We start from the raw sequence: 72,089 nt of genomic DNA on the forward strand, positions 1-72,089 counted from the left end.
AGAGGTCGCAAACCGATCAATTCACAAGTGAATGAAGTTACTACTGCCGATGTAAAGCAGGCCATGAATAACAACGTTGGTTCCTGTAGTGCACAGGCTTTATCAAGACACATGAATGTGCCTTACACAACTCTATGGAAAATTCGACAGAAAGCTCTGCATTTCTAGCCATCCAAGATAACCCTGACACAGGAGCTACTCCTGCAGGACTTTGAAAGTCGAGTGACATTCGCTTTAACATTCCTTGTCCGAGTGGAGTTGAACGCTGCGTGGCCTGCAGTGGATGATTTTGTGGAAAAATGAGGCTCGCTTTCATTTGAACGGAGCTGTGAATATCCATAATTGCCAGGTTTGGGCAACGCAAAACCCGCATGCAATCCAACAAATTCCTTTGTATTCGCCCAAAGTTACTGTCTGGTGCTGGATTGCAGATTCGTTTATCATTGGACGATTCATCTTTGAGGACATTCGCTAGTCGGATCCTATGACCTGCTCAGTTACTGCCGAGAGAGATATCTCCATATGATAAATAATTTTGTTGTGCTACAACAGCGCAGCATGCCTGTGCATGAATTCAGCCATTTTCCTGCAAAATGGGGCCCTTCAACACATCGATCGATTCGACACATCGATCGAGAGGTTCATCGAGAACATTTCGGAAAATAGAGTGATTAGTCGTGCATTTCCCACTGCATGGACGCCTCGTTCACCTGATATGACCCCCCCCTCCCAATCTGATTTCTGGCTCTGAGGATTTCTCAAAGACAGAATTTTTTAGGATCATCCTGATAATTTGCCAGCGCCGCAGCATAACAGAATATACGCAACATTAGTCCCGACGCTGCGTTCGGCCGTTGAACACACGTTGATTTCACACAGAAAAAGTACTACATCTGCACTCGGTGCATCGCACAGCGCTCCCGGTGGCGAATTTCGGAATTACCCTTTTCCTCAGATATCGCTTCCGCATGTAGCAATGTATTCGTGCAAAGTTTTGCAGCATTTGGATGTCTGGGTAGCGCTCCACAAGACCTTAAACAGGGATAGTTTAATTTTGATCGCCATGTATTTGCGAATTGACAGCGCAGAATAAGAAGCTGCAAGACGCGTTTTTTCAACCGTTTAAGGATTTTTTTTTTGTAGTAAATTTCATTGACAGTCGTTCCAGGTGGTTGTTGTTCGTTCTTGTGAGAGGCCGCTCTGCACGTTGCTCATATCATACGTTTTTATCTCCCCTCCAAAAATATCTTGTGCCATTTGAACTCGTGATAAAGAATTATTACGTCCGCTTAATTTTATCGAACGTTTCTGTAGCACTGCCGTTTCAGTTTAACACTTAATGGTACAACGGTGTTTAAGATTTCGCGTCTCCATTTTCTTGACGAACACTCAGACATACACTTTTTAAAAGCACAATAACTGGACAGATGTTTACCCTACAGACGAGAAACTGGTACTGACGGAAAGAGTGGTAATCACTGTAACTTAAGATGTCATCGTCAGTTCAACAGTGCTGACAGTTGTGATAATAAAAATTCTTATTACTTTTCAGCTTGACCTTGTATTCCGGACTGTTCCCTAACTCATCTAAAAGTAAGCGATATCTCATAAAAACGTCTCATATGGAAAAAGTGTGTCATATGCCTCGTCATTGTATCCATCGTGTTGCTCTCAGTATTTGAGTCACTTTTCTATGTATAAGGTGGTTTCATGAGATAACAGAACCACGTTGTGCTATTTCTCCTGTAAGAAAAAGGTGCGAATGACAATGCCATTTTGAACGTCTTTTAGAAAAGCATCATATTGTGATTTAACACAGTACGAACGTATCGTTTTACACACCTTTCGCATACCTTCAAAATATGCGGCTGATGTAGGAAATAAAATATTTCGTTTTCGTATATATCTTCACGAACCACGTTACATTACCTTTGGTACCATAGCCTGCGTACATACGCGTTATTACGCATTCAGTTATGCGCAGCTGTTGGCCTTGTGAGCCGAGTGGTTAGCCCTAACAGTGTCCGAGTGAGATGAATTTCATTGCCGGTGTGAGATCATCGCTCTGCTAATTGGAAGCTAAAGTGGCTGGAAAAAATTCCATGTTTCTGTTCTAGTGCAGAGTTTCCGGGCTATGTAAAAATAAATAAAAATATTAAAAAATATTTAAAATAATTAATTAAAAAAAAGAATAAAAATCTTTAACCCACTCATCGGACTAATATATTATGGACTTACAACCGTTTGTGAGTGAGAACCACAAAAAAAAAAAAAAAAAAAAAAAAAAACCCTAATAAAATCTCGTTGAGAAGAATGCTGCATAAGTTACAGCTAACAAACGCGTATCTCGTGTTTTCTTAGGTATGATTCTAATTTCTATATTTCGAGATTAAAATCTAGAATAATCCATAGCAAAAAAATGGCATGAAATAAAATAAAAGTATTTTAATTAGGAAATAAGTCCTCTTCTCGTACCTTCATCTCTTCGCACGTTGTGCAACTAGTAAACAGATGTAACACGCTCCATCTGTGGGCTAACCTTTGCTCAGTTTTTGTAAACAGAAACAAAGTAGGCTGGCGTTTTTGTTTTTTTTTTCTTTTCTTGAATACTTCAGGATACAAAAAACTCGAGTTTATTAAAAAAATCAAGAGATCAAAAATGGGACAGACTATATATACTGTATTTAACGAAGTGAATGGAGGAAAAGGGTCATTCTTCTCGTTTGAATTAATATTTTATCTTAAGCGTATGTTTTTATAATTATTGTGAAAAATACTTAACAGTAAATTGGTCAGCTATAAAAATCTCTCCGGTTCATTTTTAGTAAACGCCTTCAACTCACAGTATTTATTTATTTTTCCTGATAAGCAGAACATTTGGCAAAACTTATAAAAATCAGAGGAGTGATAGACTTCATTTTATGCTTTTATTACATCTCATTCGTTTGTGTATTTTAACGGTCCATCCAATTATTTACGTAACTAATTACATTGTTTGTGTTTATGACTTTATTTTATCCCTACATAGATGTAAATGGCGAATAATCATTATCAAGACTTATCCGTTGACGATGAGTTAGCCGTTTTTGTACGGATTTTGACATGTTTTGCAACCCAGAAACTCGCTTTTTTTTTATTTCGCTAAACAGAAAAATCAGTCAGAAGAACACGCGCAATTTACAGACATAGCAAGTGCAGATAGGATTAATTGCCCTATCGTTAGCAGTATCAGGTTTCTAAGAAGATGTCAAATTGATTAGTCCTTAAGAGGTGAACAAGTTTCTTCAAAAAACTGAAGATTTTATTCATTAAGAACAACAGTACGAGAAGACCGTTCAAAAAGAATAGAAGTGGAATCGAGGTAAAAGATGGAAGTTGGTGCGTCATGTTTGAAGTTGAACTGTGCACGGCTGTTAATCAGTGGCTTCTCGTCTATTTATGTGATTAAAGGAAAGCCGAAAGTGATTCTTTGAGTTGGTGGTCACCTGGTGGTTGTCCTCATCTGTAAACAATCAAGAATTCCTAGGGAGGATTTAGGTAGACTACCCCAAATGTGAGACAATATCCCAAGATCGGGAATTTACGAAGTGTTAGGAGTTGAACATCTAAAAATCAGTGTTTTGAACGAAAAAGAATATCGAGTTTTTGGAAACTGGGAATTCAAAGTATGGGTAGGATAGGAAGTTAGAGACACACACACACACATACACAGAGAGAGAGAGAGAGATACATCGAAGTAAGACCGTAGGTGAGAGGTCAGATCCCTGGGATACTCCAGCACTGAAAAAGAAATCTAATGAAAGGGCGTGCTCCACCATGACAAGCAATGAGCAATCAAAGAGGAAACAGACAATCCATTCACAAAGGGCAGGAGGGAAACCATAGGATGCTAGCTTGGAAATACATCGATGCTAAATGTGATTAAATTACTTGGAAATATCTAAGGATCATATGAGTTTCTCCTTCTATATAATATACACTCACCCCCCCCCCCACACACACTTCAATAGCATTTTTTGAGCCTTCCACTCTTCGTTTCCGATCACACTTTTCCTTCTCAATATATTCTATACCAGTTTATGATAATTTAGCCAGGTATTTCGAATCATTCTTCCCTCAGCATAACCCACCAGTCCACATTACAGTTATTTTAAGCACTGATGTGGGCTGTACTCGAAATCCCAGTCCATCCCATAGTTCATTGTAGTGTATCTTTGGGATGAAACTGGAATTTCTCGCTCCATAACACAGAGTTAAACTTTTCAGGATCAGTCATGATGTTCTTTTAAACCACTGTGATCTGCGGTGTAGACTGTCATGTCAGTGTTTACCTAAATCCCTGTAGATTCTTTGAACGCCTGGTTGGTTTGCTTTCACATTAGGCTGACTAGATTCTGGGTATAAAATACAGAGAGAGAGAGAGAGAGACAGGGAGTTACAAATGTACTGTGTTCGCATCGAACTTTGGCAACATTTTTTTTTAATTAAAAAAAAAGAGACGATATATTAAATCATCGTTTGCAATGGCTAGTAAATAAAGAAATGCCTAAATAAAATTGTTAATTATTAACGTTATGACGATTGTGAAGTTATCACCACTATAATGATAACTCCGCTCCTCTAACGTCTTTGATTCCTTATGGAGAGTAGACGAGGCCGTTTTAGCCGATTTAACTTTCAGAGACTGACGCGATTTCGAATTTCATTATTTTTAGATTGCTTCAAATTAATTCATCAAATAACCATATGACAAAAAATGATCATACCACTGAAAACATACATACGATCATTTTTTGTCATAAAAAAGAAACTTGGAATTTGTATTATGTACCTAAATAACGGAACTTTGGGCTTAATAATTATTAATCCATTTAGTAATCTGTCCCTGGGTTGGTTATAAGAAGCAACAGATAATTTTACATAGAATTATAATAATAAAAAAAAAAATAAAATAAAATAAAAAAACGTGAGGCTCTAGAAGTTGCTTCTGTACTCTTACATTAACTGGTTATACTGGAATATTTATAGAATAGTTCTTAATGTAACATTAAATCATATCAAGAAAAAAGGAGATGGAGGTCGAATCCCCCTTTCCCCACTCCCTTCTAAGTATCCTACCGAAGAAAATGCTTATTTAAGAGCTTTTCAGTTGATAGTGTGAATAGCTGTGGCACGTGCCATCAGGTCAACTCCATAAATTAGAACATGGTGCCGAAATGTGTGCCTGCAACAGATTTGATTGAGCCAATGAACTGCTTTTGTTTATTTGGAAGAGGAAAGTGCGCATTTCATAACATTTCCTTTCATTCAAATTTTCTAGTCGACATTTTCAGTGAACCCGAGCAAAATTAGTGAACTTCGTGCTTGGATGGTTAAACACGGGTGGACCTGGTCAAGGGCAGCGGCATTTTATGTTCTTTTTTTTCCCTCATGATATAGCTGCATTTTTTTAAGAAAGATTTTTGTAGCGTTTAATTATTTTTAGTGGTACGATGAGGACGTCATTTGGAAGCAAATTTGGTGTTTTGGTGATTGTGTTGGAAATAATACTGAGTTTTATCTACGCCTTCTATGTAAAGTATGACACGGGTTTGGTCACTTCGAGACGTTTCCAAGAAGAAAGTGATCAAGAAAATTCTCTGGTTATAAATCATTCGAGTGAGCTAGTTTTCTTTATCTGTCTTTATCTATTATAAGATTTTATAATCGAAATCTATTAATAGTCTATTTTAAGTGCTATGATTTAAGCATTTATTCGTTAATTAGAAAATAATATAAAAAATGTAATATCGGAACTTAATCCTAGCTTGATTTTCACATCAAGTAGATTCCATTGGTCTCTAAAAGTTTGAGTTTTTAGTCTGTAGATCATAATTAGCTTCAGATCTGTGAACTGAGAAGGATATATCTCTTAATCCACAGACAGACCGATGTGAAAAGGATAGCTGCATCTTGTCGCAAATATTTATCTAAAGAAAATCAAGTTTCAGAACTGAATAACGTTTAGCTATACCCAATGACGGCACTGTACCATCCTGGTACAGTGACGTCATTGGGTATAACAATCTCTCTCTATGTTCACTGCGCATCAACGATGCCGTATGGTCACTCCGATGCTCGGTGATGTTCCACACCAGGCCTCGCCATGTAGTCCTGTTGTTTGCTTTTCTGGCGGCCTCAACTCTCTGAAGATCAGTCACTCCACACACGCCATCCATCCATCTCATTGATGGTCTACCCCTGCCTCTTTTCTCAGGAACTTTACCTTCTATTACTGTTCCGAGAAGTCCTCCTTCCATCCTTTCTATGTGTCCAAAATATTTTAACTTTATTCTGTCAATATCCTTAAGGAGCCTTAAAGTTATACTAATCTTTTCTAACACCCATTCATTTGTACGCCTTTCAGTATATGATATCCTCAACAGCCTTCTGTAACACCACATCTCAAAAGCAGATATCCGTTTCTTATCTGACTTCTTTAGGTTCCAAGTCTCGCATCCATAAGTCGCTGTTGGAAAAACAACTGCATCTAAAATCCTCAACTTTGTTCCCATGGATATAGATCCATCCTTCCAGATTTTAGACAGGTCTTTGACTGTTGTTTTAGTCATTTCTAACCTTTTTCTGACATCTTCTGAACAGCAATTCTTCACATTAATAATGGATCCCAGGTACTCAAACGTGCTGACTTCCTCAATTCTTTCTCCATTAAGGTACACTTGTTTCTCAAGAGCTTCTCTGTTTGTTTTTCCTTTGAGAACCATGATCTTTGTCTTGCTAGAATTGAGTTGAAGTCCTCTGTTATTACTGATCTTGATAACTTTGTCAAGAATTAGTCCTAGTTCTTCCATGTCATTACAAAGGAGTACTGTATCATCAGCGTACCTCAGATTACTGATCAATCTACCTCCTATCCTAATTCCTGTCCTGAGCTCATCCAATGCTTCACGCATGATGTCCTCTGCATATATACTAAACAAGTGAGGAGAAAGTAAACATCCTTGTGTAACTCCTTTTCCAACTTGAAGCTAGTCAGTCAATCCAACACCTGTTCTTACTGTGGCTTCTTGCTCCTTATACAAGTTGGCTATCAACCTGATAGCGTGTTGAGGAAAAACCCATTCTTTTCATTACTTCCCACAGTTTCACATGCAGTATAACAATCAAGGAATTTAAATACGTTTCTTTAGTTTCATCATTTGTAACCTATACCAAATATTATTTCAATGCATCCAACTACAGTGGAATTATTATTGTTATATTAACGGATTCCCAAAATGAATATAACTGATTACCATTCGAAAAATATTTTCCATGCCTGCAGTTTTAGTCCGCACAGGATGCAACATGGGATTTATAATAAAACACTCCAGTCATTACAGCTTGATACTTACAAGACTCAGGGTGAGTCTTGGAAATATATACTTCAAACTCCTTGAAATCATCGGTATTTATGAACTCTGCCATCAATGACAACTAAGACCTAAAAGCAGCAGTACATCGATTCTAAAAGTTAGTTAGGGTTATATTAGTTCTTTCTAATTTCTTTAGGGAATAAAAGGCTTTGCAGGATTTATTTGTTACTATGTTATTAAACGGATAGCTCCATTGAGTGTACGTTATGAAGCCCAATTCTATTTCTCCATGCTTGTCATACTTTGCTTTAAAGCAGTTCACCATAGATGGGCTCAACAATTCTTCATACAGCACATGCAACTTGTTCGTCGTTCATGATGAAAATAACGTACACCTAACCCCTTGCTAACTGTTTTCTTACTCAACTTTCAAGGGTTACCATTCGTTCCTGCTCCTTAAAGGGCCTCCGTAACGCAATCGCAAGGAGCGATATTTTCCACTCGGCTGGGAAAACATAAGTTTGAACCCTTTCCGGGATTCAACAAACCTTTATAGAAGAGTTCTTCACTTGAAGAACTCTTTTATAAAGAAGGGTTTTTCAAGTAAATGCAGAGAAGAGGGTTTTTCAAGTGAATGCAATTTTAGCGGTTTCTTACAGCGTAACAGAATTTGTGTACCATATCATATTGGTATGGTACACAGCCTGCGATCTCTTCAGTCCAAAATGCAAAATCCTGCACTTAGTCATATTAGTTCTTCAGTATTTCCAAACAATTATTTAAAACGTCTGTCAAAGATACCATGCCAGAGTCCTTTTTTATACTACTTCATAAAATTAAATATTGACTGTAAGATAGTTACAAATTTATATATATTAATATGATGAAGAGGTTGAAAGAACTCTTCTGTATATGCAAAGAAGATAAATGGCTACAGAGCAGAAAATTGGTACCAAAGTTGTACCAAATTTGTACCATTTGTACTAGCATTGTACCAAAATTGTAACATAGTATAAACTCGTGATAATTAATCTATGTTGATTCTACCTAAACCGCTCATTCGCAATAAATAATGACTTTCGTTATTTGGTACAGTAATTGGCTTTAGTATTTGTCCATGAATACTGAAATTTTAGACCAGTTAATGAAACGAGCGATTCACAATAGCTGGCTATCCAGTATGCCAGCACACGAGATAAATTATATCGAATTGTTGTGATTTTAATTCCAGTCGCTTCAATTTATAGAAATATTTTAACAGGTGATTTTAATAAAGAATTAATTAGATTGGATACGGCCCAGTTGTACCCGTTCCAGCATTAACCTACATACAGTTTTGCTGATGTCAAGCACGTTGGAACTTTTCTCAAGAAGATTTTCAAGGCAATTTCTCACGTCAGAAGGCTGTGTGATTTTGCAGGTAATAGCGCAAACGTCACACGAGAAGTTACCTCCAGCACCTACAAGTGAAGTAAACCACATCGAAAATAACTGCCGTAATTCAGAGAGCACAACTCACCTGTTTCGTTCTCGTTAGCTGTGAAGTTGGCACATATCCAGAGAAGTGCGGTGTGGAAATATGGACAATAGAAAGATCTCTGGAAAGGCTTATTTTTTTGGATGATAATTTATGTTTATAGTCGTTTCCTATGGGTGAAACAGCTTGAAATTTACCTTCTCTACCCAACCTCAAAATTATCTACAAGATTAGTTAACATAAACGATGAGATTTCTTTATTATTATTATTATTATTATTATTATTATTATTATTATTATTATTATTATTATTATTATGTTGCTGCCGCTCACGAAATGTGATTGCCAACCTATAGTACATTATGTACCGTGGGTGGGATAAAGATTTTGTTTTCTGTTTTTATCAATTATATATATATAATTGATAAAAAGTCCGTTGTAAATACCACTTCAAGCCTCCAATAAGCGGGAATTTTATATATTAAATCTTAGCAAGTAGGAAAGTGTATTTTACATATGGATATCACTCAAAACGGTTCCTTAAGAATTTATTTCAGCATTTCAGTGTACCACTCATATTTAATTTCAAATAAAATAAGAGTAGCATGAAAATCTTTAAAATTACTATGACTTTTTAATATAATTGGTACACAGTCAAAACAAGATATCTGTCAAACAACAATTTGACTGGCGATACAGAACAATTCAGATTCTACCCAAGAATCTAACAGTAGTCTGTCAGGTAGCGTCGTAAAATATGGACTGTACCAAGTAATGGCTTTTTTTTGTAGATCATATGGGGTCACTTCGTTGATGTTTAATTGCTGTAAATAGTTGGATAGCTTCTTGGAAATTGCACCAAGTGCACCGATAACTATTGGGATGACTTTGGTGTGTTTAAGCCACAGCCGACCAACTCCGATTGCCAGATCTCGATATTTATTGATTTTTTTTTCAAAAATACAAACTTGTCGATATTCTAAATGTGGTGATCAATTTGTATTCTAAAGTCCCAGAGAATTTTTGCTGTTTCATTTTCCAATACTGTCTCTATTTTATGTTGCCACCAGTTGTGAGAAGTAGAAAAACAATATTTTTTGCATACCTGCAAATCAATTATTTTGGCCACTTGATCATGGAGGTATTTATAATTAGTTTGGGTTTGGGCTATCTTACTTTAGGCAATATCTGATATTCTACAGTCTCATCATTCTGATCATGATCTGTAAGGGTTTTATTAGTGATGTTTCTCAATTTTTGCTTAGATTGAATTAGTTCGCAACGTATGCTATTGAGTAGCTAGAATAACTTCTTTTCCTTTTTAATATATCCATACTGTATTTTCTGCCATGTTTTGTCCACGTCAGTTTTTACTTGGTGTCGCGAAGAAATTGACCATGCAAGGGTTTATTTTTTCCAACGCACATATCAGTTATTTTGCAGTAAATTTTGTATTCGAATTTATTTCCCATTGCTTTCTGAAGGTCTCCTTGCGACTTGAAGCATTTACTTACTGTTATTGTGGATGTAATTTTTTAAACTAATTTCTTTTTCTTCTTCAACAGTTTGCATCACTTGCAGTAGACTCCGTCCACCTAATTTCTTGCTACATACAGCAGGGCAACATCACTTCATGGATGCAGAACGTGATACACAGTCATTATTGAGGAGTTGTGCGGTCCAAGTTGTTCATTCCACTATGCCAGTTGTGTATCGGATCGCAGGTATAGCCCAAGCGTTCATTGATCAAATTGTGTTCACTTCATTAAGTTTTGTTCTCAGAATATTCCTGACTCTTTTAGTGTATTCCGCTGCTGCCTTTGTTTAAACTTTCAAGTGGAAAATTATTATTATTATTATTAGTAGTAGTAGTAGTAGTAGTAGTAGTAATAGTAGTATCTTAAGACCACATGGAGTCAAAGACCCATCTAGGATGTTAATTTTGTCATATGTACAGCTCATTATACCGTACCTGAAACATATTCAGTTTCTCTGCAGACAAGTTCTCAAAGCAATGGATTCCAGTCATTCAAAACTCTCCATGCATAAAACCTGTTTCCCACCCTCCTTATGCAGCTTCCTGAGATGACCTCCTGTTTTCTCTCACGATCTCCCAGCATTTTATGAAAAACTCTTAAACGTTAATTCTATAAAAACCCATTACCAATTTGCACATCTCTATTATATCATCCCTCTTCCTCCTATCCACTTGATTCGTAAACTGCATCTTCTCAACCTTTCCTGATATTCAACATTCCAGAGATCAGAAACTATCTTAGTCAGTCGCCTCTGGACTCTTGCTAACATTTCTTCGTCCATGTCTCTGTACAGAAGTCCACGTGTGTTCGTTAATCAGAGCCTTCTACAATGGAACAAGAATCTCCCTACTTTTACAAGTCAGTGTCCTCAGCATCATTTGTCAGAATTCGTTGTATTGTCCTCACAATTTTAGCAACATATCCCCTAAATTTTAGATCCGCATTCACTATAACCCCAAGTTCTCTTATTTCCCCTCCACCTCCAACAATATATCCTCACTAAGAGTAAATCCTACATCCCAACTTTTTTCCCAAAATTTAAAATCTTACATTTCGCAACATTGAACTGGCATCCCCATTCTCGTGCCAATTCATTCAGCTTATTCATTCTAGTCTTCTTGTAAGGCAGCAACAGCTGCCCTGCTCCTCATAGTTCATCCCAACTTTGCATCATTTGTAAACACTGAATATCACCATTACGGTCTTCCACAATATCACTAACATAGTTAGTGATATTGTTAAACAGCAATAGCACTAAAACAAAACAGATCCCAAACCAACGAGGTGTCTACTAGAGACTTTTCTCTTCCGGGATATTGCTTCTCATACGCAACTTTTTCACATCTCTCACATAGGGTTGCCACCTTTTGGTAAGTCCAAAGCGGGACACACTTATCGAATATGAAAGTCTTCCTCTCTTCTAAATGTATAAAATGAAAAAGCCAAAGTTGAATATGTAATTCTAACCTTATAAAAAATTAAACGATTGAATACACTGGTACCGGTACTAGTGATTTAATAATATTTGTATTTTAAATATATAAGTTGTCCCGCTTAGGTGTAATTTGGGACGCTGAAAAGTTTCTTAAAATTCGGGATGTACCCGCCTAATTCGGGACAGGTGGCAACCCTACTATCACATAGTCAATCTCCAATCCAATGAACTAGTCTAATATTCAGCCCCATTCGCTCTAGTTTGGCTATAAACTTATCATGCGGTAATCTATCAGAAATCTTTGCAAAGTATAAGTATACTACTGTGTATCCATCTCTATATCGAATGCTGCTCTCATCTTATTGTAATATCATTATTATTATTTTTTGACTTCATTAGCTAACTACTGCTAATAGTACACTTTTGCTACCTTTAAAAACCGGGCCACCCTCCTTACCTGATCTTTGTATTCTCCTTATGGAATTGAGTAGTACAAAGAATTCTTTGTACTCCTCAATTCCACTCATCTTACGTTGTCTCCATAATGTTTCTTTCTCAGTATTGAATGCTTAATCTCTTCCATTCATTTCAAACCTATCTTTTAATCTGCTGATCCTTGGAATAAAGTTAGATATTGCTTCTACCAGATAGTTCTTGAATATAACCCAAGCAGCATTGATCTCTTTTCAATCCAACTCGACATTTCATAATACAGCTGCAGGCAGTTTCCTGAGCTTCTCTTAATCACCAACCTTGTAGTTCCACATATACCTTTACCTCGCAGAAGTCTTCACACGTTTGACAACCACTCAGGTAAACACTTAATGGTCACTCTCATCAGCTGATCTATAAAATCACCCATAATGATCACCATTTTCCTATTTACTTGGCTAATTTGCTTGTATATTTCATGGTCACTACTGTCCACATTACCAGGCCTATAGTAACATCTGACTAAGTACAGGGTGATCAAAATTTAACTATCGCAGTTTAAAGTCTTGTAGAGTACCACCCAGCGATCTAAATACTGCGAAGCTTTATAGAAATACATTATGAGTCACGCGGAGCGATCTCCGAAAAAAAAATTCAAATTCACTACCAGGGCGCCAGATGATGTATCGCATGTAGATGTAGTAATTTTTCTGTGTCTGTAAGGATAAAACTGATACAAGCATAATAACACATTTTTATTCACTTCTATTACGCATTAACGGCCTGCACTGGTCAATATACTGCCCTTCCCAGTACGCCATAAACTGCATCCTTTCCACAGTGTGTTCAACGGCAGAACGCAGCTGGTCGGGACTGATGTTGCGCACATGGTGTGTTATCCTATCTTTCAGTGCTGGAAAGTTATCAGGATGATCTTTAGAAGAATCTCCTGTATGGATCGACCGATTTGTGGAGGAGCCCAATCGTGTATGAAAATAACTGAATCCATGTAGTATTTTGCTGTACCACAGCTGCTGTAGCTGTGGTACAGCAAAACTGTTTATCATATCGCGATACCTCTCGGCAGTAACTGAGCAGGTCACAGGACCCAACTAGATAATGTCCTCAAAGAAGAATGGTCCAATGATAAACGAAGTTGTAAACCCGAACCAGATAGTTCTTTGGATGAATGCAAAGGAATTTTTTGGATTGCATGCTGGTTTTGCGTAGTCCATACTGGGCAATTGTAAGTATTCACAGCTCCGTTCAGGTAAAAGTGAGCCTCATTTACCCACAAAAACATCTACAGCCATGCAGCGTCCAATTCTACTTGAGCAAGGAATGATAAAGCGAATGTCAGTCAACTTTCAAAGTCCTGCGGGCGCAATTCCTGTGTCAGACTTATCTTGAATGGGTAGAAATGCAGAATCTTCCGTCATTTTCCAGACAGTTGTGTAAGGAACATCCATGTGTCTTGATACAGCACGTTCACTTCAGGGTAACCAACGCTATTATTCATGGCCTGCTCCACAACGGCAGTAGCAACTTCATTCACTTGTGAACTGATTGAGGAAAGGGGTTCCCCCTCTCCTCAATTATTATTATTATTATTATGGTATGTATGTATGTATGTAATTTATATGAGAAATAATAAAATGTTAAAAATTCTAAAAAAAATTATTATTATTAAATTAATTTAATTCAAATTCAATGCCAATAAATAACGCACCAATGAATTAACATTTATAATAAATAAGCATTTACTGATACGTTATTCAAATCATTTGCCAAATGGCTTGATCGAGTATTTTTCAAACAACAGGGCGTGTTCCCTTTGAGTGAAATAATATCCCCCAAAAAACTTTAGTCACATAATTCACAGCATATTACACCTGCCCAACTACGTTTTCAAAAGTACTAAGTGCAATGTGTATTATTTTCAGCTTTTCTGTAAGGTTTTATTCATGAATGTCATTTACGAGTACATGAAATACATATGTAAGTTAAAATTTCCATTTGCTGGAGAATATGCAAGCAGAATCCGCAAGTTGAATTCCCAAACTATAATTGCCTTAAATTAAGTTGTAAACATGTTACTTTGGAAGCAGTTTGTGCATTAAAATTAGGAGAAAATGCTTCAGCCTAAACGAATAATGAAACAAAAATGTTGGAGTCACTGTTTTAAATGCAATTTTACAGTTATCATTCAAGTTATGGGCATTATTAAAATTCTGCGCTGAGGAACACGATTGAATATCAGTGTGCATATATATATATATATGTTTAAGATACCAAGAAATTTTATAATCTTGGTTTTAATCCTTTTTCCCAAGTAAACAAACAAGTCAAGTTTGCGCCTGAACTCAGTTCAAGTTTGGAGGTGGTGCAACTCTTGGTAGTGCAAAACCAGGGCAACTCGTGGTAGAGGTGGGTAAAGCTCTGATCCCCTATCCTTAGTATTTCCCATAATGTAAAACATATCGCACTAGGAGATGTATGCTGTTATACATTATGGGTGGGGGTGGGTCACTACCCAGACCGGTTTCGACCTTTTTTGAGGTCTCATCGCTACAAGGTGCTTTGACCTTATTAAATAAGAATCTCCGGATGAGAGATAGATGTGGAAAGTTTTTTACCTTGGGTAAAAAACTTTCCCCCCAAGATGCAAATAACAAATGTAATTAGCCTTCACAATTGATATCACATGATACGTATCTTAATTTTTATGCAGTCGTCTTCTTTGTATAGCTTAATAATTACGCTTAACATGCCTTCATTTATTAATACAATTTAGATAAATAAAATACTTATTGCGATAGTCATTGGTTAAAAATATATAATGAAGTGAAAGAAGAAGGATTAGTTGCACAACGTTAAGCAGCCACAGACTGAATTTAACTAATATAGCCCAAATCTTACATGATATCAAGCAAACAAATAGATCACAGTGCCCTCTCGTACGGATAGCTTATTGCGTAATCAACATCAATAACTGGTTCGATAATAAGTGAGTTTGATATTAAGTGTATTTAAAACATAATATTATTTTGACTCTTTAAATATAAGAGGAGAAGGATGATTGTGTTCTGCCAATGCCAAAATATGGCACACTCACGCGCGCGCACACATACAAATAAACAAATGAATAGTTAGAAATGTCTATGTGTGATTGAATGTCAGCTGCTATCTGTTCAAATACAGATGCCAGTTTGAATGCTTTACTTGTCTCGTTAGGCTTAAATATTAGGACTCACCTCTCTCTCTCTCTCTCTCTGGCCCTTTTTCTCTGCTTCTGTTAGATCAGGCGTATTGCCAGAGAATTAAAAACGACGCTCGACTGAATACGTTTGTACACGATTACTTCCCTCATCAATTCTTCAGTTTCTGCATGAATGATTGCAGAGTTTCATGCTACCATAAGCTCAGTAGGCGTGTGGTTTCTTTCAACATATGAAAATAGTAACTGGTAACTTTATTGCTGCAGAGAATTTTTTTACTCCCCTGAAATGTGCTGCATGCTAACTTTCCGCCATCCTAACCATCTTTAATCATTGAGCGAAGTCTTCGTTTCTTGATCACATATGCGATCATTTACTATCCAGGAACTCTGCTTGTAAAATACCCTGAAGAAAGGATGTCTCAGGAATCCATCAAATACTGCAAACCTGCAATGCGGGCATGAGATTATTCTTGATGCCATTTGGAGATAAAATGACAGAAGGACCAGTCCTTGCTGGCTTGGACAGCGTCTTTACCTTCTAACTTACAAGCTATGGATGCGAATCCTAGTGCGGTATTGATGTTTTTGAAAGTTTCTAGCATAAAAATCTGCTTTCAAGCCCGAAGCAGTTTAACAAGCTCCATAGTTCTAGAGCAGAATTTCCTAATTATATAATCCTTATCCCACTTGCTAATGTGCAATATGTTTACAACCTTTCAGAGAGTACGCGAACACGCCGTACTGAGTAATTCTATTTGCACCGATGCGACACTAGAAAAGCTCTTCATCAATAAATTCGACTCTCTTCATTTTCATACGTTATGTTTATTTTCAGATATCTTAATTCTTTTCGGAACACAATCTATATCCATAGCTTTTACTGATGATAGTATTCCATTCCTCCTACTCATCGGATACTTGCAGTTCCAATCAAAAACCAATGACCTAAACCAGGAGTTCTCAATCTTTTTTCCCCTGTTGGCCCTTTCATAAAAGAATCTCTCCCTCACTAACCCCACTCACCCGAAAATATATGTATTTTAAAGTTAATGGGTTGATTTTAAAAACTGATAATATTTATTTATTAAAATATATAAAATAAAACATAAGTACAATTTGCTGATAATAGCAATTATTGTACTTTTGTTTATTAATAATTATTGTTTGCTTTATAGATAACTCTTATGATAATTTCGTAAAAATCGCAGGCGTTATCTGTCTATTTTAATGGGATAGTGGTGCCTATTAATTCGCAGTAATCTGTGTCGTATCTGGGCTAAAATTATTCACTTTTATCTAGATTCCCACGTTATAACAATCAGTAATTATTAATTATAATATAATTTGCCCATAGACCCCTATTTTATCTTTTAGGGTATATCGACCTCTCTTTCGTAAAGTAGTTCTGTAAGTCAATCATTTATCCTACAAGAGGCCTTAGTTTTCTAGTTTATATGTCCAATATACACATGGACTGATAAACTAACATATCTTTTATTGTAATTTAGCTCACATTCATGTCCTTGCTTTTAGTCTATTTGCTATTAATCTAAATAATACAATAAATGTTTAAAATTAATTAGGTTATTTTAATGTATTTCAAATAAAGTCAAAAACGTAATAATAAAATGTACTACTTATTAATTTGGGCCACATAATTACTCGTGTATCCTTATGTCAACGTTTCTGGAGCCATAATGCATACGCAAGACCTTTGTAGGCTCTATTCTTGTTATTAGTTAGAAGACCATTTTCTAAGACCACGAGATGGCGGCAAATGTCTGCAGCACCCCTTCCATGTTTCTAAAGTCGTCAATAGCTACGGGCTATATATATGACAGCTGTCTATCGATTTCCATAAAGTTAGGTAAGGTTGAAGGGGTCGCCTTGATTATTTTCTTGCGTGCACGCACGCACGCGCGCGCGCACACACACACACACACACACACGCGCGCGCGCACGCACACACACACACACACACACACACACACACACACACACACACACACACACACACACACACACACACACACACACACACACAGTAACGTATGCATTTCTGCAATATGCTAATACGGATATTCAATTTCTTGTTAATAACGCATCAAATTATTTGTTGTTTTCCAAGTGAAAAATATGCATTTGTATGCTTTACAAAACGAGGTTTATGGATGGTAAACACATCATTCCTTCAAAGTTACTTTAAATAACACTAATGATGAAAATAAAGATAAGTCGTCTTTTGTATTCATGATCGTCTGCCTTCTGCTTAAAACGTTTTGTAGGGAGTTGCGTAATATAGATAAAAACATTGCGTGTAAGAAAACAAGTATTAAGAAAGCAGAGGACTAAGAAAATGGAAAATTCGTCATGCTCTCTCTCTCTCTCTCTCTCTCTCTCTCTCTCTCTCTCTCTCTCTCAGTGTGATTATCACAGTTCTTTGGAACTGGAAACACACGACTGGAACTATTCTCTGTGATTCTTTTTTATTTAGAACAGCCAATGGAAATGCAGGCGGGCGCAGCAAGCAGGTGTACACATATCAACGCAACAGGTGGATGACAATGCGAGAAAGAACAGAGCTCTTTCTCGCCAGTATGCATTTACTGAATAGTCGTGATTCTAAGAAGTAGTTTTGGATATGCCTTAGTTATGTTTTGTCGCAAACTATAAACACGAAATTAACTGTGCGATTGATACTTAGGATTCAAGGCGAAATCGGTAAATGATGTCAAAGGCCAGCGGAAGAAGGTTTGGTTCAGTGGTGATTCTGTTTCAAATAGCTTTGCTGTTCGTTTTTGCTTTTTTTGTGAAATATGACAGTACTGCAGTCACTACTCTGGAACGCTCTACCTATGTAAGAGAGAATCCTTTGACTGTAGATTATCCTAGTAAGTAATTAATATTATTTATATTATCTATACATTAATAGCAGAAATTCAAATTAATTTCGTTAATTAATGTTAGCTCTGTGGCAGGACCTCTTTATTGCGAAAAAAGCAAATGCATTATAGAAAAACGATGGCAAAAGTCTAATATTGGGAGCTCAACATAATTTGATAGCACATTAGTTGTTGAAAGACAGGTGATTGTATTTCTTCCCTGTTATGTTTGTCATTGGTGCAATGTTTAATCATTATAATTGAAGTAATGATGAAATCATGTGCTCGCTAAACCAGTACTGATAGAGAAATAGCTCTGACACGTCTGGAAGCAAATAAAGGGGAATAAAATCAGGACACTGCATATTTAATGTCAGGAATTGTTAGACACGATTTTGGTCTATGTCATACATTAACAGCGATAAATTTCTACTGGCATATATGTAATTAAAAAATTGCTTATTTTGCATTCTGATTTACTTTTTAAAAAAATTTAAAACGAGCCGCGAACTATCATATCTGTTCACTGCACATATTAGAAAAAAAGTAATTAAAACTAACCCCAATAGACAATAATGAAATTCATTCTTGTCGATTCTTAATAATTACCGTTATGTGCTACATGTTACAGAAAAGACTGGTATGTCATTTGCCTTATAGAGTTGAAGATTTTATTCGTAAGTATTACACCCTCTAAATAGGAAGGATAATCCAAGTAACTAAGAACAGCAGAGATATCTCGACCTGTGATTCCCTGAGGCAAATGCTCCACAGCTTTCAGCAATATAGCCGTGCTAATGTTCAAACCAAGTTTGCAGGAAATCTCTGCTGAAATGTGTAATGCATCTCATAGAAAATGGTGTATAATTAAAAAAAAAAGCTAAAACATTTTAAAAATTATTGATATAAAATGAAATGTGTTATGCACCACAAAAATGACTTCTGTTTATTACTGTCTTATTACAATAACAGATAACAAGTCTGCTTCAAAATTTTGCATCTATTGAAAGATAAAAATTATATAAATAAAAGAAATAATTAAAAGAAAATAAACAAAACACACTGACAGCATGAAACCACAGCTAGCGCCACTTGTAGAGTAACTTAGGAACTGCAGGGATGTTAGAGGTTGGTTCGCCTTTCAAGGATGGATTCATTTCTTATTCTTGACAAAACAAGTAAATATTTTACGTCGAAATTTTGTAATTTCTTAGTTCGGATTCTTCATATTCCCCAGTTACTGAATATTAAAACACAAACCGTGATTAATAAAAATACTGTCAGTATTAAAATTTTAGTTTCGATATTTTCAGTTTTACTGAGATTATATTCCACATCTGCTGTGATAAAAGAGTGGACGTCGTCACATATTCGGTAAAAAAACACGCATGGTAAAAAAAAATATATATATATATATATATATATATATAATTTAATAGGCCCTAATAAAATAATATTACTTTATCACATTCTTATGAGTTTGGTTCATAGCAAAGTGACCCCGATGAATCGTTACAGAGCTAAAAAAAAAAAAAGCCCTGTAACGTTTGCTACATTCACCATAGAGGTTATCTTCTCAAAACCTTACCTTTTGACCCCGAGAAATTCTTTAAACCAGCCAATGAACACACAATCGACAGAAATGCTACACGTATCCGATGGAGTTGTCTAAGTATACATAACTATAAAAAAAATTTAAAAAATTAAAAATAAAAAACATTTAAGTCGTCAGTTAGTGTAAAAGTGTACTATAGTATATTGTATGGTAGTAGAGATGCATAAGTTGACTTCTTTTTTTTTTTTTTGCGTAAAAGTTACTGATTCAGAGAAAGACTGTGTGGAATTTAAAACTATGACAAACTCCATGGCTGAAATCTAAAGAAAAGCGGTTCATGTTTGTATAATGATTGATGGGAGATAATTATCCTTATTATTAAAATAAATGACGTTTTGTAATGCAGTTCAGCACTAAAGTAACTGAAGGAGAAACCGGCTTCCTGAACGACCTTGTATTCTTTCATGAAGGCCTTTAATGAATTCGGGAAAAAAAAAACTTTTTTAAATAGAAAGTTCACTTAATGACTGTTTATGGACAAATTCCCGTGTCTAACAGACCATTTTCTTTCATTACATTTTTTCTTGTTGTCCCAGTGGGCATATATTCAGCTGAGAACGTAACCTTACTTTTATGTTGAACGTATGCAATCAGCGCAATAATATTAAAAGTTATACAGCGCATCCAAGGATATTCCTCAATGTAGAGCAGGAAGTAGAGATGCTTCGAATTCATCACGTGATACTTGAAATATCTTTCCCGTGTGATTTCTACTTCTTCTCAAACTGGATGTTTCTCTTCAAGGACTGGCAATTTCCGTTAATGACATTGAAATAGGTTACTCATGACGTTGCAAACAATATCCTTTAGCTATTACAAGGTTTTCTAATTGCATTGTGAAAGCAGGAATTTCGAAGCTAACCGTCTTAAAAATGAAAACTAATTTCTGTTAAGAAAAGAAAAAGTCAAATTTCTTAATGAGACTCTACAAATGATTTGATAATAGTTTCTGAACTGTCTTGGTTCAGTGGTAATACAAACCTGCGTATAACTTTATGCGACTGATTTACGTCTTCTTCAGAGTTCTAATAGCAAAATTACAATAATTCTACTTTATCTCCTGAATACTTATTAGAAATACAGTACTCAATCACGCGTAAAATATACACTCACTAGTCAAAACATCAGATCACTTATCCACTTAGTAGCGTACACTGTCACCATGTAGGGCAATACCGGGTACGAAACTATCCCCAGGTAAGGATTAGCGGGCAAGGTGTGTTTATGAGGTTGAGAATACCTAGTGATGTTCATGAGGATAAGAAGATCCAGTGATGTTCATGAAGATGAGAAGATCTAGTTCAAGATAGCGTCACTATCTTGAACTAGATTTCCGGGTGGTCATAATGTTTTGGCTCATGAGTGTATGCATATACAATATATTCAAAACAACAATCTGTTTCAAGTCAGAAATGTGTACGGCCTAACTACTGAAGCATATTTTCTGATTTTATATATTTTTAGTATTTCAGGACATTCACATATTAGTGGTTTTCGGCATTGGATTCTTATTGGCCTTCATGAACAAATACAGCTATTCCTCGATTGGCATGAATTTTCTTATGTCTGGCTTATCGATGCAATGGGCAGTGATCATGCAGAGCGTCTTTCACATGGAAAACGGAAAAATCCCAGTGAACGTAATGAGGTAAGAACGTCTGATTTATTGCAGTACATTATTCTCCAACATGCGCTGAAATACTTTATTCCAGTAGAAAAATAGGCAAGTAAACTATGCATGAGTAGCTGTAAATGGCGGTATCAGGTTAAAACATATCAGACTTCGGTAAAACACTCCCCATTATCAATCGCAACTACTGTTATAACACTACCAATCTTGCAGATGTCTACTGGACAGCTACCATTAGAAATCAACGTCATAAGATATGCAACAAGCCTTGTAGGCTTGTTGCATATCTTATGATATGCAATAAGCTTATGGTAGCTTATTGCAATAAGCCTATGGTAGCTTTTACCATTATTGTAATGCAACAACTGTTTGGATGCATAAAGCGAATAATCAATGCAAGCATGATTTTATTCTCTCACCTTCGATAACACCCAGATTTCCAGGCAAGATCACATTTCTCATTCTAATATTAATCATTCCTGTAGGCCAGCGTTTCTCAACCTTTCTAAGCCCAAGGACCAGTAAAATGCCGAAAACAATTCTACGGACCACTAAGTTACAGAGGCGTAGCTGGGGGGGGGGGGGGAGATCCGCACCAGGCTGCACTTTTTTGGCGTTTAAGAAATCTTGCCATACTGTCTACGGCATATCTTTATTATTCGTCATTTTGCCGCTACAAGCTTAGCGGCAAAGTGACGAATAATAAAAGAGGGGTGAAGTGAACAACAATATAGTTTTATTGCTTCTGCCTCTGAACATTTTGACGCTATTTGTTGGTTTTTTTAAGTCTCCATTTGATTTCAATAATTTTGACTTACTTATTCAATTTTAATTTGTTTTGTTTGGATAATTAAAAAATACATTTATTTAATTAATTTAAGTCTGTCTGCGGACCACAGGTTGAGAACACTGCTGTAGGCTTTACTGGCACAAATACATCGTATCATGGATAATCTCGTCAGTCTTCAAGAAGCTTGCTGTTCCCCTTTCTGTTCCAGATACTTTTCATTTATACAACTACTAACGCTATACAAATTCAAAAGCTCCATAACCTTAAATCGTTGTCCAAGATCAACAGTGCATCAAAATCCTCTCTTAAAATGGTTAATGCTCTCCAGAAATGAGCATTCCTCAAAATAGATGGGTCCTCGATTCCAGTCACTTTCTCACAGATATTCTGTTTCTGTCCTATGCCTTTTCTAGTTGTTTTCATGGACTCTGTTTTACTGAACTGGCTTCCATTACTCTGGAGGTTTCCTCTAAACAAGTAAAAACACGTGCAGCTGCTGATCATATCTGTACACTGTTCAGTTTCCAACCTACCAAACTAACGTCTCCTCTTTCACTGCAACCATTTCTGAACTTTCGGAGTATAGAAATAGTTGCAATGAGAGAGGAAGAAGAAAAGTTGCAGTTTTCCCGAAACAGAGCAATCTCGTGTTGGTCAAGAAGCACATTAATCGGTTCTGTCGTTCTAAACTACGCCCCCCCCCCCCCACATACACACGCAATGTAACATGGCATTTGATGGCTCCAGATGCCAAGTGGAGTCTATCACAATTTATATTAATTTTTTTAAATATGTAACTCATCCATAAATAGTTTAAGCCTATCGTACATTTAAGTACTTTTCGGTGGATTAAAAGAACAAACATAGCATTTTTTTTTAAACTCACCTCAGCCTTCGAATAAAGAGAATGATGATCTCACACTAGGCGACGACATTCGTTTGCAATCTAAAGACAGTTACAAACCTCCATGTCTACAGTGGGATTCGAACTGGTTCGTACGCAGTGGAGAGTAGGTACGCTATCGACTAAGTCAATCAGGCTAGCACATTAATGAAATAAAACAGTTATTATTATTATTATTACACACACACACACACACACACACACACACACACACACACACACACACACACACACACACACACACCTTAATAAGAATGGATTCTGGATGTATTAAATATGTTTGTCGGCTTTGTTGTTCTGTTGGTTAGCATCTCCGCTTTTCATGTTTATAATTGTCTTTAGGTAGGAGATGAATTTCATCACCCAGAGTGGGACTATTGTCCCGTTTACTGGAAAGCTGAAGTGGTTTGAAAAAGTTGCATGTTTGGTCTCCAGAACAGATTCTGGGATCATATAAAAAATAAATATAAAATCCAAAATTAATAAAACGAAATCAGAAAAATATTCTTAACTCACCTAGGTACGAATCTACTACGGGTTTAGGTACTATAGAGTTACGTTAAAGGTTGAATTAAAGGATATTGTAAGATTTTTTTTCTTTTTGCTATTTTTGCAACAAATTCTTTATTCTCTTCTCTCCCTTTTTTATTTATATTTATTTATTTATCAATTATCCTAAGCTTGATTGGAGCCGATTTCGCCGCTGCTAGCGTCCTCGTCTCTGCAGGCTGTTTTCTTGGTCAAGCGAGTCCCATACAGCTGGTGATCATGACCATCATTGAGATTGCGCTGTACGAAGTCAACTATTACGTGAATTCGTCCAAATTTGGGGTAAGTATATCGAAAGTATGGTAGATACATAACTAGAAAGTATTTCTAATGATATTTATGAATATACTTGAGAATAGGATCCACAGCATCTCTTTATTATAACTATTTATCTGAGTAATATTATGACTATTTGAAAATAGTGTTTTATTGAAAATTATCTGGATAGTAAACTGAAATATACATCAGAACATTTTAATGAGAGATGAGTTATATTTACCTCTATCTAGCTTAGTTTTAAAGCATAATATTAAAAAAATACCAGTTTTCTTTTAATTGAATATAAAGAAACTCTTAAAACTAAAATATAAATCCATCTGATTAAAATCATTTCGATTTGAAAACGCTAAGTTAGATGGTCTTGGGCGTGGACAGCAGGATTTTTTCCGCCAGTTTATCTGGGGTTTTTCATCCTGCAAGCAGGCAAACCGGACCCTTGAGCACACAGACTACAGTCATTAAATATGAAGGCAAGGAAGACAACGGGAAACCACCTTGCGTTACTATCTCCCTAGTAATCAGTTGCAATCCTCTCAAAAGAGGAAGCCACAGGATCATATATATATATATATATATATATATATATATATATATATATATATATATATATATATATATATATATATATATATATATATATATATATATATAACTAGAAAGTATTTCTATATATATATACATAACTAGAAAGTATTTCTAATTATGTAAAGTATTTTTAAATAAATAGATTTCATTGTAAATGAAATATACCCTTTAACCAATGATCCATACTTAAGAATTTGAAAGCTAAACAAATTACCGTATTTACTCGAATATAACTCGCATTTCCCCTCAAAATTAAAGCGAAAAAAAAAAATTGTGGTGCAAGATATATGCGGGGATTTTCGGAAACTAAAGTTTTCAGAAAAAAAAAACTGAAAATGGGTATGACTTACCAAGAAGTTCCTATTCGCCATCATTACTTCTGGCCTCGAGAGGGGTTTCCTTGTGTGCATCGTCAAAAGTCATATACCCAAAAAGCATAATCTTCTTTCCCATTATTTCAAGCAAAAATTACCAGTAATTTACATGACTTGAGATACCTAATGAGCAATTCTTCACAAATGACTAATGAGAAGTGAAAGCAGAGCACGAAACAGACAACAATGGTAGGCCAGTAGAGACAGAGCAGTTATGAAGACGTGCATATGATTGGTGCGGTATTAACAAAAGATCGCGCGACCCAAAGACAAAAGCAAGCCGACAGTTGAGTTGGCTCTCATTTTAACAATTGAGTTGAAATGTTAATTCTCTTCAACAGAATTCCATAATATCTAAAACACATTCACTGTATATTTCTTAGTTTTAACACGTTCACGACGGGGTGGTATCAAACAAAACCATATGTTGCCAGTGCAACATATGGTTTTGCTTGAGTCTATGCAGCAGTTAATGTGGAATGGGACATGTGATTCATTATTTAGTGCCGTTTTTATCCCAGTTCTCTGTAATTGAACTATTTGTTGAGAAATATATTACACAGTTTGCAAATGTCTCTGTACGTTATTCAGAGACATAACAAAACTAACTGTTTTTCGTGTGTCTGTTGTGGAGGGCGTGTTGTTTACCGCAGGAGCGAGTTACTATCGCCACGACGTTCGCGTCAGGGCGATAGTAACTCGCAATTTGAGTAAAAGAATTCATTCATAATATAATTTAATATATATTTTTATCCCTCAATATATATATATATATATATATATATATATATATATATATATAATTTATCAAGAAAATTTAATTCTTTTTTTCTTAATAATGATTCCATGTTAATGATGCATAGCCGACGCGTACCACGCTTTGAGAAACACTGCTCTAGGGGATATCCCTTTTCTTTTTATGGGGAGGAATGAAAGTTACGTTCACTGGAGCAAACGTCTTCTACCTTCACATAAATCTGGCCAATTCATCTTCACAACAAAAGTCTTTATGCGCATCGAATCCCACACAAAATTCTAATCGATGTCTTTTCAACCAAAGAGCGTCGCCTCTACGGACTGTGCTACTTAGGTGATAAATAAGATATTATGAGTAGATCTTCGTTTTAGAAATATTCTTCATACTTTTCACTGGTATGGAGGTAACGGGAAAATAACATACTCAAAATTTCCGTTTCTCTCAGCTGAAGTTAGCAAAATTGAATACAGTGCACAGTTGGCGGAGATGTCACCTTGGAAAAAATCAAAGAGCGAATCCTTGGGTTTTGTAATAGATTTAAAAGAAATCGGTGCATGAATGGATCGCTATTTAATGCGATTGGATTGAGCCAGTCATCATTCTGCTCCTCTTTTAGGTTATGAGTTAGCAAATATCAACTCATTCAGCAATTCTAAGTGAAATATTTTTGATTTTATCTTCTCTTACTTCACGCATCTAGTTTAAAACAAACTTTGTCCTAGTATTCGGAGATTTACAAGGTCAGAGAAACATGGTTGTATCACGTGATCGCAGGATGACGCCTCATTACGCGTATACTTGTCCAGTCATGAGAGATTAGAACAGATTTTATTTATTTATTTAGTAACGAATGGAACTCTAGTTCCAAAACATCAGCAGAAACTCGCTGATTTTATTTCATTTGAGATTTGCTTTGTCAGGGAGTGTGGAAATGCATGTTTGAATGTGTTTATATTTTTAATAAGTTTTTTCTATAGATATCACCCAAAAGATCGTAGATCAGTCCGTGTTTATTTACTTAGAAAGAAGGTGGATGAATGAAAAATTCATTATCTGTTAACCTTAATGTACACGGCATGATCTGATCGTTACATATTTGAAATTTCTTAATGAAAACAAAGCAATTTATTTTTTGAAATAGAAGAAAAAGTCTTTGTTTATTTCGTTACTTAGCTTTCATTCTTCTTCGGCTCACCACGAATTTTAATCGTTTCAAAAAAAAAAAAAAAAAAAATCCATCTGTAAACTGTGTTTCTGAATACAAATGTAAGGGTCAAGTCAGTAGCTGTGAAAGCTCCTATTCCACGATGCGAATCTCTTTAATCTGTTTTGCAAAATATCCAAATATATTCAGATGTATTGTTGTTTACTTTGATTACTTTAAGTGGTGGCTCGTGACTTGAAATCGTGGGGTGCTGCAACTTTCGAAATATACATACATGTTTATACGTGTTTGGATAAAATATCAAAATTATGGTAAAAATTAAATTTAAAAAAATTAAACTTGAAAAAAATATTGTTTATTATCGATAAAATTATACAGTTTAGTATAATTCAAAATTACTTAAAAAAAAATCCATTATCATAACCCCAATAATGTTCTAAAAAAACTATAATAAATGTTATGTCTTTAATTGTAAAGTCCAAATATTTAAAGAGACAGAGTAAAGACGATAAGCACTACAAACACTCTAATACTGACGCAAACTGCATATAAACAACAGTGGAACTGCGCGACGGACAGTGCTGCATTACGCTAATAGCTCGCATCTCACTATGATGTGCATATGCTTGCGCGCGTAGCAATATGGCACTGTGGTAAACACAGTGCTGCTAGCGTCCTTCGCCCTCCTAAGTGCTACAAGATGGATTTCTATTATTTTTTATGCAAAATAAGAGAATTAGGATTATAGGATTGTTGATGATAAAATTAAATATTACAAGCAAATATAAATAAATGAATAAATATATTTATATATCGAGAAAAATTGGGGGTGCACGAGCCTCCCCGGATTACTTTGATTACTTGTTTACTTTGATGTCAGTTCCAATACGGCCGAGTCCGTTTTGTGTTTAATGCTACACATACTGGTCACTGAATTAGAAAACCTTTATGCAGATGCACGTAATAGTTACTTACGCAGTGTATATGTAAAATACTTGGTCACATGGGCGCCAAGTGTTCTAGGCACATATTTAAGAAAGCTGCTAGTCAGTAGTCGTCAATAGAGTGTTGATCACAATGGGAAAAACAAAGGATTTTTTAGAGTTTGATAAAGGGCTTATTGTATCATATGGTCCTAAGATCTGTCAGGAACGAGCTGTCGTCTGAAAATGCTTGTACGGACAAAGAGAACTTGTCCGTAGAAATTCTCTGTACGCAGCAATCGAAGCATTTAATGAAGGCGGTTCCTGACCCATATCTCAAAGAACTATGCACAGCAAGTTGATCGGTATTGGCAGTCACATGTCGATATGGAAACAACGTTATGGAATAAAATTTCAAATTCATGTTTAATTATGATACAGCACAAGAAAATTCCATTCTCTCACTTTCTCTCGTGTTGCCGGTACAATTATATTTAAAATTAAAAAACGTAATGACTTAAATAATTCTACGTTCTACTTTCACACTGCAATGTCCCACGTAAACTATACGACTGATTTCTGCCATCTACGTGCCACACACACAGAGCCGGCGCTAGGGTCTTTGTCGCCCGCATGCAATTTCTATCTAAGTGCCCCTGTAACGATCCGGGAGTGTGTGGTTCTTTTACGATAATAAAAATTTAAATTATTTGAAATTTCTTAAATAAATTTTGACAGAACAGCCACACGTTGGTTCGCTAAATGTAACGAACCGGGTGTGTTGACTAAGCAGAATAATCGTTAAAAATCCGAATATTCAAAAAATTCTCAAAAGTTAAAGCAAATTTTGATAAAGTCACTTCACTTTAATCGTTGAATATAATGATGCAAGGATTATAGCCTTCTCACCGATCCGAATCGCTAACAAAATTAAAATGAATTTTAATTAAAGTTAAAATTTATTTGAACTTAAGTTCAAAAAAATTCTTGCATTTTACAAATTACTAAATTCTTAGTAACTTGTAAAAATTTTTTAATAATTTTTATAAGTGGAACTATCTTTTAGGAAAATAAAAGAAACTCAAGATGGATGAGAAAATAAGAAAAAAATTCAGAAATAATTAGAACATTTAAGATAAGTATTCAAAAAATAACATCTTTACAGAATAACAGAAAATAAATTAAATTACATGAATATACTTGAAATTTTTTAAATTAAAATTTTAAGGTTTTTGATTTCATATTCACAAAATTAGAAATAATGGTCTTAACGTCTAATTCCGCACATATATCATTTTCAGTACTATTAACGCCAAACTAACAAGCCTATTTCGTAACATACTTGTTCATAAGTAGGTTTTAATCAATTTTCAACTTGGAAAAGGAACGTTCACCGCTCGCTACATTAACAGTTGAGGTTAATAGTATTCTTAAAGCAATTGAAAAGATAGGGAAAGATAAATTATTGGACACAATAAAATTAAGAATATTGAAAGGGTTTTGAATATTTAAATTATCCTTCTGAAAAATATCCCGGAAAGCACATAACTCGTCATATAGTTCTATTGCATTTACGTCTTTATTGTCGCAGTCCTTCAAAATTATCTTTAAATCGTCACCATTTTTTCGTAAATCTTCGTTATTAATTTGTAGTAGTCTATACAAGAAATTGAAATTATCATAATATGTTTTTAGTTGTTCAAAACGTTCTATTAACGAACACATTGCAACGTCTAGAAGTGTATAAAACACATTCACTCTACATTTATCTTCTGGCGATTGTGGCGTTTCGTCATGATGCTCGTAGTCCAATTATCGTGTCTTCTTTCGTCGTCGAACTTCCGTACCAGTCTTAAATTCTTGTTCTCCATCCACCTCTTCACTCAGTTCTTTTGCCGTTTTTAGAACTTCTTTAAAATTTGTATCTGATCGATACTCTTCTAAGAATATTTTTAAGTTTTCGATAGAATCTAAAGCAAGTGTAATGTTCATATTTTTGTCTTGAAGCATTTTACTCACAGGGTTTATTCTGTTAAGTAAATCATACCAAGTTATAAGAGAGCAAATAAATTTGTAGTCCTTTATTTTAGCACATAATGTTTGTGCTTCCTGCTGAGTTTCTTTATTAAAATTTTCAATATTTAAAATTTCAAAAAGTGCATCATAAATTTCTCCTAACTGATATCGTAGAAGGCGGATTGCATTAATTTTACTTTCCCATCAGGTTTCTGAGCTGTTTCAATGTTAATTTTTTTACGAACTTTAAAAGGATTGCCCAACGTTTGTAAGAGAATGAAAAGAAATTTTATATTTCTTGAATAATTGCAAAGAAACTAATTGTATCTGCATTCACTTTGGCTGCCTCGTTAATGATTAAATTTAGAGTATGAGCAGCACATGGCACGTAAAATGCTCGAGGATTTTTGTTCAAAAGCAAATTTTGGAGGCCGTATTTTTCCCCTTTCATATTTTCCCCATTGTCATACCCTTGACCTCACATGTCTTCAATGGGGATGTTCCATTTTGCCAGTTATTCCATTACTGTTGTACATAAACCACATCCTCTGGAATCTGATGTATCTGCAAAACCTAAAACGTTTTCTCTGATATTGACAATTCCATTGTCACAGGAAACAAAGCGAATAATAATGATCATTTCTTCTGTTTTACTTGCATCAGGTGTGCGGTCTAAAATTATGGAATAATATTTAGATTTTCGAAATGATAATAAAATTGTATCCCTGATTGCGTTACTTAAAGTTTCCAATATTTCATTTTGACTGTCTTTACTCAAATAGTATACCCTATTGTTTCGTTGTAGGGCCCTTTCAACATAACGGGATCAAACTTCGCAAACAGTTCGACTAATTTTAAAAAATTGCCGTTATTCCTTTCATATAATTTATCAGATGATTCGCGAAAAGCTAAATTTCGACTACCAAGGAATTTTATAATTTTAATCAAGCGTTCTAAAACACTCGTCCAATGTTTCTTTTCCATTTCATGCATGCTTTGAGTCTGGAAATCAATAGTAGTTTTGTTTTTTTAAATTTTTATCAAGTTCCTTCCATTTTAAGAAATTTTTCATGTGAGTTAAACTAGAAAGTTGTATGTACATTTCTCCAATCGTTATAACCTTCTACAAGAGTCAGTAGGTGATTCAGTTGATTCAGTAGGTGAGACAAGTTTGGAACAAAAGCAAAAAGCAGAATTTAAAGTTTCGGAATAAATGAGCCATGTTCTTGGCACGAGCTCCCCGTTTTCCATTTTTCTATTATAATACGTGTCGCCAAATTTACGACCATATGTATCTCTGGGATATATTATATTTTTATTTTGAACAGGCCCCATTTCAATTAAACCAACTCGTAATTTTTCATCAATATTTCCCCATTCACCTGGATCTTCTAAATTTACAGACACTAACAATGTGTTAGTTTCGTGGTTAACTACAACTAAATCTTGTTGTAGTTGACTAAATCCTAACTATTTTTCACTTAAATAATTTTCAATTATCTTGTTCAATAGTTCCAATAGTACTTTCATGAAAACTGGATGATATGCACGGTTCTTCAACTTTGATTTCTGATGTATCGAGTTGGTTACAATCTGCATCAGAATATTTTAATATTTTAACACATTTATTAAGAGCCCCAGTTTGTTTCTTAATATCTGCTTCTTTCGCAGCATAACGCTTACGATTTTGTGCACCGAATAACCTTTTTTTTATTCTGTGCACAAATTTTTTTAAATTTTTGATTCCATTTCTATTTTATACCCACAAGAAATTATTACACAACACAACACAGAGACGAAATAATAGTCGGCACTGCGCTACTGTCAGTAGCCTACTGAGATGCGTACCATATGACTGGTTAACTAGCAACAAATGTTTTGTACGAAAATTTGTTTCTGCGCATATAAACCGTTCACCGTTTCACTTTAGCTAGATTGCAGTAGACACAACATTCTGCAGGCAAGCATTTAGCCTGCTCTAGCTGCAAAATTGTAAACAGCCGGCTGATCAAAGAGGCGGCAATATACTTTTTTTTTTTTTTATTCGGTGTATCCTGCCTTATTTATTTTAATATTGATCATTCTAAGAATTTTTTGTTTTTATGAGAAAAATTTTGTTTCTTAAAAAATTAACTTATGAACCGTTCCCTGGCAGCGGCCTCCCCCATCGTAGCAGCGCCTGCATGCCCGCTTCCGCCGGCCCTGCACACACACACACAATCTTCAGATGATTGTTAAATTGATGATTTGCACAGTATTTTAGTGATTTTTTTTCGTTAACAGCCATTAATAATAAATAGCAGTACAATATTAGTATTCAGTACATTTACAAAATGTCTGTCCTTCTCTTTCGTTTGACAAAACCCTCAGAGTACAAATAATGAAGATTTGTACTTTTGTTAGCATTAATGAATGTTATCTCTTTTTGGTCTTCTTAATTTGTTTGAGTATCTATAACTTTTTTTTTTTATTATAGCTAGGAAATTTCAAGTTTAGTTCGGTAATGACCGACAATCTCTTTTTTGGTCATGGAACATAATATAATGTTTTTTTTTTTTAATTATTTCCTTTATATGATTTGCTTACATAAGTCGATAACTATATGATAGCCGGGTTAATCACTCATAGATAACATTGTGTGTGTGTGTGTGTGTGTGTGTGTGTGTGTGTGTGTGTGTGTGTGTGTGTGTGTGTCCGAATGTTCAAGAATCGGCATGAGTTTTTTTTACAAAACTTATCCTGAAGTAAATGGGAGAAGTCTTCAGTCAGAATGTTGATAAATAAGTTTTAACTGCACACACACACACACATGCGCGCGCGTTTAGATTTTTATATATACATGTATAGTGTTAATATATGTATATAAAAATCTACATGTAAATATGAAAATTGATACAAAAATATAACTAGAAATGTTAATCAGTACTTATAAGCTACGTGTAATATAAGCATTGTATGCAATGGAGCATGTAGGAATAAATTACCTCCTGGTAGGGTTACTATTGGGAGGAAAGCACACACACACACACACACACACACAGGCTACTTTAAATTTCAACATTGGGAACGAGATGGTAATCTGTACGTGTCTGGTGTTCCATTGGGCGCAATAAGCGACTATTCTAAGTTCTTGTTAACTTAATCTGTCAGAAATGCTTCGTTATCCTAACTGATCATCCTAACTAAGCATCTACTAAAAGACAGCGCAAACAATAATGCATGCTATGCTTCTAATGCATCGTTCCTTATTTTGTTAGAATAATAATATTTCCATTGTCATCTCTAGGTTGTAGACGTCGGAGGAGCAATCACATTGCACATGTTCTCTGGGTTCTTTGGCTTAGCAATATCTTTTGTATTGAACAAAAAAGGCTCTCGAAATCATCCTAATGAAGCACCGAATTATAATTCAAATGTGCTCTCTCTAGCAGGCGAGTGAAAACAATATTTATCATGATCAAGTTGCGTTCAACATTGTAATATTTCATTGATTTATTTTTCCTGTTAAAGCCGAAATAATCAGTTTAATATTCTATTATAGGAACGATCTTTCTTTGGGTATTTTGGCCAAGCTTTGAATCTTCGTTTGCTACTGGAGTGGCTCAACATCGTAGTATTGTGAATAATTATCTTGCACTATGTTCTAGCTGCGCAGTTGCTTTTGCAATGTCAGCGCTACTTGGCAAAGATGGAAAATTCAGCATGGTAAGTGTTCGTCTGTCACACTCTAAACACTTCTGTTACAAAACGAACATGGAATTTACATACTTACAAAGCGAAACTTGAAATTCACAAATATAGCAATTCCAGGTGGATCTTTCCCCTGTTATTTTGTTGTTAAGTCTAATAATATGGACGTGGGCTGACCATCATAATTATCAGTTCAGTCATGACACTGCAGAAATAAAGTCAGTTGCTACAAGATCAACATGCACTGTGTCGAGGGTAATGGTTGACTGAACACACAGTATAGCATTTCTTTTTTTTTTTTAAAGCTTGAGTCTGTACTTTATGAACAAACTCGCTACAGTAGATAGCATCTCCAATATTCTCACCAAATCAGATAATTTCCCGATAAATTTTATGCAGAACATGTAATAGAAAGAAGGTATACAATGACAATCTTCACACCTTATTGTGTGCACAGGAAAGGGACCATAGCATAAGTATTAATAAGATTTGAGTTGTCACCAATGAACACACACACACAAGAGAATTAAAAACGAATTCACAATAAGTAAGTCGACTATTTGTAGTCTCGTGATGGATGCTTGATGGAAAATACGATTCGCTAACCCTTTAACTTAAACAATAATCGCCGTGGGAATGTGCAAACAGACGAGAGAGCACCTCTTTTTTTTTTTTTTATTACACACAGCACTAACGATGCCTCTGATTTCCCTTCAACATAGCTTGCTAAACTTGTTGGATTCTTGAAAACGAATTTATATAAGGTCTGTAAGGATCTTGGAAGGACTCCCATTAGTCGAAACCATCGCATCTAAAACTTTATTTGCTATACACCCTCTGTCCAAAAAGAAACTGAACTTTTCGAAAATAGGAGAAACTAGTGGCGCCACCTCTTTTATCTTTTTGTTGTCGTAAGCGACAACCTTCATTACTGTTATGTCAACTGTTTATGACATTTGTTTCATTAGAAGCCGAGTATAGTGCCAACAGTAACAGTATGTTTTGACCAACGGTCGGTCGTCACGATATTCCTGCCGTCCGCAAAGAATTCTCGCTATCAATCGCTTCAAAACTTCGAGATAAAACTCACCACTGACCGTTTGGCCAGGGGGAAGGAATTCTTTCTGGATAATGCCCTTGGAATCGTAGAAACAAATCAGCATTGTCTTTACTTTTGACTTCTCCAAGCGACTTTTTTGGATGCCCCTTCTTCTGGTGGTCTCCACCCAGCACTCTTGCGCTTTGCTTCGGGCTCATACTTAAAACATCGCGTTTCGTCACCAGTAACGATCGTTTCAAGGAAGTTTGAGTCCTTACGAGCGGTTTTATTGAGGTCTTTGCAGTGTTCAATTCGATACATTTTTTGGTCGTAGGTCAACTTGTGGGGAACAAATCGCAAATTCAATTTACGAAGGCCCAAACTCTCGATCAAAATCTTTTGTACATTTGCTTTTGGAATCCCCAGTTCATCTTAAATCAATCTCACGGACTATTTCGGGTTTTCTTTGATGAAATCACGCACTTTTTGGATGTTAACTTCGGTCAGTCCAGTTTTTGGACGGTTCGACTTTTCGTTGTCCTCCAGCGTCTCACGACCACTTTGAATTCGCTTAAATCACTTGTAAACTTGAGTACGGGATAAGCATTCATCACCTTATGCTTTTTGAAGCATTTGATGCGTTTCGGTAAAACGTTTACCAAGTTTAACACAAAATTCAATCGCAGCTCTCTGTTTGGAACTCATTTTCCGACCGTTCGTCAAAACACACTGTCACTCTCGGCACTATAACTCGGCTTCTAATGATCATAAACAGTTGAAACAATACTAATGAAGGTTGTCCCTTTCGACAACAGAAAGATACAACAGGTGGCGCCACTAGTTTCTTCTATTTTCGAAAAATTTGGTTTCTTTTTAGACAGAGGATGTACAGTAATTATACGTATATACATTGAAACATTCTTGACCTCTAAAAGTAGAATGAATTCATGGAGGGAATATTTGTTGCTACAATTATTATGTTTAAAAAGATCAAATCTATATTTTAATGCCAAGTATATCGGGCTTCACCAAGTTTCTTTTTTCATTAGGTTCATATCCAAAATGCTACTCTGGCTGGAGGAGTAGCCATCGGGGCAATCACTCACCTTATGGTCCAACCATATGGATGCGTTCTCATCGGAGGATTGGCAGCTTGTTTATCCACGTTGAGTTTCGACTACCTCACAGTAAGCTTATTGATAAACGGGTCAGCAGAAAATAATTTAAAATTTGCATCTACTTCATTTATCAATCATTCATATTAATACAGAGATAATAATAAAATCTATATTTTAGATCAAACTCTTCAACAAAATTACAAATAATAATAACAATATTCAAAACAATTCGTTAATATTATTAAGGACTTTTTCTTATTTTCTCCTCTAGCCTTTCCTCAATAAACGTTGTCACATGTATGATACGTGTGGTGTTAGCAGCCTTCATGTAGTTCCAGGTATTCTGTCAGGACTTGCAAGTATCCTAATGGCTTGGATGGCAAATGAAAATGATTACGGATACGTGTGAGTATGATGTGATTATTATGAAATAGGTTGAATCAAGCTAGAGATGTAATAAGGAATATATTGATTGATTTGTCAGGAAAATATGGATTAAAATAACCTTTAAATGAAAGAAAAACTTAAGTTTTTTTTTAAAAAATAGCCTTTCATGAAAAAAAAAACGTTTTATTTTAAGTAATCTTTAAATCCAAACAGTTGTAACCCTGATAAAAGTTTTAGTGATCTGTAACAGTTTTTTAATCCTGTGATCCACATGCGGCCCAGTGAACTATTTTGTTTGAGTTGTATATGCATATCATCTCTTCCCATAAATAACTGTTCGAAGTGGAAAATATATGAGAAGCGTAATATAATATAACATAATATAAAAAAAATCATCTAACGCCTTTTTATTCTGTATATAGGAGTAGGCGAGGCCGTGTTTAGCCCTATCTAACTTTCGGAGACTGAGTGGGCAGTTGAATCTTCACTGGTACCCAATCAGATATAGCTACCCAAGGCTATCACTAATTAAGCGGCACGCAGCGAAGAGAACCAGCTCAGCAAGTGCCGCCATCTAGTGGTCCCTAACCCTAACACTTGTATTTAATATCTGAAATAATGTGGGTTCTACGGTTGATTTTCTTGAGTTTACGGGACGAAAAAGCCGAGTTTCCGCAAGAAAAAACCTGCATGCCCATGCCAGAGATCGACTAACTCGGGAACCGCTCAAAAAAGGTTTAGAAAAATTTCTTCTAGTCGCCAACTAGATTCGAAAAGAAGACTGCTTGGTTTCGTGCGGTCAAGTGCCGTGTTGTGCAACCACCACATCCACTGAGGTACACAGGATCTTAATAATATAATATAATATGCCTATTCGAATCTATAAAGAGGTATATTATATATACCTCTTCTTACATCTACTTTAATCTAATAGCTGTATCTTTTATAAACATAATATTAAAAAAATAAAATGCCGTATGCGTAGAACATATTTTATTAACGCTTTTATGAATTATTATAAATGTTTTAAGGAATAATATTTCATTAAATTTTAATATTTATTTTATATTCGCTATTAAGTCCGATTTCTATGAATTTCAATATTACTCGAGAAATAAATTGTGGCGCCATCTTGCGTCTATTGCCGTAATTAGTTCTTCAGTTTCATCCTGCGAAGAAACTAAAAGCGAATTTTGATTCAAAAAAAAAAAGAAAAAGAAAAACCTTTAGAATTAGTATTAATATACTATATAAATATTCACCACCTACTCTAACAATGCATTGCACTCATTCAGTGCAAAATCTTTTTATATACATTATCCTTATATAACTTGTAAGGATTATTTTGTCGCATATCAGTCTATGGCCTGTGCGATTATCTCTATATCCATCTGATAGATTTCACTCGCTAAAGAATTTCTCTGTCTGTCTGATGGGCTTCCCTCATTTAGATGTCTGTAACTTTCTATCAGAAAAGATTTTTTTTCAGATTTTTAATGAAAATGAGAGCAAAAGCCAACTCATTCTGCTTATTATTATTATTTGTGATTTTAAGTCGATAAAAGTTATAACTAATTTAAAACCATTTTCCATTTTGTTAACAACTTAACGTGCATTGTATAAAATATATATCACTGCAATGTGGCTTTCAACTTGAACTTCATGAAACTTGAACACACGCACACACACACGTGCACGCGCGAAAGCGTGAATATGAGTCATTTCTGAACCATGTTTTCATGTTCCCTAATTATACCTCTTGGTTACCAGGTCGGTATGCAAGCATGTGCTTAGAACTACATTGTCATCCTCATAGAAAACCGTGCTAGTTGAACTGATGACAGGGATGTCACCAATATAGATGGAGAAAGTAAGGAAGACAATAAAATTTAAAAAAAAAACTGTAAAACGCCTGATGTTATTCTACTTATTCACGATCTAATACTGGTAGTTTTAATCTGTAGTTTACGGTCATTCAGATAGGACTTGATAACTTATATTAAGCTGAGAAGGAAATTAAGTGTGATGAGTTTTCTGATGAATGTTCTTACATAAAAAAATATAAATAAATTACAGTTTTTAAAATTTAACGTTATACTTTTTTTTCCAGTTTTTTTTTTCATATATCGCTAAATACTATTTTAAAAGTATTGGAACTCTGCTATATCAGAGAAATCTAAATAGCGCAACAGCATCTGTCTCCTTTTGGACCTGATCATACTGTCTCCTTTCTCTATACAAGTCTCAGATAAATGAATCAGGAATTATGGGCATTATTCTTTCAACAAGAGTACTTCGTGTTCCATTATTGGGTACATCCGAATTCTGGTTCATTCCAAAGGTTGAGAGTCAAGTTTTACATATACCTTTCTTTAAATTATACAGCCAATATACATGCAGTAGACAAATTGCTTTCTTCAGGCATCTGCCACTCCAATCCCTCGCGTATTCGATCGTAAAAAAGAGTACTTTGATTCAGCGCTACATATCACTAACATCCAAGAGCCGTGGACCAGTCTCGATTTGTTTACACCGCTTTAGTCCCCGCTTTTGATTACAATTGCTGTACAGGCAGCTTGTACAGCTGCCTAGACACTAGTGAGATTTTACTTGGTGTTAATTTCTTGGGACATCTTGTGGGTTTATTGGTCAAGGTCGCTCTCTTATATTTCTATAATGCAATTGATGTTTCCTGCTAGGATGGAAAGCATTTGGAAAATTACATTCAAAATTCAAAAGCCAACTACCATTTTAATTGAAAAGAAAAGTTTTTAACCAATGTATTCTTCCTATATTGACAAATGGCTATGAAACATGGACACTAAATGCAAAGGTAATTCATAAATTAAGAACGACACAATTTAATAATGGAAAGAAGTATGCTTGGTATCACAAGACTGGATCACAAAAGGAATACTTGGATAAGAATCAAACCAAAGTCTCTGATATCATAGGAAGAGTGAAATATCTCGAAGATAAGATCAACAATGGATAAAAGAAGTGCTGCATTGGATTCTAAGAGAGGATAAAACAACCACAGGCCGTCCTAAATCACTGTGCATTGATGATATTGTCAGATTTGCTGGAGTGGCATGGGAAAGGAAAGCCATGGATAGACAGTTCTGGAGTAATCTCTCTGTAGTATATATACGTGTGTGTGTGTTGGGGGGGGGTATTAGCAATATAGGCTACATTGTGACGACAAGAATACACACATCATAATTTTATTTTATTTCAAGAGTGTTTCAAATAGGATAAACTATAACAACTAAGTGTTGTGTTGCAGTTAGTTCTTCGATAAATAGAAAAATGATCTTATTAAAATATTATTAGATTAACTAATATAGAAGTGAAAATGTGTTCAAAGGAGTTTGATTTTCTTTTTTAGCCTTTATGAAATTTATCCTTCAAGGGCACCAATGGCCAACACTACCGAATTTCAAGAGATTTATTCCAAGCTGCCAACTGTAAAACCAGGTGTAGGTAGGAATTCATCCAACCAGGCTCTGTACCAGTTAATTGGAATGGGAATATCTACAGCCATGGCTCTTGGCGGTGGCCTCGCTACAGGTAATTTTTTTTCACCTCTTTTTTTTTTACTTGTTTTGCATTTACTAAGAATTATCCTTAAAATCAATGTACCATTAAAAACAAATAAATTTAGAAATAGTGAAAAAAACTGTATATGTGCAGTATTATGAGGGTTGCTTGTACATAAATTGTTAAAGATGGCTACTGTAAAACAAACTATTGTTATCATTTTTTGGATATCTTAAAAGAAAGTTTCGAAAATTTATAAAATTTTTTATTTAGGTTAGAATAATAACCTATGGGTAATAATATATCCTGTGGGATACAAGAAACGTTAAAAAACACCATTAATATATATAATTAAACAATAAAACTGGAATTATATACTAAATATCATAGAAGTAAGTTTATTATATTGTAGTATGCGAAGAATTAATAACTTATATTAAACTTTAAAATTCCAATTGATAATTACTTAAAAAAAACACGTGATATATTACAAAGAACAAAAAGGATTGAACGAATTGGAATACTTTATGTTGAATCACCACAAACTCAATTTTAATTTGGGGTTTATATACCTTCTAGGTTTAATTGTGTCTCTTCCTGGTTGCAACCCACCACCGGTCGAGAAATATTACGACGACAGTGCATTCTGGATTCTTCCCAAAGAAGAGGATCTCAAGGAAAAACTGCCCTCAAGCATCGATTCCCACCATACGAAGTTTTAATCCTTGCATTTATTAAACCAAACATTATGAATCATTCCTGGAAGACTGGAGTCATCGATCCCTATAAATATCTTTTGTTATGACCAGCACATTTTAGTTTTCCAGTGACTAAAGTGATGAGAAAAATTGGTCAAAGTAACTTAATCATTTCAGAACGAACTGTTATAAAAAGACGCACCCCTGTGACAGATAATGGAAGCATATTTCACAAACATGAACAACCAAACGATCTTTTCAATTGATTAAATATGACTAAAAGTATTCGTAACATCGGACATCATGTAAGTCACGTGATATGCAAATTTAAACAGAGGTAGTGGAATAGTTCTAACAATGGACTGATATAAATGATACAGAAGCCATCAAAAATGCGTGTGCGAAACTTAACTTTAACGGTGATATGCTGCAAGCCAAAAAGGGAAATATGCCACTTTACAAACATGTAGGTTTACCCCAGTTCTTTGTGTTTTGGTACTTTTCTAAAACAGTGCATTTTAATAACTATGTCAGAGATGAAATTATCGTCCATGTTTTAACTGATTTTTGATATTTTTGAAAGAAGAATTTTAGGACACTTGTCTGTCTCTTTCTCCTCTCCCAGTTAATTTGAACTTCTATCTAGCTAAGTCTATTAACAGCGCCAGTCATATATCCACTATTACGTGTTATTTCTATCATCTGTAATATTATTTATTGTATGAAAGCGATGTCATTGCCAATATAGCAAGCCGCACAAGACAGGTAGAATTACTTTTTTAAAGCGGTCATAATTTTGAAAGGTTAAAATCAGATTGAGTCATTTCTGATTCTAGAGATGGAAATGGGTTTTGATTTTCAGCACTGTATAGATCATAATCATAATAGTAATAATAGTAGCTAACATAGTCAAGAATAGGAACTCATTTTGTACTTGAGGACATTTCCATTCTATTCATAACCGGGACACGAGATGAATGGGAACCTCTTTAGGGAATAGAGATTAAAAAAACAAAAAAACAGACAGATATAGTCGTAGTTTTAATTGCAGTCATTTTTATTTGCATCTGAGCAGGAATTTCATCAATGTAAATAACAAAAAACTAAGGATCAGTTGCATTTCATTTGTTCTTATGAAAATCCTCAGACCTTGAGGGAAATCCATTTTAAAGCTGATAAATAATGAATTTTACCAGGAGCGATTTATTATCATTATGCTTTCCCTACCATGCTTGTTCCTTTTTTTTTTAACTTTTCCTGTACTACGTTCATACGCATGACCGATTGTATTAGCCTTAAATAATTTGACTAACATTTTTTTTAAATACTTTCAGTGATGCTATTCATCCATTTAATTAAAACACTGAGTTATGCGTCTAACCTTGAGATGTAGACTTATGATATTGCTTCTCTCGTACGCATATTTTGACCGCTACCCATACACTACTACCATCCTTGTAGATCATTATGCAACCGCCTCTCCAAGCCATTTTTTCAGTATATCAAAATGACTTATCTGTAGTTCAACATATACTTCTGTAATATATATTTCTGTCAACATACGAGAGAAAATGCTTATCCGCTTCCTGGTTACTACAGCATGATCAGACCAAGATGACTTACAAAAATAATTAACCACAATATCCAGAGAGCTATCCTTTAAAAGTTATCCTAAAAGACTCTGCAACAAGATTCTCTTTTCGGATATACTACAAAGACAACGTGATGACACCCAATACATCAGCACTATAACTATTCCATTTTTGTCAGCAGTATTTCAAAAAAATTGGCTAACCTTCTAAAACCACACAATATTAGAGTAGCATTCGAGCCAGTCAATACTGTTTGGAAATTTTTAAGATCACCGAAAGACCCTCACCCATTCTACAAGTACTCTTGGAGTATATAATATACCTTGCTCCTGTGGTGTTAGTTACGTTGGTCAGACCTCTAGAAGCTTCGAAACGAGACAGAAAGAATATATGGGATATGTCAGAAACAACAGACAAGATATTTCAGGACATTCTTGCCGCTTTCCTCTACCAACCATCTTATTGAGTGGGATAAGAGTCATATTCCCTATATAGAAGAGAACTACCATTCCAGAACCTTCAAGGAAGCTGCTACGCTCGCCCGTTCAACAGGAAACCTAAATAACAATCAAGGTCTAATCCTACCAGAAATTTGGAAAGCTTTAATCAGATCACTAAACATCAAAGAAATGAAGTTTCACGCCAGTTACATTATGTCTCGTAACAAATTAATCATGTTCCCGAGACACGCGCATTATCTCGGATAATACTAATTTTGTATGAATTAGAACTGTCAGTTAAAACCTAGTCTGTTACCTTCATATAGCTTACCAATTGTATTCTCTGAAGATGCCGATAGCAAAAATCGGCGAAACATGTAGGACAATAAATTAAAAATCCACTTGAATAACATTCAAAAAAAGTGTTTTAGTTATTATCAATAAGCAAGTCCATTTAACCAGAAGAGCTGTTATTAAGAGACTAATATGCAGATGATCAGATTATATGAGAAGAGAATGAAGATGATCTTCAAAATCAGTTTACTAAATAAACCAAATAAGCCAACAATACAATTTAAAAATTTCATAAACGAAAACAAACATTATCCATTTAAAGGTCAGGATCATCTTAGATCAAAAGTAGTTATATAAAATAAAATAATAGAACAGATGACAGAGTTTAATATATATATATATTTTTTTTTATGTTAGGCCCATATACGAGAGGTTGGCTGGTCAACCTATAGTACTTTAGTATCGTATATGGGTGGGATGGGAAAGGAGAAGCCTGTATATTGTATACCTTTGGAAATACATCAGGGGAAAAACTGTTCCACACTACAGCAGTAGCAGGGATGAAGGAGGGGGGAAAATAAACTTGTTCTGCGGGTTTCAAGGTGTACTGTGCAGGGGCGGTGGCTGTACGTGTTCCAAAGGGCTTAGTACAGAGTGGGGGAATTATTCATCCTGTTTCGGATGAACATTTTCCATGGAAATATTTATAGAATATACAAATTGCAGAGACTAAAAGTCTATGTGAAAGGGGGGGGGGGGGAGTGAGTTGGTAAGAGATGGATCATTTATCAGTCTAATTGCTTTCCTCTGTATTGAGTCAAGCATTTTGAGGGAGCTTTTAGGAGCCCCCACTCCAAATGTGAGAGCAGTATTCGAGAGCTGGGTGGATTTGTGATTTGTACATAAGGTTAGCAGTTGTTTTGGAGTGAAGTAACGTCTTGAGCGAAAGAGAAAGCCTAGTTTTTTGGCTATATAATAACATATCTAAAAAATAAAGAGAGATGAAAAATAAAAAAATTTAAGAAATCTATGGAACAATTTAAAGAACATTGATTAAAAAAAAAAAAAAGAGGAGAAGCAAAAATAAAATTTTATAAAGCAATGGCCACCCACACTTTAACGCATGGTTCAGAAACATGTTCTGTTAAAAGAACGATGAACGTGAAATACAAGCTGCAGAAATAATGGAAAGAGGTGGATAAATATAGACCAGAGGGTAACAGAGACAGAGGATTCTGTTTGCATAGCAAAAAAAAAAAAAACACATTAAAACAATTCGCCAGTGTGATGTCAGTTAATCTAACCATGACATAACAGATTTTCCTAGATCTTTGTTTAGTTTTCGTCTTGTGAATATAAGACATCTGAAATAAATTTATAAAAAAAGAAATAATCATATGTCCAGCAAAGCTATAAAAAATAAAATTAATATGCGAGTGTGTTATGTACTTGCCAAAGATGGATAGTACACTGAACACTGATAATATGTACAAATACCAGCGAAGTATGCAGTCTTAAAAATGAAAAGTAACATTTATCAAAAGGCATCACAGCAATTGTTTATTTTTATTTTGAATTGTGAAATTTGGTAATGCCATTTAGAAAGCACGAGTCGTGAATTTGGTGGTTGGAACGGACGACTTGTCATCAGAAATGTCAACATACTAATATGTTTTCAGGAAATAAGGAAGAAAAAATAATGCAAAGATGCAAAACTTCAGTTATTTATCAGATGTTTAGAGGGAAATCGAACGTCAAAATAATGAAAACGAAAACGAGGGAAAAAATCAGAAACACATTATCCTTCCCCATTTTTAATTTTTAAAATTTGTTTTAAAATGTTTTAATTTTTTAATGTTTTTTAATTTAATTTTTTTTTAAATTTTTGTATTGACAGAAAATCATGACAAGCTTCAATACCGTCCGTAACTGATATCATAAACAATATTGTCGTTGCCAGGCTTCACTTAGATTAGCACAATCTTATCAACTTCAGTATTTCAAAAACACAGATCTGTATTTTTTTCACTTCAGTTTTCCTTCTAGAACTTGCACATGGTTTTTTCTTAAGTAAATACTCAGCTTAGAAAAGAGTCAAAAGACACCATAATGTGAGGAACAAACAACGATGACGCCAAACCTAGTAAGATGTATGCCCTCCTTTCGGTCCGATGAATACGGAGCATACTTTCCACAAGCAAATGATAGCGATCATTGGGAATTTTGGACCATTCTTCCTGTAGGGATGTCCCTTGACCGCACCAGAGCCCTCCAGTTCGTGTCCTACAGATGTTGAATAAGGATGAGATCAGATCTGTGGAGACCTGTCAATTGTGGTAAACTTCATGTTCGCAAACCACGAGATTACAGCAGCAGCCTTGTGAAACAATGGATTGTCTCTTGCTGAAAGAGACAATGGTCAGTTCAGAATAAATGCCACAAAGTAGGAAGCATTGCAGTGTCCAGAATGTTCATACCTCTTAGATTTCAAAATTCGTGGCACCACAAACAAAGTTCGAGGATACACCAGGAAAAAGAGGAACACCGTCACAACGAATTTCATAGTTGGGATTACGCGCTCAGCTAAGAGAGGTCCTCCTGACATCCGCCACACCTACGCCGGTTCATCTGCTCGGTAGACGGTGTAGCGTGATTCGTCGCTCCATAACACGCTTTCCAAGCTTCCGTACATATGCTCTTTGCACCACTGAAGAAGATGCTCCATTTTAGTTCGGGTAATGTGGAGCTTATATATTAAGGTCCACTACGAAACCTCCGTTATGAGCCTCGGTTATGAATCTTTTGTGCAGATTGGCGTTACACTCGACGCCAGGAACGAACTTCGCATTTTACGTGTTGGCCGACGAATAACGGTGTTGAGAGATTATCCTTCGTAACACCTTACGGTCACGTTGGGTGAGTGTGGTGGTTGTCCACTGCGTTTAGCACTTACATGACTCCCTGTGCTTCCATCTCAGTATGATATCACTGATTGGTGACCTCGCATGGTCCAATTTGTCAACAATTTGACGAACAAACAGGCGTGCAACATAACATTCTATCACAACGTTTTTTTTTTTTTTTCAAACTCCGTCGGTTACCTTCTCGCAGCCAATTCACTCGAACACAATCGCACTGACTTGGGAGCATCATATTCCTGCAATTTATACTGACTACAAACATATAACTCGTTACATGGCATGATGCACCTTACTAATCTGTTAACTTCTATCAGACCTGTCTTTTCTTGACGCTGTCCTACTTAAGCCATAGCCCAGTCAACTTTTCCTTCAATATATTTCACATATTGGCTATGCAGTGGTTCATATTTTCCACCCTTCTACTCTTTTTTGCCATTTCTTTCTCCTTGTACTGGTTTTTTGAATCTACCACCTTCACTAATTTTTCTTGTAAGCTTCAATTAGCACGTTTTCTCTGCTTTCGTTTATGTAATCTGTCATTAATTTTCGTGTTATCCCATCAAGTGCATCTAAATTGGCTTGTGTCCAGTCAATTATCCTTGCTATATATATCTGATTACAGAAATGGCTCATGTACTTGATTGCTGTTACAGTGTTACCTCCATTCAGATTGGACTTTAGAACTTTTCTAACTCTTCGCAGATATTCGCTCACTGTTTTCTTTTTGACTTCAGAACTTAAAATATTTTTCTTTTATTAAGGCAGTATGTAATTGTCCTGATTATAACATAAATTAAGTTACACAATGTCACCTAGAACTTTCAGCAAGTAGATGGTTTATAACTTCTTTTCTTAGTCAATGAGTCACGTTTATAAAATCTATAGGAAAGGTTTGAATCATTGAATCATTTACTTTTATATCTACTAACACACCTCCTTAATAGGAGGTGTTTCTCCAAGTATACAAATTCTAAAATGATTTAGGATCATTTTAAGATCTGTAAAGATCCTCTTCCATATTGTCGTAACGTATTTGTTTTCCTGTTATTCTGTCTTTAATTTAAAGACAATAGACCATTATAAAGGATAGGATGCTAAAAAGAATAACATGGTCAGTGATTCATTTTTCAAACAAATCTCTGAAACACCACAAGCCGAAATATCAATTAAAAATTAAATCTAACTAAATTGTCGGAACACAATTAAAATATCTGCTATAAACATTCTATGCGTCAATCAAACATATATGTGGTTCTTGCAACGCCTTTTTCCAAAATGAAAAGAAAAAAAGAAAACATGAAACAGTTGAATATATCGACAGTATCTTGCAATTAAGTAAAGACTTTTCATCGTCGAGCAGTCATAAATAAAAAATGCATACAGCAATAGCTGTATGCATTTTTTATCTTTTTTATCTGTATCTTCTTGTCGTTTCCAATAACTCCGTACAAAGGGTATTTGAATTTTAACTGTAGTTTTTACGTTTATTTTTAAAATTGATTTTAATTGAAACAAATCAAATTAAAATCCTAACCACCTGTAACTCCCTTTCCCCACAGGTAGTAGGCAAGACCCATTTAGAGTTGTCTTTTGAAGACTGGTGGGCAACTAGACTCCACGCTTATCAAATCACAGTACACCTCGCCTACTGTACTGTACTATTTACCAAAATTCCAACTCTACTAAAATACTACTTGAGTTTTATTTATTTATTCATGTGGGGTTCCCCCCGTTCCTCGACCGCCCCTCAGGACTGGCTGAGCCCTCCTAATGAGGGATTAAATACTTTCGGGATGAAAAATCCCAGATAAACTGGGGGAAAAAAAACTACCGTTCACTCCCAAGGCCGACTAACTTGGCTATGGCAGATCCTCAATTGTCGAAAGGAATCGAACCTAGGACATTCCTTTCCCACGTATATGGTTACAAAGCGCATAGCCACTACACTAACCGCTCAGATACTTTCTAAGTGATTTAATATACTTCAGTAACGGCTGTATCGATGCACACTTTAGTATGATGTTGGCTTTGGTACAGCAAATCGTGGTCGCTTTACAATTTTTTATTACATACGGGAACTCTTTTATACGCATCTGTGTGGGAAGAGGAAATGCAACGAAGGTTGTGAACGTAACAAATGTTAATGGTGAACACTTGAAATTACGAACACCAAAACTTGAAATTATAAAGCGTTCATGAAGGAGCATCGTATGCACCTGGTGACTTTAAATTAAAGAGCTTTTCCTTGTTCACCGAGATGAAAAGACACGGCTCTTAAAGGGTTATGCTAAAATGTCTTCGTGTAATATGGCGATCAAGTATGACAAATATCTAAAGAATGGTTTACTAACAATAATAATCGTTACAACGTCTTGGTTGAAATTTAATCCGGTTTTAAATTTTCTGCACTCATTAGTATTTTTGGTAAGCTTGAAGGGAAGACTTTATGCGTAATTATTATTTTGTTTTTCACCAATGTCTTGTTCATCATTTGGAATTGTCTGAAACGCATCTCTATAACACTTTATTATGATTTTCAAGCAGTGCGATTTGGCATATCACGGAAGTGTTTTAGTCATCTGTATTACTGCATATTACTGCATATTACTGCAAAAAACTATGCGATGAATTCATTGTGACTTTTCTATTTTCATAATAAAGATTTTAAGGTGAGAATAACATAAACCTTGTGGCGATTAAATATTTATATTCATTCCGAGTTTCTCAATGAAGATGATGATTCCTTTTTTTTTTGAGGATGATATCATCACTACTTTTTTAGATATATCGAGCGTTCGTAGGATATCTGGTAAAGGCATGAAACTGATTATAAAACGCCAATGTGTTATGGTTGGTATTTGAGCCTGTGGCGTAGGTGATCTAATGCCACGGAAATCTGAAAAACAAATGCAGAAAGTGGTATGAAACTCTCTAGTTTCGAAAACCACACTGATGATCCCTCATTATTTTCTATACAATCACTAAAGAATATTGACTCAAAGGGATCAGTTGGACTGTCTATTGCAGTGCGTATCATTTTCTTATAAACAGTCAAAAATAAACAGTTGCTTTATTTCTTATTTGGTTTCCCTAGCGTATTGTTGTTAAGTGAAAATCGAAATGATTGTAGAACTGAATACAGGAAGATACAAATAAACAATATGGAATCTACAGAAAAAAATGAAGCGAACATCTAGTATTACATGATGATTCGTTTTAAATAAATTCTCCCACGAGAACAGTCTGAGTAGTAATCGGATACAGTTCGAGATATTCATAGATTAAATGAACTCGATTGAACTCGGTGATATTTTCCCTTTAAGATTTACATCTTAGATAATGTTGAAAGCATTCTGTTTAATTCGAATTCATTTCGTCTTGCAACAAAGAAGTCAGAGTCGTAGGGGAATGTTCAACTGGGGTCTGCTGGAGATACCCCTGCGATATCCCATTGAAAAACTACTAATGTACTTGCGGATAGGAGAGGGGGGATTGGTATTTAGTTGCTCACGGTTGACGTCTATAGGGATATGTCTATGTCTATAAACAGAGATGGATATATATGCAATTGCAGGTGGATACATGTCTTTTATTCCCTTATACGGAGTAGGCAAGGTCATTATACCGTATCTAGCTTTCGGAGACTGAGTGGGCAGTTCATTCTCCACCCGTAGCCAATCAGAGATAGCGTGCCCATTGTCTGTGACTAATTAGAGCAGCCACCGATGAAGAGGCTGGCATTCAAATCTCGCAAACGAAGTTGGCCGTCTGTGGCTTAACCACACCAAAGTCATCCCAATAGTTATCTGTACACTTGGTACAATTTCAAAAAAAAAAGGTATCCAACTATTTAAAAGAAATAAACATCAACGAAGTGACACCATATGATCTACAAAAAACAGCATTACTTGGAACAGTCCATATTCTTGGGTAGAACCTGAATCGCTCTGCATCACCAGTCAGATTGTTGTTTGAATGATATCCTTTTGTGACAGTGTTTCCATTATGTGAATAAAGTAATAATAATAAGAAGAAGAAGAAGAAGAAGAAGAAGAAGAAGAAGAAGAAGAAGAAATTATATAGGGATCCCAAGGAATAGTGGACCAACTTGATACGTGATGCAATAGCTAAGTATGTAACACCCATACTTAGCTATAACATGCTTGCTACCGCTTGCTGCTAAAGCACCCTCTAAATCTAAATCTAATCGTAATCTAAAATAATAATAATAATAATAAAGCATCTAATCTTAATCTAAAATAATAATAATAATAATAATAATTTTTTTAACATTTTATTATTTCTCAGATAAATTACATACATTATATGAAGACAATTATGCATAACAAATAGTTTCTCGTACATAAAGTTTTTTTTTAAATAATAATAATAATAACAATAACTGTTTACAACATATATTATTATAATATTCATAATGATGATTATTACAGATGTTTCTTTGCAATTTTACACTCTATATATACAATATCAATGGATATAATCACTCTATATTGCATACTTTTGTTACAGTTATTACATACATTACACATTTGTTTACATATGATACTTACTTTACATACATTTGTTTACATATAATACATACATTAAATACTTTGGTTTACATGTGATACGTACATTACATGTACTTGGTTACATATTATTATTATTATTATTATAAAAACCTCCATGGAGTCAAAGACTCATCGTGGGAGGTCCACTGTTATACACACAGTTTATCATACTGTGCCTTAAATATATTCACTGCCTCTGCACACACCACACTCTCGGGCAAAGCATTCCAATCACTCACCACTCTCCATGCAAAAAAACTGCTCCTCACTCCCTTGCTCACACCCTCCTTATACAGCTTCCAGGAATGACCTCTTGTTCTCCTGCTATCCTCACCCATTCTGTGCAAAACCTCCCCGACGTTAATCTGGTAATAACCACTTAACAGCTTATATGTCTCAATCATATCCCCCCCTCCTCCTTCTATCCACCAATTTCTACAAATTGCATTTTGTCAATCTGTCTTCATACTCTACATTCCAGAGACCAGAAACCACCTTAGTCAATCGCCTCTGAACTTTTTCCAACGCAATTTCATCTTTTTGAAAACCAAGTGACCAGATCTGTGCACAGTAATCCATATGTGGCCTGATCAAAGCCTTATACAAAGGAACCATAACATCCTTACTTCTACAAGTCAATGTCCTCCGCATCATTCCCATTATCCGCTGTGTTGTGTTCACTATTTTAGTAACATGTCCCCGAAATTTTAGGTCCTTGTCTACAATAACTCCCAGATCTCACATTTCCTCTACCTCTTCCAAGATATTCGCACCAATTGTATACTTTACATCCCATCTCTGCTTCCCAAATTTTAAAACTTTACACTTTGAAACATTGAATTGACGTCCCCACTTATTTACCAATTCAAACAGTACATTTAAGTCCTCTTGCAAAGCCACAGCATCCACACTACTCCTGATAGCTCTGCCCAACTTTGCATCTGCAAACAACTGCACATCACCATTCAGACCTCTCCAGATATCATTTACATACAAATTAAACAGCAATGGACCAAAAAACAGACCCTTGAGGTACACCACAACTTTCCTCTTCTGGGATATCGCTCCTCCATAGACAACTCGCTGATACCTATCAGACAACCAATCTCCAATCCAGTGAACCAATCTACTGTTCGACCCCATCCGTTCCAGTTTAATTACCAGCTTGTCATGTGGCAATTTATCAAACGCCTTTGCAAAATCTAAATATACCACTGTATATGCAATTCCCATTATCCAACGCATTTGTCACTTTATTATAAAAAGTAAGCAGGTTGCTAAAGCACGATTTTCCTTTAGTAAATCCATGCTGGCCACCAAAGAGTATTTTTCTGTTGTCAACCCAATTCTGAACTTTATTCCTAACTAACTTCTCTAATACCTTGACCACAACTCCAGACACACAGACTGGTCTATAATTCAAAGCCTTACTCTTATCACCTCCCTTATGAATTGGAACAATTTTAACCTCTTTCCACTCTTTTGGAACTTGACCCAGTGAGAGACTCATGTTGAAAAGATATACAAAAGCTGTTGTTAATTCTCTGGCACATTCCCTCAAGACACGTCGTGAAATAGCATCAAGTCCCACAGCCTTATTTACATCAAATCTATTCAATTCCTCATATACATCCTGTTCACTTACTAACAGTTCCTCTTCCTTTCCCACTGCTTTCAAGTTCTGCATGGTGCCACATTCACAAGAATAAAATACCTTTAGAAATTGCTCACTAAATATCTCAACTATATCCTCCGCAGCGGTTATCATTCCTCCGTTTTCACCAATCAATCCCATCCTACCATAATCATTCTTTCTTCTACTGGCGACATATCGAAAACACTCCTTAGGATTTTTTTTGGCCGCTTTAGCTAACTGCTGCTCATACTGCATTTTTGCTACCTTTATCAAGCTAGTCACCTTCCTCGCCTGCTCTTTGTACTTCTCATGCAACTCGTTGTTATATATACTCATTTTGTGTTTCTTCCATAATACCTTCTTCTTCCAGATTGCATACCTTATCTCTTGATTCATCCATTTTACACCCACTCTGTTTACCCTCTTGACCCTTGGAATACACTCTGATATTGCCTCCACCAAATAGTTCTTGAGTATGGCCCAGGCAGCATTGATATCCTTTCCATCCAGTTCCTCTTTCCAATTTATTATTGCAAGCTGATTGCTGAGTATATGATACATCTTGGATGAGAACTAATTTTTCTGCTTTCATCCGCGAAGTTATATGTAAGCTTATCTGAGGATAACACCAGTTGGTTATTATACATTGTTTTTTTTTTTTTTGCAGTGTTGGGAAGCTACGAAATCTATGATTGAGAAATTTGTGTGTGTGTCTGTGCGCGCACGCACGCACGCACGCACGCACACACACACACACACACACACACACACACACACACACACACACACACACACACACACACACACACACACACACACACACACACACACACACACACACACACACACACACACACACACACACACACACACACCACACACACAATAACTTGGAATGTATTGATGCGTCGCTGAACTGGAAGCCTGAACGAATATATTGTGTTTCATTAAGTTCGTATGGTATTTTGGGTGCGTGTTTCTTGTTCATAGTATGTCCTTACTTAGAGCTCTTTTCAGGCTATTGTAGTTTGTAAGGTTTCTGTATTCAAAAGGTAATTTGTTTATCATGTCTGGGATGTAGAAGTTTCGCGTGGCCTTTCCGTAGTGATTATTGTATTTATATGTGATATTATTAGTAGTCTGAGGTCTTGTTACACGGCATGTATTTCTGACTGTCCTGTAGTTGGCATCGAAATGATGTTTTAGCAAAGCTGCATAGTGACATAAATGTTTTGCTGTCAGTATTTTGTGTTCTGACATTGCAATGTATATAAGGTCGTTATTTTCTCTTTGTTCCCAAGAGATCAATTTTATCATTTTGTACTGTAGCAACATTAATCTATTTAATTTGCAGGGTGCACAGAAAGCATACGTTGTTATAGCGTATCTTAGTATATTTTGGCATAGTGCTTTGTATATTAGTGTTTTTAGGCGTATGGAAACTATGTCTTTTAACCTGTAGAGTTTGCCAGTTATTGTTCGGAGTTTGTTGTGTACATGGTTTATGTGACTATTCTAGTTGTTTCAACTGGAATTGTTTCAACCTGAATGATTGTAGTGGTTTTGCTGTTCTGTGTGTTTTTTATGTTCTGTGTGTTTTTTATGTTGGAAAGTGGATGTTGGATGGTTATATATTTGTTATCAACTGATCGAGTCAGTGGATTTCTGAATATCATTAATTTTGTCTTTTCTGAGTTTAGGTGTATGGAGTTTTTCGTGAGCCAGTCTATGATCAGATTTATGTCATGTTGCATATTTGTTTGGGCTATGTTTGCGTTATTATGGATGGATGTTATTGCTGTATCGTCTGCGTATTGGAATATCTTACCTTTTAGTGGTAGCTGATTAATATCATGCGTGTAAATGTTGAATAGAGTTGGGGAGAGTACAGCTCCCTGTGGCACTCCACAGGTTACTGGTAGCTCTCTGCTTCGGTTTGACCCGATACGTGTGATATGCTTTCTATTTTGAAGGTAGTTTGTAAACCACCTGTGAAGAGGCCCGTCTATTCCAACATGCCTCATCTTTTCTAACAAGTTTGATGTGTGAGTGAATGCTTTAGTTAGATCAATAAAGACTACCATGGCAATTTTGTTTTTGTCTAAGGCGGTATTAATTAAGTCTGTAAAGTCTTTCAAGAGAGAGATGTTGTTCCCTTATTTTTCTGAAATCCATATTGTGTTTTGGGGATAATATTAAAGATCTCAGTGTATGCTGTGAGTTTCTTCAGTATGATCCGCTCCATAATTTGATTGATAACACAGTCCAACACAATTTTTGCTGACTTTTATATGAGACTTGTTTTTTTACTAATTTGAGTGCACTAATTTCAAATATCAAACCCATTTTTTTCTATCACGTCAGGTTTTTCCTCTATGGCATTTTCTTTTTGCTAGTTTGTAAGTTTTTGATAGTTTTAAGGAGGCAGTACTATTTAGAGGATCAAAAAAAATCGATTTTGTAATATTATTTTCTGAAAGTATGTACTTTTAAAAATCTGTTCCTAACTTTTTATCAATGATTGGGTTTTCCAGAATTATTTCCAGAAGATATAGCTTATTATTCAAAGCGGTGCGCAGATCAGAATCGGAGCGCTCACCGCTCTCGCTTGTTAGTAAACGATTAAATGCGTAAGAACCTGCAAAGGCACGTACTGGCGCTTTGAATGCGAGAGAGGCCGATAATTAGATACATAAATACTTAACAATATTCATTAAAAATTACAACAATATTTATAAAAAAATAACAATTTTACTTACACATGAGTTTCAGGGAATAAATTTTTGTTTGTAGCAATTTCTGCTGTGTGTTCTGTTTTGGCAATCCCTTTGAATACTATAACAGTAGTCGGCCATCATGTGAGAATCCCATCTTCCTTGGTACCGATCTTCCATAGTTTTTAAGTCTTGATGAAATCTTTCGCCTTGTTCATCGCTTACAGCACCTAAATTCTCGGGAAATCTATCAAAATGACTGTATAGGAAATGAAGCTTTATGCTCATGTTGTAACCTAGGCGCTGTAAATTTTCAAGCATTGTTTCCACTAGATCTTTGTAATTGCACGCTTTTTTGTTTCCAAGAAAATTATTCGCAACCATCGTAAATGAAGTCCAGGACTCTTTCTCAATTTCGTTCATAGAGTTGATGAAATTTGGGTCTCTCATTAAAGTTCTAATTTGCGGTCCATCAAATACACCGGCTTTAATTTTTTCATAACTAAGTCGTGGAAATTGTTCACATAAGCTTTAACATACTGCTTCATAAGACCTAGTTTGATGTGTAGAGGTGGAAAAATGATTTTTTCTCTGTCGATTAAAGGTTGATTTATAACATTCTGTTCTCCAACATTTAAGGATATTCTAAGAGGCCAATGTTTCTAACTCCAGTGTTGGTTTCTAGCTCGACTATCCCAGAAACATAGAAAACACGGAAACTTTTTATATCCTCTTTGAAAGCCAAGTAAAAAGTTCACCATTTTAAGATCCACACAGATGATCCAGTTATGGGCTGTATATTTTAATAATTTCAGAACCTTTTTAATGTCCTTATATGTTTCCTTTAAGTGGATTGAATAGCCAATAGAAATTGAGCCATATACATTCCCATTGTGTAGTAAGACACACTTGAGACTTCTGCTTGAACTGTCGATAAATAAACGCCACTCATTTGAATGATATTGTACAACACTCATTTCAGTTAGCAAACCTGACACATTGTTACAGTAAACAAACCCACACTCGTGTTTAAAATATTGTACAAGATTACTTTCCCTGCTACGATAAAAAGTTATCTTCGTATCTTGCTCCAGTATTTTTTTTTTCATTTAATCTTGAAGCTAACAATTCCTATGATTCCTTTGATAGGCCCAAATCTCTTACTAAGTCATTCAATTCCTCTTGAGTTAAACGTTGCGGTCCAGAACTAGAAATTAAATTTTCATTGTCTAAATTAACATCCGGGTCTTGCTCCTCAAGAACATCTGGCATATCCCGATCATGCTCGTTCTCAAGTAAAGGAAGTCCTTTATAAATTGGCACGGCTATTTCATTGGAATGAGCAACTGGCCGAATTGCTGAGTCGAGATTTGTATACACAATTTTTTTCTTATTCTTCTTATTATAACCATAAGTCTGAACTAAACAAAAATAGCAATCATCTACGTGATTTTTCGGTTCACGCCAAATCATTGGAATGCCAAAAGCTAATTTTTGGCTTTTTCCCTTGCTCCACTGTCGTAAATTTTCTACACATGACTTACACACTTTATTTGGAGCCCATGAATTGTCCTGATCTGCAAGTTTTACGTCAAAGTATGCAAAGTACACTTTCTTAACGAAATCAGTGATATTTGTCCTTTGACTGGGAACAGTAAAGCTGCCACAAATGTAACATAAGGAATCTACACTATTGACACATTTTCGGGTGGTAGACATGATGTATTTTCTTCACTGCCGACTATCATGCAATTAACAAGACAAAAAAAACCCAGAGACTTTATTGAAACGTTATAAGTGCTCATCACACTTTCACGATCGATTAACGATTGACTGATTTTGATCGTTCTTTGTCCACTATGACGCATATAGCATTCATTTGTTTTAGGCAGTTGTCATCGCCTATTATTCATCACCCAAATATATTAGGCCGGTTATCAGCGCCTCTCTCACATTCAAAGCGCCAGTACGTGCCGTTGCAAGTTCTTACGCATTTAATCGTTTACTAACAAGCGAGAGCGTTGAGCGCTCCGATTCTGATCTGCGCACCGCTTTGAATAATAGGCTATATCTTCGGGAATTTTTGAATTTCTTGATAAAAAGTTAGGAACAGATTTTTAAAAGTACATACTTTCAGAAAATAATATTAAAAAATCGAGTTTTTTTGATCCTCTAAATAGTACTGCCTCCTTAAAACTATCAAAAACTTAAAAATTAGCAAAAAGAAAATGCCATAGAGGAAAAACCTGACGTGATAGAGAAAAATGGGTTTGATATTTGAAATCAGCGCACCCAAATTAGTAAAAAACAAGTGTCAGATCATAATCAGCAGATTATGATCTGACACTTGTTTTTTACTAATTTGGACTTTTTTTTTTGTTGGCCAGTGTAATTGGCGACATAAACATAAATATTGCAAACGAAAACTAGAACAACACTGTTCAGTGCTAGACACGCTATCCATGTATAATCTAATACCAACAATAACATCATGTACTAGAGAAGAAATATTCGGAAATACTATCAGTGCCTCCTGTCTAGATCATATAAACGTCCGAGCACCACCAAACAGTTACACTGCATCAGTCATAAAGTGCAAAGTAGCAGACCATTACTGCACCGCTCTAAACTTGCACACTGTTATGTCGTTACTTTTCCTAAAATAGTTTACTTCCTTTATGAATTTTCCTCTCTACAATAACTATAAGACTTACAAAATTTCCTTGACTCTAATACCTGTATCACTTCTTACGTGTTCATTCTATAAGGAAAGTAAATCTATATCTAGCCAATTCCTAATGTTACTCACCTGCTTACCCTGACTGTTAAAGGTTATTCCTTGCTAAAAGAAACGAATCCTCTCATTTCTTTCAGGGTACGTCTCCTCTTCAGATATTGACAAATTTATTTTTTGCAGCTGTGCCAGCCAATATCTTAGAATAGAGGGGACTCTTATTCGGGGAGACTTTTTCCAGACTTTTGGTGCACATACATGAATAAATCTATTGCTTAAACTCATAAATTAAACGCTTTACTGTGGCTAAGTAAATTCTGGCTTGCAGTCGTAACCTCTATAACAACACATGTTATACCTTTCTTTCAATTCTCCACCCCCCCCGCTATGGTTCAGATTAATGAGTGGTTGTTTTGATTCATATCACAGGAAAAACTCAGGTATAGAAGAAAAAACATATTTACTGGAATCTAAAGACATAATATACACTTAGACCAATCTCACTTTCAATTAGTTCAATGACATGCTAAATCAAACCGATTAATACCCTAATGCATGAACAATAAATCCTTCTTTTAAGTTAGAGATTAAACACACATAATATACACATTATACACTTCTAATCAATATTCTACCTACTATGTTAGTCTTGCACATTAAACTAGTCACAATCATCTATGATCATTCCAGACAATTTGTCTTGTGGACATTAGCCACTGCTAAATAATCACTTAAAGTTCTTAAATACTGCCCATACTCGATTATTACACTACAATGATCTTTCCCTTTTACTGACTGGGTAATTATAAAACAAAATCTGTACTTTACCATTTCTTGGGGCAGTATCCAGTTCCATCTGAACTGTCCTTCTTTGTTTGAATTACCTCTCGATACTTCCATAAGCCTGCGTCCACGTGTTGGGACACTATGGTCATCAGATTAAGCTATGCTCTGCACCTGGCGTTGTTCCCGAGTCTATTCTCGATCTGTTAAGGGCCGTCCTCGTTTCTACTGCCGGTTCAAAAGATGCGTCCGCGATATTATTCCGTCGGAACTTTCAGCGAAAGAGCGAAGACAGCATATGCCGACATCTCACGCTTTAGTACCGGCAGAAATTCGGACATCGAAAGGAAAGGCACACCGATATCGTACTATCGCCAAGAAACGCCATCAGGAACTTCCGGTCCACGGGAGAATTCGAATCATCATCCAGCAAAATAGGCGAAAAAAGTCTTGAGAAAGAGGTGCAAACCCTTTTTATTCTCACTTCACATCCCACCTTTTTAGCACCCTGTTATTAGCTGCGATAGCGCCCTCTTCTTTCTGCGATCTTTTTTCCGTCTGCTACTTTCTTCGACCGTGGGATTTCGGCACATCGCGAGATCTCTGGCAGCGCCTTCCGGGAAATGAATGTCATTAGCTTTCCGAGATTGCAAATGCCTCAGGCCCAACCGTGACCTTTGGGCTATTGTTTACATCTAATTTATCCATTCATTGTATACATGATGCATTCCTATAATATTAATTTATACTCAAAGTTCTTTACATGGCATTACAATTCTACTAAAAGGAGGTAATTCTATTTCTATTTAGAGTTAGTACTTTATTTCTTCTGTTCGAGTACAAGTTTTTTTTCTCTCAGCTAATTTTTCTGACTTGCTAAATCCTAAATGAATTGTTTCTTTAATAAAATTCTTCATTCAGGATGTAACAACACCAAGACAATATCCATGCAATGTCCCACAGACGAAAATCGACAGAAAACAATAATAGACGAAGAAATAGTCAACCACTAAATAAGAAAAGCAGACTGGGAACACCTGGCATCAGATTCAGCAGATATCTTATACAACAACATTAAACTCACACTGGAGGAAATATATAACAAAGCTACAAAGAAAGTCAGAATTCGTTCAAAAACAACACAAAATCCTGGGATAACACAAAACTTAATCCTAGAAATACACAGAAAGAATTGTGGAAAGAATTAAAGCGATATCCAAAGCTTTAAAAACTGAATATAAGATAACAAGGAATCGCCTTACAACACAAATCAGAAATGGAAAAAGAAGCCACTACAGAGACAAACTAACCTCTGCACAAAACAACATGAAATAAACCTGGCATCTGATCAATGAGATGCTAGATTGTGTTCCCAACACCACCGCCTCCGAAACCATAAAACACAGATTCATGAAAGACGCAAAACCTATCCAACAACTAGCAAATGACTTTAACCAATACTTTGCAGACTCCATCCAAGAACTGCACAGAAATATTCCCGCAATCACAAAACGAGACCCTCCACTTGGACCGCGATCAAAACAGACATTATGGTTCCCAACCATAAAAGAAGCAGAACTTCTCTCTGCAATACATCAAATCAAACGAAACAAAGGCCCAGGAATTGACGGTATAAGACCTAAAGATATAAAGCAACATGCAACTAGTTTAAGTCCTATCCTACTAAAATTAATAAATAAAATATTTAAAACAGGACAGATACCAAGTATGCTAAAGACCGCCATAATCACACCCATATAAAAACATGGAAAAAGAAATGTAATCAGCAATTACAGACCCATAGCAACATTACCAATTATCAATCAAATGATGGAGCAGATCATACTGAAGAAACTCACAGCATACACAGAGACCTTTCATATTTTCCCTAAAACACAGTATGGTTTTCATAAAAATAAGGGAACAACATCTCTCTTGAAAGACTTTACAGACTTAATTAATACCGCCTTAGACGAAAACAAAATTGCCATGGTAGTCTTTATTGATCTAACTAAAGCATTCGATACACTCACACATCAAACCTTGTTAGAAAAGGTGAGGCATGTTGGAATAGACGAGCCTCTTCACAGGTGGTTTACAAACTACCTTCAAAATAGAAAGCATATCACACGTATCGGGTCAAACCGAAGCAGAGAGCTACCAGTAACCTGTGGAGTACCACAAGGAGCTGTACTCTCCCCAACTCTATTCAACATTTACACGCACGATATTAATCAGCTACCACTCAAAGGTAAGATATTCCAATACGCAGACGATACAGCAATAATATCCATCCATAATAACGCAAGCGTAGTCCAAACAAATATGCAAAATGACATAAATCTGATCATAGACTGGCTCACGAAAACCTCCATACACCTAAACTCAGAAAAGACCAAATTAATGATATTCAGAAATCCACTGACTCGATCAGTTGATAAGAAATATATAACCATCCAACATCCACTTTCCAACATAAAAAACACACAGAACAGCAAAACCACTACAATGACTCACGTTGAAACAATACGATACCTTGGAATTTACCTCGATGCAGATATGAACTGGAATAGTCACATAAACCATCTACACAACAAACTCCGAACAATAAGTGGCAAACTCTACAGGTTAAAAGACATAGTTTCCATACGCCTAAAAACACTAATATACAACGCACTATGCCAAAATATACTAAGATACGCTATAACAACGTATGCTTTCTGTGCGCCCTACAAATTAAATAGATTAATGTCGCTACAGTACAAAATGATAAAATTGATCTCTTGGGAACAAAGAGAAAATAACGACCTTATAAACATTGCAATGGCAGAACACAAAATACTGACAGCAAAACATTTATCACTATGCAGCTTTGCTAAAACATTATTTCGATGCCAACTACAGGACAGTTAGAAATACATACCGTATAACAAGACCTCAGACTACTAATTGTATCACATATAAATACAATAATCACTACGGAAAGGCCACGCGAAACTTCTACATCCCAGACATGATAAACAAATTACCTTTTGAATAGAGAAACCTTACAAACTACAATAGCCTGAAAAGAGCTCTAAGGACATACTACGAACAAGAAACACGCACCCAAAATACCATACGAACTTAATGAAACACAATATATTCGTTCAGGCTTCCAGTTCAGCGTCAGCGACGCATCAATACATTCCAAGTTGTGTGTGTGTGGGGGGGGGGGGTGTGCTCACGAATTTCTCAATCATAGGTTTCGAAGTTCCCCAACACAGCAAACAGACCAATAAATAATAACCAACTGGTGTAATCCTCAGATAAGCTTACATTTAAACTTCGATGATGAAAGGAGAGAAATTAGTTCTCATCCGAGATGTATCATATGTAACCAAATGCATGTAATGTACGTATCACATGTAAACCAATGTATGTAATGTATGTAATAACTGTAACAAAAGTTATGCAATATAGGGTGATTATATCCATTGATATTGTATATATAGAGTGTAAAATTCCAAAGAAACATTTGTAATAATCATCATTATGAATATTATAATAATAAACTTAAATATAAAGAGCCAATAGGTTTCATTTCTGCGATATAAACATTATTTAAATTAAGGGGATATTAAATCCCACATTGTTTTAAAATCGAATAAGAAACTCAAAGATTGGAATCAGAGAGTTTCATGCCGAATATAGCAAACTTTAAAAGTATCGTCGGCCACTAGCGTGAGCTAATGCAAGTAGTCCTAGTACGTAGTACAATCTCAGGTTGCAAAGGTGGGGAAAGTTCTGATCGTTAATCTCGGTATTTTCCATAATGTAAAAACAGATTTCCTTGGAAATGTATGCTGTTATTACATTATGGTGGGAGGTCACTACCCAGACCGGTTTCAGCCTTTTTTTGAGGCTTCATCAGTGAGTAGCTAGACCAAATAGATACCAAAGGGTATAGCGAAAAGAACTTATATCGACTTTATACACACTACAGTGTCAGAACACAAAATACTGACAGAAAAAACTTATGTTACTATGCAACTTTGCTAAAACATTATTTCGATGCCAACTACAGGACAGTCAGAAATACATACCGTATAACAAGCCCTCAGACAACTAATTATATCACATATAAATACAATAATCACTATGGAAAGGCCACGCAAAACTTCTACATCTAATAACTTCTAATAATACTTCTAATAATATACGTTGTAAACAGTTATTGTTATTATTTAAAAAACTTTATGTACGAGAAAATATTTGTTATGCATATTTCTGTTCATATAATGTATGTAATTTATCTGAGAAATATTTGAGAAATAATTATTATTTGAAGAGCCTGTGTAGCTCAGTGGATGTGACACACCTGTCATGTTCAGCGATCACCATATGGTGATGGCTGAACTACAATATCAACAAACAGAAACAGCTGATAAGTTTACAAACAGAAATTTCCCCCTATGGAAATTTAATAAACACCTTAAAGATGACGATAAATTCAACAATAACATAGAGAAAATAGTTGAGGAAATAGAATCCATAGAAAATGATGTAACAGCCTGGGAGAAATTTAAACACATGACAAAACAAACAGCAATCAAAATTAGTAGAATAAAAAAGCAGCAACAAAGGAACAAACAGAACGCGGACACGAAGAAATTATCAAAACTGTATCACCGCCATGACAGAAATAATGAAAACATCAGAACAGAAATAGAAGAAATTAAAAACCGCAACACAGCGAAACAGTTTCAGGAAATAGAAGGAGCGTGGCTACGTGCTGGTCTCAAAATAATTGAAAATGATGAAGGGAAGACCTCGACAGCATGGCTGTTTGAGAAACAACGGAACGCAAAACAGAGAATAAAAACCATAACATATGAAGGCCAAACTCTAAACAAAGACTCGGAAATAATTCGTGGTGTTCAAAAATACTTTTCTTCACTATTTCAAGAAAACCCAGCAGTCAGGAAGAAAGAGAAAGATTCCTTTCACTCCTCCCCAAAATCACCCAGCAGGAGGCTGAGGAGATCGACGCACCAATCACCGTAGCAGAATGCCGTCTTATAGTGAAACAGCTCCCGGATAACAAATCACCAGGTGAAGACGGACAAACAGGCGAATTCTATAAAGAATACTTCCCAAAATTTGAACATATTTTTATCAAAATGATCAACACGATGATTACAACACAGACAACGCCAGCAAAATTCAACACAGGACACATTGTACTACTACCAAAGGTTGGGGATCAACAGAAGTTACAAGACATAAAAAACTGGAGAGGCATAACCCTACTGAATACTGATTACAAAATAATATCTAAAATACTTACAAACAGAATACAAAAGCACCTCCATAAACTTATCTCACCGGCACAATCATGTACAGTGAAAGGAAGAAATATTCTTGACACAATAATGCACTTCCAATTCATTTGCGATTATTACAGCCTCACAGAAAATCCATGTGTTGTAATGGGGCTAGATATGCAATAGGCATTTGACACAGTTGGCCACCAATACCTGTTTGAAACACTAGACCGAATAGGAGTTGGAGTAAACTGGAAAGAAACGACTAAGCTTTTGTATAGAAACGCGGAAAGTAGGCTGATCATTAATAAAAATCTCTCAGCTTCTTTCCCAATAAAATGTTCTATCCGGCAAGGAAACCCACTATCCATGGCTCTATTTGTTCTAGCCCTAGAACCACTCATTATAGCCCTTAACACGAACGACAATATCAAAGGAACATATATACACGGAAAAAGTGACGCCAAAATTTTGGCATATGCTGATGACGTCACTTTAACACGAGGAACACAAAAATCCTTGGACACAATACTCAAAATAATAAAAGACTTCAGCAAAGCCTCAGCACTGAATGTGAATCTGGCAAAATCCCACTGCAAAATAAATGGAAAGTGGGAAAACCAACCAAGGATTCCTTCAGGAATACATGTGAATAATTACATACCGGTTCTGGGCATCAACATCGGAAGCTCAGAATCACACGTAGAACACTGGAAAGAACTCCATGGCGGCATAAAGAAGAAAATTAATGCAATGCGCCCTAGACAGCTGTCCGTCAGAGGAAGGGCCCGGATTTGCAACATCTACCTAACATCTCGCCTGTGGTACAAGATACACAATACCCCGTATCACGGAAGGTGGGCCGAAAAAATACACAGGCTCTGCGCTACATACATCTGGGGCTCTCAGTATGAACCCATGTGCAGATCAACCCTCTTCCATGAAGTTGAAACTGGAGCTTTAGCATTGCTAAACATCCATCTGAAAACTCTCATCGGCAGGGCAATAACAGCAGCCCGAGCACACACAAAAACCTGTCATGCCTATGCGGCAGCATTCTTACAAAAGTGTTTGCCGCATAGGTTTATAAGCTCACTTCCAGATATAAAAAAATCAAGCCGGAGAATGTTCAAAGAAATAGCCAAAGGATACACATATATAATGAAACACTCAGATACTGAAACCTTACTGACAATCAAACCAAGGAAACTATATAAAACATGAAGTCAAGTGACATTCCCACCTCCCCAACACAGGGAAATAAGAAAAGGAGAAATTAGGCTAAGTCCGGTGCTTAGCAAAGTTTTCCGACTTCCAATATCACCAAAATAGAAAACATTCTTCGATAAAGTACATCATGCCTGTCTCCCCACAAAAATGTGGTGTGCAGCAAAAAAAATCCCATTACAAGGCCAAGCAAAGTGTCATTTCTGTCCCAACCCAGAAACAATATATCATATGATGTTGTTCTGTAGAAAAACGTCCACAGTACGGAACACCATACAGAAACTCCTACATGACACAACCATTCTCTGAAAACACATTATTTTGGTTGGAAGACCATGAAATGAAAAAAACAGAACTAATAATCATAATAATAACAATGTATGCAATATGGTCCCACAGATGTCAAAATACACGTAAGAGACACCAGACCAGACATACCAGCAAAAATTAATAATTATTTAAAGGAAATTATCATAAACACTACACAAACCAAAAGCATAAGAACACAGCAATGGAGGAAACTCGGCCTAATTGGAGAAGAAGAAGGAAAAATAAAACTTATACCTATAATGGAACCCCCGTAGTTAGTGGTAGACAATAATGATAACCCACTATCTGAACAAAAAGCATAATCCCAGACAAAGGTGCTGTTAACGTAGGCCCATTCGACACAATGAGAGGAATAATGACAACAAGATATCAAATCTAATAAAAAATAAAAAAAATTTTAATTTAAAAAAAATAATAATAATTAAAAATAAATAAATAAATAAAAGTTTTAAAAAAATAATAAAAATATTAATAATAATATATAGGTACGCCTATATATAAGGGATAAGAATGTTATATATATGTATATCTAATTGTGTAAGGGAAAAAAATGGAAATGTAAATAGCAAATTACTCCTTAAGATAAGTCAATACTATTCTATTAATAAATATGTAGATTAAGATATATTACCACAAATATGTATATGTTCTTGTATATACAGACACAAGGACGGTAGAAATGTCAATTGTAAGAAAAGGAGATAACATAAGTTCATAACATGATAATAACCCAAAATGTTAATAGGATATATTATCCATTTATAGATCTGTAACTAATTCTGCATTTCAGAAAACTTTGTATATAAGAAATTACAGATTTATCTCTTAAGTTAAGCAAACAAAATAATGTTAAAGCAATATGGAATTCATTTTTGTAAAAATAAGAGTGCCTACAAAAAAAAAAAATCTGCATGAGATATAGAGATACTACCAAAATATATGCATATATAAATGTAAATAAAAACATAAGCAATATATGTATTTTAAGAATAAGATGTGCATTTAAATTAAGTTAATAAAATAATCATCCAAAATATGTGAAGAAAGATATAGGATGAAGATATATGTATAACGAATTGTACATATGGAAAATGTCAATGCTAACATATATATGTATGTATGTGGATGTATATATATATATATAAACGTGAATAGACTAATCTGATAATGGAACTTATAAATAGACTGAAATCACTATGTAACATATACCAACAAAAATAACAGCTCAAACAATTCAATAGGACAATAAGGAAAATAGAAATTGAGCATGTGACGTGTTGTATCTTATTTAAACAGTGATTGTAAAACAGGTGTCATAAGTATATTGTAACGAGTAAATGAAAATGCCTAATAGAATTAGCAGCCTATGTACAAATTGTAAATAGCTGTATATATATTTATTTTTAAATGTACACAGCTGCTGTTGTTGATACAAATAAACTCAGTGGATGTGTCGTTTGCACACCATGACGCTTGGCCGCACGAAGGAAGACTTGATTTCGAGTCTTGTCGGCGACTAGAGGAAATTTTTTTAAGCCGAGTTAGTCGATCTCTGCCTATGGCAGAGATCGACTAACTCGTGAACCGAACAGAGATTTCTCCAGGAAACTCGGGTTTTTCGTCCCGGAAACTCAAGAAAATCGACCGTAGAACCCACATTATTTCAGACATTAAATACTAGTGTTAGAGTTAGTGACCACGAGATGGCGGCACTTGTTGAGCCGTCACTCTTCATTGCGTGCCACTTAATTAATGATAGCCTTGGGCAGCTATATCTGATTGGGTACCAGTGGAGATTCAACTGCCCACTCAGTCTCCAAAAGTTAGATCTAAAAACGGCCTCGCCTACTCCCTATATATAGGGAATAAAAAAAGGCGTTAGCTGATTTTTTATTATTATTATTAACAGACCTCCAGGGAGTCAGAAACTCAGTGATGGAGTCCATACTGTTTGCACCAACTGTCATATCTTGAATAAATTCTTGAATTCCTTCACGTTACTTGCACACAACATCCAAAGGCATTTTAACACTCTCCTTTGCACTTTCTCTACTGTATCAGAATCACCAAAGAAACCAGGAAACCAGACCTGCACGCAGTAGTCCAAGTGAAGTCTTATCAATGTCTTATAAAGAGGCAAAATGCTTCATTATCTTTACATGTCAAGGTTCGTTTCTGCATTGCTGTTCTTGTCTGTATTTTTAATTTTTGCTACCAGTTCTTGCAAGCATAAACCCACCAATATAATACGACATTGGATATCTAATCATTTATTTATTACATTTATTAACATTGAAATTACAGCCATTTTTGCATGTCCACAATTCCAGCCTATTCAAATCATTCAACAAGTACTGCATATCAGCAGCACTCCTAAATACCATACCTATCTTTGCATGATCAGCAAATAGTGTAGCATATCAAATCCTTCTCAATATCATGAATGTACCGATTGAATAACAATGGTAACAGACTGATTCTTGAGGTATTCCTCTGGTTACCTCGGAACTCAGATTCACATCCACCATATACGACATTTTGATATCTGTCATTTTAACCATGCCAATAGTTTATAACCCAATCCCATATTCTCCATTTTATGCAACAGTCTTCAATGCTGTATTCTGTCAAAAGTCTTAGCAAATCCAAAAGTATCATAATTTATCCATTGCCCCTGTCTAACTCACTGTCAACATTCTTATAGAAGGTGATCAAGTTGCTAAAATAATTACCTTCCTTTAATAAATCCCTGCTGGTCGTTGCAAAGCAAAGATTCTCTGTCAACCCATTTCTGAATGCAAGCCCTAACCAATTTTTACAAAATCTTCAGCACCACTCCTGAGATGCTGATGGGTCGATAGGTGGATACATCAAGTGGATAGAGTTTAGCCAAATGGTTACTCATTAGTAGCCATTTGGATTGTATATCGTATATAGTATAGTATTTTGGATAGTATAAATTTTTATACACTATCTGCATTCATTCATTCAGAACAGTTATACTTTCCAATTCGTTCTTTCTTTTACTTGCAGCATATCAATAGAATTCGTTTGAATGGCCTGCTTCTTATAATTGTCATAACTGACATCATCCTTATGCTCACGATATTCCTTTTACATCATCTTTTTCGCACGAAACGAATCTCTTTCGTAATTAGATTACACATTCATTTCACTTCTACACTGTTTATTCTTCGAACTTTAGGGATACATTCTGATATCACATCGTTTAAGTATTTTTAAACGCTTCCCAAGCATTGACATATCATAAAAAACTGTGTATTGATTATAGTTGATTTCTAAATAAGATATACGTAATTATAAAAATAAAGTGTATTGTTATTCTTTTTAAAACTGAAAATTATTTTTTGAATTGAAAGCGAAAAATGATTTTTGAACTACAAGCATCCAGCCATAGTAATTTGATAAGTAAACATCAGTTATATAAAGATAGCTTAAAACTGTCAGCCTCATTGAAGAAAAGCACAGAAAATAGATTTCACATTTCGTGATTGTGATGTAAGATGAATCTTAATCCATCCATGAAAATGCAGAAATAAATTTCAAAAACAAATATGACTGCCAAATCTCAGAAATTTTTTATTATTAATATTACAGGCACGAGAGCCTGTGTAGCTCAGTAGAAGTGGCGTTTGCATTCTACAGCGCTTGACCGCATGAAGAAAGGATGGTGGTTCAAATCTAGTCGCCGACTAGAGGAAATTTTTATAAGCCTCTTTTCGGTCGGTTCCCGAGTTAGTCGATCTCTGGCACGGGCTAGCGGGTTTTTTCTCCCGGAAACTCTGGTTTTTCTTCCCGTAAACTCAACAAAATTGACCGTAGAACCCACACTATTTTCAGACATTAAAAATATTGTGTTAGGGTTAGAGACCACGAGTTGGCAGCACTAGCTTGCAGCCTTCTTCACTGCGTACCGATGAATTAGTGATAGCCTTGGGCCAGCTATCTCTCTGATTGGCTACCAGTGGAGATTGAACTGCCCACTCAGTCTCCAAAAGTTAGATAGGGTAAACGGCCCCGCCTACTCCCTATACGGGAACAACAGGCGTTAGCTGATTTTTTTTTATTTATTTTTTTTTATATTACAGGCACATCGGTCCAAACACGCCCGCCCGCGATCACACACACACACAACAAATTTATAGACGAAAGAAATACCCTTAGTGAGTACCGTGTTACTAAGGGTAGTTTTGATGTAGTGTGGATATTAGTGGAGTTGTGTGTAAAAGATTTAAGTGGTGTAAACAGCAGGATGCAGAACGTAGAGTGTTCTCCATTTCAAAATTGTCCTTGGACTGCTTCAAGGTATCAACTAATAATAATAAATTAAATTATTATTTTAAAATTCGAGAATTAAGAGGAAGAATTCATCATAAAATATCATAACCAGAATTCCTACGTTTATTTTAAATGTCTTCATTTGTAAAGTTTTCCGGTAAGTTTCATTGCAATTATGAATACAGTCATAGGAAAACCAAAAAAAAAAAAAAAGAATAACAATTCAATTGAAAGCGCCTGCATTTTCGGCTGAAGGAGGACAACTCCATCTGCATTAATAGATATTCAAAATAAGTTACCATTATTTTATTGCAATTTTTTTGAATATCTATGAATGCACATGTAGCTTATCTCCTCCAGCCGATAGTGCACATAATATCACGCACTTTCAAATTATTATTCTTTTTTCTTTTCTTTTAAAAATTTTTTCTTTAAAGAATTTTAAATTATTATCACTTCATAATTTAAAAATCTTTAAATTATAAAGTGATATTTTAAAGTATATCTCTTTATAATTTTTACAATTTTAAAACCTCTGGTTAGTTTCATTATAGTAATGAATTTGCGCGTTGAACATTTTGTGTTATCATTTTATAATACTGTATTTCTATAGATATTACTGAAGAGAACGTTCTGTATTAAACGTTTTTATTAATTTAACCCTCAATCATAATAATATCCCACTCTAATAAAATATTAAATTATTAAAACCACCCTTACCTCAGTTCGAACATATTGTGCAGACCTTGACACCAAAACGGACGATTACTCATCCTGAAAGATCCCAGTGAACCACACCGTTAACTTTTGAGGTCCTTGACCTCACGCTTCGCCTTCCCGTCAAGCTGCATTGCGGGCTGGATATATTGCATGTATCCACCTGCAATTGCATATATATATATATCCATATCTCTTTATAGATATGGACATATCCCTATAGACGTCAACCGTGAGCAACTAAATACCAATCCCCCCCTCCTCTCCGCAAGTACTTTAGCTGTTTCTCATTGGGATATCGCAGGGGTATCTCCAGCTGACCCCAGTTGAACATTCCCCTACGACTCTGACTTCTTTGTTGCCAGATGACATGAATCCGAATTAAGCAGGATGCGTTCAGCATTATCTAAGATGTAAATCTTAAAGGGAAAATATCACCGAGTTCAATCGAGTTCATTTAGTCTATGAATATCTCGAACTATATCCGATTACCACTCAGACTGTTCTCATGGGAGAATTTATTTAAAACGAATCATGATGTAATACTAGATATTCGCTTCATTTTTTTCTGTAGATTCCATATTGTTTATTTGTATCTTCCTGTATTCAGTTCTACAATCATTTCGATTTTCACTTAACAACAATACGCTAGGGAAACCAAATAAGAAATAAAGCAACTGTTTATTTTTTACTTTTAGAAGAAAATATTATGCACTCCAATTTATTATGTGCTTAGCTGTAGTAGGATATAGAAACTGACGTGTAATTCTTATTAACCGAAAGTTATCACTTCAGTTCCCCTAAGACATAGTCCAAATCATCATTGAGCATTTTTATTCTTCCGGCACAAGTAGTGTTTCAGCGAAAGAGCCACTGCCCAAACCAGTGGAACTCATCTGGAACTCATCTGGAACTCCTGAGTCACATTTTTGGCAAGGGAATAATTTTGCGAAATACAATTAATTGGCCACCATATTCTCCAGATTTGACGGCTCCTCACTTCATCCAATTGGATTACCCGAAGGAAAACGTGTATGTGAGAAAGTCTCAGATAATCCAAAAGCTGAAGGAGATATTTGTTCAGAAATTAGGCAACTGCATCCAGAAACATTAATTGCTGGCATGGAACATGCCGTACAAATATCGATATAACATACTGCGTTTGATTGTAAGAAAAGGTCAAAAAAAAAGAAGGGGGGGAAGTGTAGAATAGTTTTAAGTTGTATTTTTTATATAACAGCACATGGTATAAAATGTTACAGAAGGTTTCGTCGGAGAGTATACTGTCACTAAATAATTTCAGTCACTAAACAATATTTTACCAAAGAAGTCAAGCAGAGAAAGTCGTTTAGCCGTTAACTTGATGAATTTCGTTTTAAACATCATTTGCTCCGGATATAATGATAAACGAAAGGATAAGGTGGTGGTGCAAACGACTGATGTATCCAACTATTCCTATATCTGTGGAGTTGTGAAGAAGATTTTGGAAAGCTGGTTAGGACTCGCATTCAGAAATAAGGTGATAGAGAACCTCTGCTTTGCAATGAACGGCATGGGTGTATTATGGGAAGATCATAAGTGAGCAGCTTGTTCACATTTAATAATAATGATACCGCTGAGTTATCCAAGGGGAATGGATGTGCACCATGATACTTACGGATGTTGCTAAAACTTAGCAGAGAATTCAGCATGGAAGATTGTGGCATAAATTGGAGAATATGGGACTGAAATATAAACTATTGGCATGAATAAGAGGATAGATGAATGACAGATATCCAAAAATGGAACATGGGGATGTTAGTCTGCAAAATTTAAGGTAACCAATGGTATACAACAAGGATCAATGCTTGGTCCAATGTTATTCAATCTGTACATTAATCATATTGGAAAGGATTTAATAGGCGAAGTACAGCTATTTGCTGATGATGCAAAGATAGGTAAAGCAATCAGGGATGCTGGTTATCAGAAATGATATGCTGTACTTGCAGAATGATTTGAATAGGTTGGAATCGTGGACATGTGAAATTGGCGGTGATTTCAGTGTTAATAAATGCACTTTGGCGTGATTAGATATCCAATTTCAATTTCTTATCATTAAATATATCTGCCTGTGAGAGTCATTTTCTC

General features: G+C 35.4%; 1 protein-coding gene across 3 annotated transcripts; it reads left to right on the forward strand.

The window, feature by feature from the left end:
* Window positions 1–5,389: 5,389 nt before the first annotated feature.
* On the forward strand, window positions 5,390–42,852 carry LOC150094020 (ammonium transporter Rh type B-like). Of its 3 annotated transcripts, none has more exons than XM_090412884.1 (9): window positions 5,390–5,658; window positions 21,419–21,602; window positions 23,959–24,109; window positions 33,213–33,357; window positions 33,468–33,631; window positions 35,705–35,842; window positions 36,045–36,178; window positions 39,549–39,730; window positions 40,280–42,852. In XM_090412884.1, the coding sequence occupies exons 1-9, from the start codon at window positions 5,493–5,495 to the stop codon at window positions 40,420–40,422; spliced, it is 1,407 nt and encodes a 468-aa protein (XP_090269010.1). In that variant the 5' UTR covers window positions 5,390–5,492; the 3' UTR covers window positions 40,423–42,852. The 3 variants fall into 3 exon arrangements, with proteins under 3 accessions (XP_090269010.1, XP_090269013.1, XP_090269011.1); XM_090412887.1 differs by lacking the exon at window positions 5,390–5,658 and adding an exon at window positions 10,501–10,556; XM_090412885.1 differs by lacking the exon at window positions 5,390–5,658 and adding an exon at window positions 18,172–18,348.
* Window positions 42,853–72,089: the final 29,237 nt, after the last annotated feature.

This window comes from Typopeltis vanoorti, chromosome 23, assembly GCF_054136105.1.
Source record: "Typopeltis vanoorti isolate ZY-2024b chromosome 23, IOZ_Tvanoo_1.0, whole genome shotgun sequence".
Classification (NCBI taxonomy): domain Eukaryota; kingdom Metazoa; phylum Arthropoda; class Arachnida; order Uropygi; family Thelyphonidae; genus Typopeltis; species Typopeltis vanoorti.

Bases quoted from the DNA above. Each gene is read 5' to 3' on its own strand.
- LOC150094020 (XM_090412884.1), top strand. From the start codon at position 5,493: ATGAGGACGTCATTTGGAAGCAAATTTGGTGTTTTGGTGATTGTGTTG. The intron at 33,358-33,467 runs GCGAGTGAAAAC...ATTCTATTATAG, and splicing joins AAATGTGCTCTCTCTAGCAG to GAACGATCTTTCTTTGGGTA. The intron at 33,632-35,704 runs GTAAGTGTTCGT...TTTTTTCATTAG, and splicing joins AAGATGGAAAATTCAGCATG to GTTCATATCCAAAATGCTAC.